Source organism: Vidua chalybeata, chromosome 27 (assembly GCF_026979565.1).
Source record: "Vidua chalybeata isolate OUT-0048 chromosome 27, bVidCha1 merged haplotype, whole genome shotgun sequence".
Lineage (NCBI taxonomy): Eukaryota > Metazoa > Chordata > Aves > Passeriformes > Viduidae > Vidua > Vidua chalybeata.
In genome coordinates this window covers 1,349,193-1,418,395 of record NC_071556.1, presented here as the reverse complement: position 1 = coordinate 1,418,395, position 69,203 = coordinate 1,349,193, and the positions used below count along the sequence as shown (strand labels likewise).

The 69,203-nt window shown below is 55.2% G+C and overlaps 2 protein-coding genes across 2 annotated transcripts in view; one reads left to right on the top strand and one right to left on the bottom strand.

Annotated features, from left to right (window-relative positions):
• The window catches only part of ATP8B3 (ATPase phospholipid transporting 8B3), a 24,242-nt gene extending 11,428 nt beyond the window's left edge, over positions 1-12,814 (top strand). The window contains exons 13-27 of the mRNA XM_053965830.1: positions 2,168-2,202; positions 2,645-2,801; positions 3,457-3,645; positions 4,051-4,163; positions 4,559-4,723; positions 5,000-5,111; positions 5,377-5,452; positions 5,851-5,989; positions 6,906-7,173; positions 7,638-7,861; positions 8,737-8,820; positions 9,216-9,455; positions 9,662-9,800; positions 10,036-10,166; positions 11,919-12,814. Of these exons, the coding sequence (XP_053821805.1) occupies positions 2,168-2,202; positions 2,645-2,801; positions 3,457-3,645; positions 4,051-4,163; positions 4,559-4,723; positions 5,000-5,111; positions 5,377-5,452; positions 5,851-5,989; positions 6,906-7,173; positions 7,638-7,861; positions 8,737-8,820; positions 9,216-9,455; positions 9,662-9,800; positions 10,036-10,166; positions 11,919-12,155 (2,309 nt within the window). The 3' untranslated portion in view covers positions 12,156-12,814. The remainder of the gene's footprint in view (positions 1-2,167; positions 2,203-2,644; positions 2,802-3,456; positions 3,646-4,050; positions 4,164-4,558; positions 4,724-4,999; positions 5,112-5,376; positions 5,453-5,850; positions 5,990-6,905; positions 7,174-7,637; positions 7,862-8,736; positions 8,821-9,215; positions 9,456-9,661; positions 9,801-10,035; positions 10,167-11,918) is intronic.
• An 8,913-nt stretch (positions 12,815-21,727) lies between these two features.
• ONECUT3 (one cut homeobox 3) lies at positions 21,728-49,380 on the bottom strand. Its single transcript, XM_053965924.1, has 2 exons — positions 48,351-49,380; positions 21,728-22,208 (listed from the first exon to the last, which is right to left on the bottom strand). The coding sequence occupies exons 1-2, from the start codon at positions 49,378-49,380 to the stop codon at positions 21,916-21,918; spliced, it is 1,323 nt and encodes a 440-aa protein (XP_053821899.1). The 3' UTR covers positions 21,728-21,915.
• Positions 49,381-69,203: the final 19,823 nt, after the last annotated feature.

Here is a 69,203-nt window from a genome sequence, read left to right as displayed (position 1 = left end):
CCTGCGTGACTGATGAAAGTTATTACAGCATCCCATTGTGAGATGCTCCGCCCAGAGGGAGGAGCCAAGCATTCCTACCTGGATATAATCTTGAGTTTCTGGAACACCAGCACGGCTTTTCCTGCACTGGATTTCCCAGAGGAACAGCTGCCTCTTCCACTGCAAGAAGACTACACCCTTTTCTACAGGATCACTGCTCCAACAGAACCACACCTGACGCTCCAGGAGGACTGCAGCCACAATTCCAATTGCACTGCTACCAACACCCTGACCCACAGGGTGTCAGGTTGTGTTCTGACTCTGTCCGTGTTGTTTTGGTTCACTGCATTGTTTATTTTATCTTTTTATTTTCTTCCCTAATAAAGAACTGTTATTCCTGCTCCCATATTTTTTTGCCTGAGAGCCCCCTTTAATTTCAAATTTATAACAATATAGAGGGAGGGGGTCTACATTTTTTTTTTTTCCAATTCAGGGGAGGCTCCTGCCTTCCTTAGCAGACACCTGTCTTTCCAAGGCAAGACAATTGGTTGTGGGAGAGATAAAGAAAACTGCCCAAAGAACAGAAGATAACTGCCCCACCCCTAACAGATGGCAATAGAATTCACATCCCCAGCCACATCTTCCAACCTAAGACAATTGTTGTTGTCTTTCGTGAAGAAATGGGGTTATTTTTGGGCTAAGAATGTTTTATTTTTTAGATAAATATTAGTTTTAGAGGTTGTGAGATTTTAAAAGAGTAAGTAGTTGGTTATAGTTTAAAGTAGTTATAAGGTTTTTGTTATAAGATAATATATAATTTTAATAGGTTGTTGTTATAAGGTTTATTTTGGTTTGTTTTACTGTATTTATCTAACTTTGTTGTATTGTGGATATTTTTCTTTAATGGGTTTTTGTTATGTTTATAGATATGTTTTTATTATAATTGTTAATTTTTAGTTTCTTCTATATAATTATATATTTTATATTTTGATAGTACAATTTTTTTATTATTTTACTAATATAGATTTTATTACAAGATAATATATAATTTTCTAATTTTATATATAGTTGTTTTAAGGCTTCTTTTATTTTAAAATTTATCATTTTTATTTAATTTTGTTTTATTGTGGATATTTTTGTTCAATGGGTTTTTCTTATATTTTATATATATATGTTTTTATTTATATAAAATTATATTTATATATGTTCTATATATAAATTATAATTTTCAAATTTTTCACTTATTTTATATAATTATATTTTTATATTATACATTTTTGTTGTTTTATTAATATAGTTTTTATTTATTTAAGGTATACTTTTATTTATAATTATAGAAGTTTAAGTTTATGATTTTTTTATGTAATGTTTGTGTATTTAATTTTTCTACTAATCTAAGGTTTTTTAAGGTTGTAGATTAATTTTTTTTCTATTTGTGGAAGTTTTTATTTTTTTATTTCATTATAAAATTATCATTGTCCTTAAGCTGTTCAATTAGAGTGAATATATGTAATGGCTCTTTACTTTTTATTTTTTAATTTGTCTGGTGGGGTTTTTTAAACCTTTTTTTGTACATTTAAAAATTTATTATTTTTAATGATTCTGCTCGGTTTTCCCCATAAAGCCTCAAAAACTGCCAAGTCCTTCCTCTTCTCATTGCTGTACTTACTCCAGCTCTTGGCTTACTTTGGGAGCTATCATGATGCTTAATTAGTGAAACTTAATGAGCAGAGCTTTAGCATGAATCCCTGTTTTCCTGAGATAAGTATCATGTGCTTGAGACAAATGGACAGGAATAAAAGCAAAAAGGAAGGCCAAAAATCCCTAGCAAAGCTTTTAGGCAGGAATAAACCAAATTTTCCCTGCCTGGTGTAGCACATCCCACCCCTGTGGAGCAGCATCGCCCTCATCCCAGCAGGCTTTGGCCAAATGCAGAATCTCCCAGGAAATGCAGCTGAAAGTAGACCTGAATTTTTAACATTAAAATCATGGTGAAAATCTGAACAGAAAGCCAAAAAAATGAGGATATCTCCACTGGAGATATCCTAGTGGAGTCTGACCCTGAGCAGATGCTGAGCTGGTGCCCTTTTACTGGTTTTTTGGCCAGCAGGAGCCGGAGTTGCTCCAGAGAAGCTGCTCCAAGCCCCCTGCCAGCCCTTCATTAACGGGATTATTTTTATTTTGGCAGGTCCAGGCACAGGCCATGAGAACAAACATGCACCAGTGAGTAAACCCCCCTCCCATGTGCCATGGGGCTGTCACTGGTGACATTGGTGACACTGGTGACACCAGGCACAGCCTGGTGCTGAGCAGCTCAGCTGGCTCCCAACAGGGTCCAGGCTCTCAGAGGAGCCTGGCGAGTTTGCCCCTCCTCAGCTGCCATTCAGGACAGGGGACCCGGGGTTATGAAAGGATGCAGTTCTGATTTTTAGGGTTTTTTCATTCCCAGCTGTTTTACACCCACCCCCTTGGCGTGGCAGCGCAGGGCTGGGCTCAGCCCCTGGCCTGGCTCTGTGCCCGGGGGGGGTCTCACACTGGCAGGGAGGGGAAGGACACCTTAGACGGACACCAGAGTGCCACTGTGTCACATCCTGGTGCTCCTGGGGACACAGAGCCCTGTGCTCGGTCCCACCAGGTTCCTCCACACTGCCCGTGTCTCCTGCAGGGCTCGGGGCTGAGCCGGGAGCTCCCCGGGGAGCACAAGTCGGATGTTGGCGATGTGACGCTGCTGGAAGCCGCCCGGAGGGACAATGACCCGGTGCTGAGGGAGTTCCTGAGGCTGCTGGCCCTCTGCCACACCGTCATGGTGGAGGACAGGGGCGGTGGGTTGAGCTGCCCCTCGGGGCTGCGGGGCCGTGGTGGGGTTTGGCAGCGCCCAGCAAAGCTCAGCTGTGGGGTGGGAGAGCCCGTGGGTGGCTCATGCCACTGTCCCCGTGCCATGGATTTGTGTTTGGGGGTGTTTTAAAGCTTATGGGTGGGAACAGAAGCACAAGGGGGATAATCCTGTCTGGGCCAATGAGCAAAAGGGGTCAGAGAATCCCAGAATGGCTGAGGTTGGGAGGGACCTCAAAACTCATCCAGTTCCCCCCCTGCCATGGCAGGGACACCTTCCACTGTCCCAGGCTGCTCCAAGCCCCAGTGTCCAGCCTGGCCTTGGGCACTGCCAGGGATCCAGGGGCAGCCACAGCTGCTCTGGGCACCCTGGGCCAGGGCCTGCCCACCCTCAGAGGGAACAATTCCTTCCCCATATCCCAATATCCCATCTAAATTTCACTTTTTCAGCCATTCCCTGTGTCCTGTCCCTCCATCCCTTGTCCCAGTTGCTCTCCAGATGAGACAAAGAAGGATTGAGTTTCCCCAGTCTGGCAGCTCAGGCTCAGGGTGTCACAGCTGGGCAGGAATGGGGCAGTGCAGCTGTCCCAGTGGTGTTTGCTGGGAGTCTCTGTGTGCAATCCTCCTCCTCCTCCTCTCCTGCAGACCAGCTGGTTTACCAGGCAGCCTCCCCGGATGAGGAAGCGCTGGTGTTGGCAGCCAGGAACTTGGGCTACGTCTTCCTGGCCCGGACTCAGGACAGCATCACCATCAGGGAGCTGGGCAGGACCAGGACGTACGAGGTGCTGGCCATGCTGGACTTCAACAGCGACCGCAAGAGGATGTCTGTCCTGGGTGAGTGGGGTGGGGTGGGCTGTCCCAGGGTCCCTTCTGCGCTCAGCCCTACAAGGGATGGCACTGGGATGGCTGCAGGTGGCCACAGCTGGCTCCTAAGGGTCATCCTGGTCATCCCTGTGGATTTGCTCGCCTTGGTCAAGGCAGCCAAGAAGGATTTGAGCAGCCAAGAGAGAGGAAATGAATCCAGGGCTCAGAGGAGTTGTGTGAGGAACTGACAGTCCCTGATTCTGCCCCGTGGTGGTGCAGATCTGGGGATATTCCTGTGCTTCCCATGGCTGCAGATGGAAAAGCACCAGCAAGCCCTCTGGTGTCCTCTGGGGGCCAGCGTGGCCACTGTGTGGGGACAGCGATGAATGGGAGCCATCTCTGAAGGGACCTAAGGTGTCCTTCCCTCCCTGGCAGTGCGAGACCCCCAGGGCACCATCCGGCTCTACACCAAGGGTGCTGACACCGTCATCCTGGAGAGGCTGCGGAGGCGAGGGCCCCAGGAGACCCTCACTGAGAGGGCTCTGGATGTGAGTGCCACAGCAGCCCGGGGTGACAGCACTGCTCTCCCTCCTGCTGGCTTTGGGCTGGGTGTCCTGCAGTCTGTGCCCTGCTGCTCCTCCTCCCTCTGCCTTAGGGATTTTGGTTCTGCCTTCTGCTCTAGGAGTCTCACCAGCATTTGGGACAGGGGGTAAGAGGGCATGGAATCCACCTTCGGTGTTCTGCATGGACCAGCTGCATCCAGGGATGCTCGTGGGGATGCTGTAGGATGGGGGAAGGGAGTCAGAGCCCGGAGAGAGACGCCCAGGTCCTGGAGTGTCTCCGGCTCTGCCCACGGCTGGCCTGGGGTGATGCCCTGGTCCTGTGAGAGTCTCCTCGTCCTCTCCTGGGGAGGGAGGAGAGTCCTGATGTCTCCTCCCTGCAGCGCTTTGCAGAGGAGACGCTGAGGACGCTGTGCGTGGCCAGCAGGGAGGTGAGCGAGGCCGAGTTCCGCGCCTGGAGCCAGAGGCACCGCGAGGCCGCGGTGCTGCTGCAGGACCGTGCCCAGGAGCTGGACAGGCTCTACGAGGAGATGGAGCAGAACCTGCAGGTGGGATGGGGCTGGGGTCAGGAGGAACTCTCTGTGCCCCAGAGCTCAGGCATGTGGGGTTTGGCTCTCCAGAATGAGGAGGTGAAGTGTCCAACCCAACACCCATTCCCTGGGGGGAGGACAGGTGGAGTTTTCCCCGAGGGGTGATGTTGTGACATGCCAATGGACACTGGGGTGTCAAGTTGTGTCTACCCCCAGCTGGTTGGATCCAGGGGTGATTCCCACCTCTGTGTCCTGCTCTGCCCCATGCCATGACACCCAGTCACCCCCCTCCAGCTGCTCGGGGCCACAGCCATCGAGGACAAGCTGCAAGATGGAGTCCCTGAGACCATCCAGCTGCTGAAACTGGGCAACATCAAAGTGTGGGTGCTGACAGGAGACAAACAAGGTCAGTGGAGGCACCCCCAGACACCTCAACACATTTCACTTCTCCCCCAACCAGGACCAGAGAGGAGAAGGGCCACTGGGAGTGGGCAGGAACTGGTCCTGCTGTTCCTTCCCTTTACTCTCCAATAGCAGCACATCCCACCTGCCAGGGGAAACTGAGGCAGGGGAAGGAGCTGCTGCCCACCAAGGGCTCTTGGAGCCAAGAGCTGGGGGCTGCCCTGGGCTGGGGGACAGCACCACGGACCATTGAGAGCTGGGTGTTTTAGAGACCGCGATGAACATCGGCTACGCCTGCAGGCTGCTGACGGACGACATGGAGATCCTGGAGGAGAAGGAGGTCAGGTGAGGAATCGTCCCCTCCTGGCTCACGACATTGCTGTCCCTGCTGAGGACACCCTAGGGCAGAGGAACTGGGAGAGGGTGGGCAGAGCTCGGCTCAGCCAGAGGAGCTTCTCCTTCCCTGTGCCAGCCTGGATGTCCATGGTCTTCCTCTGGTGTTTTTCCAGGCCTCCCCACCTGTTTCTTCTCCCACCCCATGCTCTTCCTTGGCAGTCTTTGCCCAGAAAGGGTTTAAGCTTCTCTCCAGCCTCTAAACCAGGCTGATTTTTGATATGAGTGAACCTCCTCTTTGTTCCTCCTGTTCCCACTACAGTCCCATCTCCCTAGCTTTGAGATTACCAAGGCCTCACCAGCATTCCCAGTTTCCCCAGCTCATGTCCAACCCCCCCTTCCTCCCACAGCGAGATCCTCCAGGCCTACTGGGAAAGCAACAACAACCTCAGTGGCAGTGGGGATACCCTGTGCAGCCGCCGCCCCTCCCAGCAGCGCCCAGAGACTCCATGCCACAAGAGAGCCATCATCATCAGTGGGGACTTCCTGGTAAGGTGGCACCTGGATGCTGTTCTCTGCTCCCTGCCTGATGCTTGTTCCTGCCCTGGTGGTATCAGAGTCCTGGGTGGCACCAGGACTGGGTGCTCCTCCTGCCCAAGAGGTGGGAAAAGCCCATTTGGGGCTGGGGAATGAAGGGTGGAGAGGAGAACAACCTTGCACTGGGCATTTGGTGTTGGGGAGTGAATTGCGGTGAAAAATCAAGACCCCACAATTCCAATAAATATTTGTAGGGACAGTATGGTTATTGCAGCGCTGGGTGCATGTGAAGGATCTTTCCCCTTCAAAGGACGTGCGTGCCCCTGAGAACTCCTGATCCTTTTTTATTACTCTTACTAATTTACATATGCATAGAATTTCACAATAGGTTCATGCATATTCATTCTGCTGATTTCAGGTTACACTTACAGCTAGTTACACTTGTACTCAGTTTTTGTCAGAAAGTGCAGAGAGAGCTCCTGGGTCACTCTGCGCTGTCTGTTTCAAGCTCCAAGGAGTCTTTCCTATCTCTTATCTCTTTAGCTTGGAAATTTGCATTCTTTCTCCTCAGCTGGGGCAGTTTTGCTAGTGCTGCAGTTACCAGACTAAACAGCATATTTTACTTATGTTAGCAAGCTTAAAGTGGCACATTTCACCTAAATCCAAATGGATTTCTACCCTGTTAAATGTTCACTCTGTCTCAGGGGCTTTGGCCAAAGCTGCCCAGTGTTCTGGGGTGACGCGGGCTGGGTGGTGATCACAAGCTCTCGTGGTCACGCTGGGACATACTGGGCTCATGGTCCCCACTGTGTGATGAGCTTGGTGAAAGCCAGAGTCACTCTTTTGGGGCACTTGAGAGCATTGCTGAGAAGCTGAGGGCTCTGAGAGCTACAGGTGAGGTCCCAGCCACGTGTGCTCTTTCCCCAAGGACAAAATACTCCACACGGGCGAGGTGCTGAAGGAGAAGAAGGGGTGGCCGTGGCGGTGGCTCTGCTGTGACGGGGCCGAGGCCTCGCAGGACCAGGGAGGTCTGGTGGAGAAGGCCTTTGTGGACCTGGCCACCAGCTGCCAGGCTGTGATCTGCTGCAGGGTGACCCCCAAGCAGAAAGCCCTGATGGTGCAGCTGGTGAAGAAGCACAAGAAGGCCGTCACCTTGGCCATCGGGGACGGGGCCAACGATGTCAACATGATCAAAAGTGAGGCTGGGGCAGGGGGAGGTCGGGGTTCTGCTGGTGTGTCCCACTGGTCATGGTGGTGCCCCATTTGTCATCTCCACCACCTCACCCTCCCCTTTGGGGTGAGGAACTGGGAGGGGAGGCCCCAAACCTTGCTGTGCTGGGAGGGGAGCGAGAGGCACAGGACAGGGACCAGCCTGAGACAAGTGCAGGGTGGCCCCTGTGGTCTTGGCATCTGGGATGGACCTTGATGAACTGTCAAACCCCAACGTGGGCAGCTGGCAGAGCCATCCCTGCCCCTCCCAGCAGCCCTGACAAGGGGCTGTGCTCTTGGCACACCGCGCCTGGAATATCCAGGATGTGGGATAGAGGGGGCTTGTTCCCTTTGTCTGTCATTCCTGGATTCACATTCCTGGGGACAACCCATGGGGAAATCAAGTCCTCAGCTCCCCCCAAACCTCCCCATGTGTGTTTGCCACCCGCAGCCGCGGACATCGGGGTGGGCATCAGCGGGCTGGAGGGGCTGCAGGCCGTGCAGTGCAGTGACTACGCCCTGGCCCAGTTCTCCTTCCTGCAGCACCTGCTCCTCGTCCACGGCCGCTGGAATTACCTGCGCATCTGCAAGTTCCTCCGCTTCTTCTTCTACAAGACCTTCGCTGGCCTCCTGGCCCAGGTGTGGTTCGCTTTCCACAGCGGATTCACGGCCCAGGTGAGGGGTGCAGGGCTCACATCCATCCTGTGGAGGTCTCTGCACCAGAGTTACAACTCCCCTGCTCAGCATCCCCTGCAGGGATCGTGCCTGGGGCTGCCTGGAGGACACGCATCCACACCAACACCTTGGTCCCCTTTTCTCCCTTGCCATGTCCAAATTCTGACTGAGACACAACTGGTTATCTGCACTGCTTATCTGCTTTTTACCTGGCTGGATTGGGAAAGAACCCCGGGGAAACTCAGGATCTCCTTGTGTGTCGTGGTTGAGACGGAGATAATACAAAGAAACACTCAAATTTCAGAAGGCTTCAAAGACTTTTTTATTATAGCATGCATGCTTTTTATACATCCTTACGAAACTCATACGTTTAGACTTTACTCATTGGTCAGGAAAGACCAACAAAGTGCTTATTGGAGTAGGCAGTTGCAGGTTTCTCTTATTTATCCTTCTTTCTTTATTGGTTTCTATGTCAACCTCTTAGGTAGGAAATTCTTTCAGGGGTAAATATGGATCCTTTTATCAAACTGCTCTCTGGGACACAGAATTGGCTGTAAAACCTCTTCCACACTTGTGAGCTGCAGTTCAGTGTTGGACAGATGCAGGATCCCATGTGCATTAAGCTGCTTTCCTCCAAAATGGGAGCTTTGATCCCAAGGGCCGTCATCAAGGGTGACTTGACCAGCAACATGTGGAGCTCCAGCCCCATCTCTGGCTGCAGCATGACCCTACAGACTACGTGGGGCTGATGCAGGGGATGGGGGAAGTCCAAGGGGATTTCCATGTTTGGATCTGAGTGTCCTGGGGCCTGGACATCCTTTGTGAGTCTTTCCAAAGCACCTCCAAGCTCACAGCTTCTCCCTGTTCCCTTCTAGCCTCTGTATGAGGGCTGGTACCTTGCACTCTACAATATTTTCTACACTGCCTACCCCATGCTGTCCGTGGGCCTTTTGGAGCAGGTACGACTTCCCCGAGCTCACCCAGCCCTGTGTCACCCTCGGCAGGTGGGAACCAGCCCAGCAGTCCCTGCACCCATCTGCACAGCCCTTTGTGCCAGCACACGGCATTGGCAGCTCGGTGGGCGTTTGGAGCTCACCCTCAGTCCTGGGGTGCCTGTCCCCTGTCACCCCAGAGCCACTGGGCAGAGGGACCCACTGCAGCTCTCCCAGAGGGTGTGTGGGGTGGGGTGGCCCCATTCTGCTCCCCCAGTCCCTGCATCCCCTCTGGGATTCTCTCCCTGCCCCAATCCCTGCATCCCCTCTGGGATTCCCTCCCTCCCCCAGTCCCTGCATCCCTTCTGGGATTCTCTCCCTGCCCCAATCTCTGCATCCCCTCTGGGATGCTCTCCCAGCAGGATGTGAGTGCTAAGAAGAGCCTGGAGTTCCCTGAGCTCTACATGGTTGGGCAGCAGGATGAGCTCTTCAATTATCGCGTTTTTGGTGTCACCCTCCTGCACGGGGTGGGCACCTCCCTCATCAGCTTCTACATCACGCTCTGGGCCTTTGAGGACCACGTTGGCACCAAGGCCGTGGGTGACTATGAGTCCTTCTCTGTCACAGTGGCCCTGTCGGCGTTGCTGTCGGTCCTCGTGGAGGTGAGCACTGATCTGCTCTTCCTCATCCTGCCCCACGGCAAATCTTTAGGGTCCCTGGGCTCTGGCACTACCCCCAGTGGTTCCATGGCTGGGGGATGATCTCTTTGGGGTGCAGGAGGGATTTGGACAAAGCAGCTGAATGGAAGAGGGTCACCACGGCCCTCATGAGACTGTGTGCTCTGCCCACTCTGCCCTTGTCCCCACAGATTGTTCTGGACACTCAGTACTGGACAGTGTTGTCCTTCCTGATGGTCACAGCCAGCCTGCTCCTCTTCTGCCTCTTCTCCTTCCTGACCCAAAGTGTTGATGCCTACAGGATAGCCCCTGCCATCTTCCGCTTCCCAGGTGAGGTGCCCTGGGGGCCCCCTCAGTCCTTCCCTGGCCTTGGTGCTAGGAGCTGTTTCCCACCCTGTAGATCATCTCCTCGTTCTTGAACTGCTGTCTTGACTTTTAACTCCAGTTTTGGTGCCATCTCCTCTTTAGAGCCCTCAGCACCTTCCTGGCTGGGGCCTGTCCCCCAGCACTTGTTCCCTGTTCCCTCTCCACGTTCCCTACCCAAACATCACAGCTGTGTTGACAGATGCCAGCTGGAATGCCCTGACTGACCCCTATGTCCTGCTCGTGGTCCTGCTGGCCCTGGTGGTCAACACCCTCCCCTCGCTCACCGTCCACGCCGTCCGTGCCATCCTGGGCACAGCCACCACGCAGCAGGTGAGGGCTGGGGGGCACTGGCAGGGCAGGGCCCTGCTTCCCACCGGTGTTGGTGTCTGGGATTGGTGATGGCAAGAGGAGGTTCCCCAGGGAAGCCTGGACTGTAGTGCTGGGACATGTCACCTCTCCTTGGTGGTGCCACTCATGGTGGTCCTTCATGATACTGGCACAACTCTGACTCCAGGGGCCTCTCCCAAAATTGTCCCATGGTCCAGCAGCAACAAGGGCAAAGACAGCTGACCTAGCTCTTGGAGAGGGCCTGCTTTTGGTTGCAGTAAGGAATTGTCCTCCAGGACCCCCCACCCCCCGGGAGGGTCTGGGGTCTGGTGCAGGTCCTGGTGCCACCCCAGCCTTGCTGGAGCTCACCCCCACTGGGGTTGTGGGTAATACCTTCAAAAGAGTCCAGGTGGAAGCAGGGTTTGAGATTGTGCTCCAGAGCTTTGTGAGCTTTGCAGCCCCCTGGGAGAGTCCCCACATCCCCCATCCCATAATGGAGAAGGAGGTCGTGGTGGAGCTGGGATCCAAACCCTGTCCTGGTGGGGATGCCTTGTGAAGGCTGAGCTAGAACAGAGACTGGACAGAGCTAAAGAATAAAGCAGGGATTTATTAAAAGGCCTCAATGGATCCACCTTGGGCAGCACAAGAGCCCAGCCAGGGCTGCACCCAAGATGAACCAAAATGGTCACAAAATCCACAACTGCTCACGGGGGCTCTCACTTTCATAAGTTCTGCTCCATTTGCACATTGGAGTTCATTGTCCAATTCCAGCTCCAGACCATGCAGTCCTATCCTGCTTGTTTTTCTCTCTTCATTCTGTCATTGTTGATGCTCTTGGGCCTGAGATTTGGATCATTTGTCCTTGGTGCCCAGCTGGAGAAGGAATTGTTTTGTCTCCCTGCTCTGTGCAGAGAGCTCCCCATCCCTTCATATGAAGCCCAGAGCCACACACTAAAGCAGCACAGAATGTGAAAAATAGAAAAGATCAAACCTGAGGCACCAGTGGAGGGTGTCCCTGTGCCTACCGTGACTCCCGCCTTGGGCTGAGGGCTTGCCTGGGAGGTGTCCACAGCCCGTGTGGGAGCAGGGGTTGACACTGTGCTCCAGAGCTCCCTGAGCTTTGCAGATCCCCAGGAGAATCCCCACATCCCTCATCCCCATGGAAAATCAGGTCATTGTAGAGCTGGGAGCCAAGCCGTGCCCTGGTGGAGGTGCTCCTATACTCCATCGATGCCTCAGGTTTGATCTTTTCTATTTTTCACATTCTGTGCTGCTTTAGTGTGTGGTTCTGGGCTTCACATCAGGGGATGGTGAACTCTCTGCACAGAGCAGGGAGACAAAACAATTCCTTCTCCAGCTGGGGACCAAGGACAAATGATCCAAACCTCAGGCCCAAGAGCACAACCAACGTGGAATGAAGAGAGAAAAACAAGGATGGGACTGCATGGGCTGGAACTGGAATTGGACAATGAACTCCAATACGCAAATGGAGCAGAACTTATAAAAGTGAGCCCCCGTGAGCAGTTGTGGATTTTGTGACCATTTTGGTTCATCTTGGGTGCAGCCCTGGCTGGGCTCTTGCGCTGCCCAGGGTGGATCCATTGAGGCCTTTTAATAAATCCCTGCTTTATTCTTTAGCTCTGTCCAGTCTCTGTTCTAGCTCAGCCTTCACCAGGCATCCCCTTCACGTCCCCCCTTGGGCTGAGGGCTGTCCTGGGAGATGTCCCCAGCCCTGACCTCCGCGTGTCCTTGCAGAAGATCCACCTGGAGGCCAGGCGGGACCCGGAGCCGCCGGTGGAGCTGCGCTCCCACGTCCCCCGCGGCTCCTTCCGCCGCCGCTCCAGCTACGCCTTCTCCCACCAGGAGGGCTACGCCGGCCTCATCACCCGCGGGGACAGTCTGCGTGCCAGGGCCACCCACGGCAGCGCCCCGTGTGCCCTGCGCCCCCAGGGGACCCCGGCCGTGCCCTCGGGGCGCTGCCCCTCGGTGTAGCTGCTCCCACCGCGCTGGGACAGCAGCAGGGGCACACCTGGCTGCTCCCCTCCTGCCAGGGCCACCTTTAATCTTATCTGGTGCTTTGCAGAGGGGCTGGCCCAGCCTGGGGGGCTCCTGCTGCGGGCACCGTGACCCCCAGGCTGGGCACACGTGGCTTTGCAGAGCTGTGGCAGCCGCTGCCCGCTGCCACCAGGCTGGCCCCTCGCCCTGTGACCCTCTGCCTGGCAGCCCATCCCCCTTCGCTCTGCCGAGCCCTCGGAGCCTCTGGTGTGAGGCTCGTCCCGCCCAAGGCTGTGCCCACAAAAGCAGTGCTGCCGACCCAGAGTCATTAACGCAGCTCTGGATTAATGAACTGCCCCGATGCAGAGCAGCAGCGGGGCTGGGCGGGGGTGCAGCCCCTCGCCCCTGCTCGTTCCCACCCACAGGGGACTGAGCTGCAGTGGCTGCAGGAAGAACCTTGTTTTGTGCTCTCCACCAAGGGCTGGGGTCAATCCTGTGCCTTTTCTGTCAGGTCACAGAATCCTGGAGTGGCTGGGGTGGTGTTGGATTATGGTTTTTTTTGATTTAGAGATGGGGTAACTGAGAGACATTTTAAAAATTTTTATTCTATTTTTAGTCTTATGAGAAGAGTGAGACAATACAGATGTTATAATTTATGCTATTACAATCAGAAGCCGACTATTTCTTAACTACAATGTATTATAAGCGTTTCTTGGTTTATCAGCTTATGCAACACTGTGTTGTAAATGCTTTAAAGCCAATCATCTAAATTACTCCTTGTGGGTCTTATTACAATGCATCTTTCATAGTCCTGTTTCTTTGAAGTATCTAGTCTTATTTGTAAGGCCATCCTTTGAAACTTGTTTCTAGTTCTATTTTTCTCTCAACAATGTCTGTCCTGTTCCCTGGCATTTCTAAGTCAGCATTTCTTATCTCAAAGTTTGCATACAGGTGCACACTATTTTCTACGAATTTATTTCTCACATTGTGGGACCTTTAAGCTCATCCCATTCCATGCTCTGCCATGGGCTGGGTCACCTCCACCAGCCCAGGTGGCTCAGACTCGAGCAGTGTAACTTCAAAATATCTCCTAATTTCTGGAGAGGCAGCCGGGTATGATTGATTGATTGATTGATTGATTGATTTTTCTTCTCCAGCCAGACCAGCCTGGCTCCTGCAGCCCTCCTTGTCACTCCCCAGCACTCCCAGCTCCTGCCTTTGCTGTCCCTGCACAAGGGGCAGTGTCCTCTGTGTGCCCTGCCCCATCTCCACAGCACTTCCCCAGGTCTGGTGTCCCCTCCTTTGGGGACAGCTGATGGTCACAGGTTCTGCAAAGTCCCAAAAAGCACTTCTGGGGGGATGTGGAGAAGTTCTGCCTGCTGGGCACAGGGGACATGTCCCACAGAGCCAGGGCCACCAGCAGTGGCTGCTGGAGATGTGTGAACAACTGACTGGTGACTGGGTCACCCTTTTTATGGGTTTTGGTTTTTAATTAAAAAGACTTTTAAGCTTTTCTCTCCTCTCTTGGAAACCTCTGCTGTGCCATGAAGGGTGAAAGCAGCACTGAAAGGTCCCGTGGTCCCTCTGCCTGTGCCAGTGCCATGGCAAAAGGCACAGTAGGAGAAGAAATTTGGGTAAAAAGATGCACAATTAAATCATCCACGGGCGCTTGGCCCTGCCTGCAGCACACGTGATTCCATGGGCTTGTTTTGCAAGAGCTTTGGCCTCATCTGCACCACGTTTGTGAGAATTAAAGTGTTTCCCTTGGGTTGTGGCCAGAAGGGATTGGATGGTGCCAAGAAATAAAAATCTTTCCTCTGGGAAAGCTCTCACTGCTGCAGCTGCCAGGTGGAAAAGAGGAAGAGAAACTTTCCCCAGTGTCCTGGGCATGATCCCTGAACCTCCCAGGCCAGGAGGAGTGAGGTGGTGAAAGGGGGCAGGGGAGGGAAGTGACCCCCTCACCACCACAGGACACCACACACGCCAGGGTGAATGACTAGAAAATAATTTATTGAAGAAACAGAAAGCTGCAGAAATACAACACAGTCATGACCAGTAGAGGATGAACAAATAGAGAGTAACTTTTCTCTCTTTTAAAACCTGTTGACAGGCTGGAGTTAAGTTTCCTGATAACTTCTCCTGCGTGACTCATTGCAAAGAACAAGGAACAAACTCCAGAGCACACAGCACAGTTTGGATAAAGTGCCTGACACATAAGACTCTTTTTTATTTTTTTTTTCTTTTTTAACGTTTGTAAATAGCTTAAACAAATATAGTTGCAAGACACAGAGGAGTAACAATTGCATTTTGCTGTAGAATAAAACTTATCCCATGAGAGTAACAATGAAGCAGCAGCAAAAAAAAAAAATTAAATTAATTTAATTAGAAGGAAAAAGTCATTTAAAAACTCAGAGATGTGGCCCTCAGACTGCATGGGACGAGGACGAGCATCACCTATTGCTATACAGAAAAATGAGCAATGTTTTCTGGAGGAGGCTGGGCTGGGCAGAGCCGAGGCTGTGAGTTCTCCCTGGCCAGGCTGGATTCTGTCTGACTCCTTTGTTTCCTTTATAAATCAAAGGGGAAAAATACAAAGAAACCAAAGCAAAACAAACCCAAATTTTGTTCTTTGCATTTTTAATTTCCTCTCTTTAAAAACACCAAACAAAGATGTGAGAGGAAGTGGGCTCCTTGTGGCAGCTCCTGCAGGTCCCCACGGCTGGGTGTCCTCTGAGACAAGGGAATGGAGCCAGCTCCATGCTGGGGACATGTGGTGGTGACAGGGACAGGCAGACGGGGCAGTGACAACCCAACAGCGCCCATGAGAGAGGTAAAGAGGAGCTCCAAGTCTTCCCCACCCAGACGTGGGATGTTCAGCAAAAAGGATGAACGGTGAGTTTTTGGCAAAGCCATTTCTCTCACTCTGTGCCGATGTCCTACCTGCACAGCTGATGTTAGAGCAGGGAAAGCTTGGCTCTGAGTGGGGTAAAAATGTTTAGAACCGACCCCAGGAGCCTCCTGATTTCCCAGTGGGATGGGGACAGCGCTGCCCCACTGCTGGCAGTGGGGTTTCAAAGTATAAAAGCCATCGTTGGAAAACTTCCACTCCAGGAAGAACTGGAGTGACTGGGGGCATCACAGGTCATGGAATGACCCAAATCCCTGAAAACTTCCACAATTCAAGCAGGAGACACTGGCCAGGATGAACCAGTAGGTTTTAGTGGGAGATCCCAGGTCTCCTCCTCTTCCTCACTGCCCTGCGTCACCCTCAAAGGTGTTCCCAGGGCCCCGTTTTTGCTCCTGCTCCCCACAGCACAAAAATGCCCTTTGGGCGCAACCCTGGTCAAGAGAATTGTCTTTAGGACAGAGCTCGGATTGTCATTACCTGCAGGGGAAAAAAAATCTTTGGTATCGTGGCAAGTTGCTCCTCAAGGCATTTTGGTTGGTGTGGGCAGCAGGCACGGCCAGATCCAGGGTGGGCAGGGCTCAGCTGAGCCAGAGTCCTGGTGGGCCAAAGGACAGGGAAGAGGGCTCAGATCTTGGCTTCTCCAGGGTTTCCCAAGCCATCACTCCCCAGGATGGAACCCAGCTGGTCTCTGTAAGCTCCAAGGACCTGTGACTGGGGTTGTGTCCAAACCTTCTTGCAGTCGTAATTGCGGTCTTGGCCTTCAAGCTTCTCGTGGTGGAAAAGGTCTTGGAGGAGGAAATGGGGCGTGGTGGGGATGCTGAGCTCTCCAGAGGACAGAAGGGTTGGTCAGCAGATGAGTGGTGCTGCTGGAACCAACATCATCTCCTCCCAAAAGCCAGGTCCTTGGTCTGTGGGTCTTCCACCACCACCTGGTGCTGAGCATCGCGGCGCTGGCACCGGACAAAGGCTGAGACTGAAAAACACCTTCCTTGGCTTTTGGGGGCCACTTTGGTGAGGCCTGAAGGAGCTGAGATCTCTTTCCTCATAGTCAGCTGAGCTTTGGGTGCACCTTGAATGCTAAAGAGGTTGGGAAGGGCTGAGGAAGCAGCAGTTTCAGGGAAATGCTCTGGGAATGTCACCACTGCCTCCTCCAGGTCCCCATCACCCTCCTGGCCACCAAAGATGTGGCTTCTCAATGCTCCTCTGCTCCTGCCTGTAAGCAGGGAGAGGAGGAGGAGCAGGGGGAGGAAGGAGCCACTCAGGGGTGGACTCTGGGCATTTCAGAAAGCTCCAAAGCCCTTCCAAAGTGCCCTGAGGCCATCTGGTGGGTTGGGGTCCTCCAGGGACTCTTCCACTGCCTGGACTCTTCTTCTTCCACCAGGGCAGGTGTCTTTGCACAGAGTGAGAGCCAGGCTGGTGGCACAGGAAAGCCTGACAGGGACAGAGTGCTGGCTGTGCCTCTGACCCAAGCCACATTCCTGAGGCCAGAGACCCCAGAAATGGGTCACTCCAGGCTATGCCTGGGTCCAGCTGGGCCTTGATGCAGCAGCATCTTCAGCACCTCTTTCTGTGCAGGGCAAGGGCAGGGGCAGGGATGTGAGGTCATCCCAAGGATGGGGATTTGGGAGCATCACCTGGGGAGGTCTCACCCTGAGGGGGGTTTTGGGGTGCCCAGGGCTGTTTCCCTTGTCTCAGAGGACACGAGGAGCCCCATGGCTTTGCCAGCTCAGGTCGTGGTGGCGGCTGATTGTCTCTCCTCCTCTTGGCTGCACTTGGGATTTGACCCACAGAGCTGGAAAAGCAAAAAAAACCCAAACCCAAAAACCACAATCTCCCCCTCTAAACAAACAGAAAACAAAGTAGAGTGAGGAGCCAGACCTCAGGGGGAGGCAGGAGGGACGGGTGGGCACGGCAGGGTCCCGTGTCCCAGATTCCCGTACCCTGTTTGCTGGGCACGGGGCCAGGCTGTGCCCCCCGCCCTGCCCGGGGGTCCCCCGAGCAGCCCCCGCCTCTCCCCGTGGCCGCCAAGCGATTTTCAGGGCCAGGAAATGAACAAAAAAGGTGAAGGTAGAAACCAAGGGGGTAAAGGATGACTTTGCCATGGCTGTGGGTTGGAACAGAACCATGATCCATGCAGAGAAATCTTCATCAACCAAAAACTCGTGGACAAAAAAAGCACAGTTTGTCCCCTCCCGCTCCCACCCGACCACCCCTGCCCCAATAATTATTACATTACTTCAAGAAAGAGTATATTTTTTTCATGCATAAATCAAATTCTCATCTTGTCTTTTTTTTTCTTTTTTTTTTTTTGTCTTCTTTAAATTACATTTGAACACAGAACACATATAATAAATACTCTCATACGACATGACTCAGAGAAAAGTAACACATCTGAACGCAAAGGTATCGTCATCATTATTAGTTTTTCTTTTTTTTTTTTCTTTTTTTTTTAAAAGGACTTGTTTAAATATGAAATCTGTAAACTCCAAGGGTCCTTTTTTTTTAATCTTTCTCTCTCTCTTTCTCTCTCTCTCTTTCTCTCTCTTTTTTTTTTTAAATCGTGAAACTATCCAGCTTTCATTTCCTTAACATTCAATATGTCTCCCATCGAACGCATCAAAGAAATAAGAACATGCCGTCTTCTGCAAAATTATAATTTAACAGTATAAAGCTTCAAGTCACAAATTCCAAAAACTAGCTAAGTAATTTTTTTTTTTATCACATAAACTATACATTAAATATTTTGAGGTATTTCAGAGAACATTGTCAAAGGCTTGTAAGGTCTGTGCTGGGTGGCAATGAAGGCTTTCTCCTGCATAGAGAACGTCTTTGGTATCACAAGCCAGGTGGGGACTGGGGACAAGGGGGTGGCGTGGCCAGGAGGGCGGGCAAGCCCTGGCCAAGGCAATAGTGTGGAGGTGGACAGGGGGGTCAGGGAGGTGACAGGGAGGTGACAGGGCCCTCTCAGGCTGCCCAGCAGGATGGGTTTGCTCTCACCAGGGCCATTGGAATCCTGGAATAACTTGGATTGGAAGGGACCCCCCCAAGGATCACCAAGTCCAGCTCCTGGTCCTGCACAGGACAACCCCAAGAATCACACCAGGGTTGGCCCTGGGCAAGTTTGGTCCAGCTCAAAGGAGTCGCCTTGGCCAGAGCCTGACCCAGGCAGGTACAATTCAGCCCAAGTTTTCCCTAAACTGGGCATTCTGGAGATTGCTGGAGAGCTCTGGCAGGTCCTGCTCTGCCTTCTGGTGAAGCCAAGGGGCAGAATGGAGCAGACCTGGCTGCACAGAACCTCCCCAGTGAGCCAAAAACGCCCCTCTGGGGACTTAGAAACAGCTCCTGCTGAAAGGATTCACTGCTCCAACCCTTCCCTAAGGGAAGAGCTTGGAGAAAGCTCAGGCTGAGGCTTCCCACTGCTCCTGCCTTCATCTTTCCAAGCAGAAATGCCACAAACTGTGCTACCAAAAGCGGGAACTGAAGCACAGATGTGAGCTGAGTGAAGCAGAAACACCCTGTGAGGAAACTCAACTTTGTCACCTCGTGAGGAGACTCAACTTTGTCACTTTGTGGGCTTCTGCAGGGTCCAGCACTGAGGCTGGAGAAGGACATGGAGCAAAGCCTTTCCCTGGGAGCAGCGTCCCTGGGCACCAGGTCTGTGCTCCTGGGGCAAGAAGGGCTGCATGGAGGGACCCTGGGGACCAGGTTGGGGGACACAGGGACATCTGAGAGGGGGGACATGCTGGGGAACCAGCGCCTTTCCCTCAGCCAGGGGGATATTTTCAACTGGGACAAGGGTTGGGTTTTCTTTCCTTCATCCCAACACCCAGAGACCACGAGAGCCCTGGGAATCTGTCCCTGCGGAGAGCTGAGGTCACACTGAGTCTTTAGGATCAAAGCAGAGGAGCAAAGGAATGGCCACACACCTTTGGTACAAGAAAAAGGCACTCATCTACCACGCTGCCATCCCGGAGTCGCTCGCTCGCCTCCTCCCTCGCTCTCTGGGGACTCGACAGGGCTGGGGCTGGGGCTGGGGGTGGCCAGGGGCTCTCTGGGCCAGCCCGGCCACGGGGAGCAGGGAAAGTGGCGTTTCCAGCACAGACCAGACAAGGCAACAAAATCTTTGGTATCAGACGTGATTTTCAAATCACAAAAATTGAAAACTCAAGTGAGGTAGCCTTTAGTCTCGGGTTCTCACTAGAAATGTCTTTGCATCCTTGAGGGCCTGTGGCATTTACTCTTTTTTTTTTTCCTTTTTTTTTTTTCTTTTTCTTTCTTTTCCTTTTTTTCCCTTTTTTTTCTTTTTTTCCTGTAGTGTTTTTCACTTCCCAAACCAAGGCCCCCTTCCTGGCTTTGCAGCCCTTGAATACTACTCGATGGGGTTCAGGAATCCACCACCATCATCATCACCACGTCACGACAAGACGAAGAAACAACATTAGGGGAAAAAATCAGTGGCGGGGAACGGGGTCCTGGGGGAATGAGATTCCCATTAGGTTTTGGGTTCTGGTTGGCAAAACTCGCTGCGGCACCTGCCCCTTCCCGCTCTGCCCTCTGTCCATCCCTCTCTCCCGCCCTCTGTCCAGCAATGCATTGGTCAGTTTGGTGTGACCGTGTCCAGTCTGACACCCCCAGCCCCTCCACCGCCCACCTACCCCAGGAGCTCTTTGGTTCACGACGTCCTCTGACCCTGCCCGCTCAGGGCTTCGTGTGCAGGGGCTCTTTCTTTCTCTCTTCATTCTTTTGTCCTTTCTTTTCTCTTTTTTTGGGGGGTGCTTTTCTTTTTTTTTTTTTTTTTTTTGTTTTGGTTTTGGGTTTTTTTGGGGTTTTTTTTGGTGAACACATACCCTTTTCTTTTTTCTTTGTTTTCCTTCTTTTCAACAAGGTGCCTTCCTGTGACACAACTGATCACTCTCAAAGTAAAGTGAATCGAAGAAACCATAGAACACAGATGGTACTTTTTACCCGCATAAATTCAAGAGTGTCCCTTTTTTTTTTTTTTGGTTGATGGTTGGTTTTGGAGGATTTTTTTTTTTTCCCCAACTGGTGGGGGAAGAAGGGGACCTTGCCTCCCTCTTCATCCCCAAGCCTCTCCCAGCCTTTCCCTGTCCCCAGCGGCACCTCCTGCTCCTCCCGAGGACACCCCGGGCTGGCAAGGAGCCCTGGGGGGGCTGGGAGAGGGCTGATTGTAAGGGTTTGGCCTCGTGATTGCTTTTTTATATGGCACAAGTCACCATCGAGAGCTCGGAGGAAACGATCCCTTTGAAGCTAAGTACCATTGCTCCAGAAATTCGCGTTTAAGGCAGGTTGTTAATTGGCACAAAAAAAAAAAAAAATCTGGTGTCTTTTTGGTAAGTTGCCGGTCTTTGTTGAGCTTGTTTGGTTGTGGTTTCTGTTGTTATTCCTTTTCTTGGGGGGGGTTGGTTTTTTTTCCCTTTCAATCTCGTCGGGGAGTTTTCCCCCTTCTCACACCCAGGGCTGGATCTCACCACCAGATCCCTCAGATTTTTCTTTTCCCACCATGCACCGACGTTGGTTCCCGGGAGGGAAATTTTTTTTTTTTTTTGGTTGTCATCGTTGTTGTTGCGTTTTTGGTTTTGTAATTTCTTTGGTAACAGAGATGAAGAGGAGGGATGGGAGGGGGCAAGAGTGTGTCGAGGGGTGGATGGGGCGAGAGGCAAAGCCAACAAATGTTCTTTGTCTGTGTCCATTCCTCAGCCAAAAAGTGAGCCAGAAATCCAGAGGTGAAAGGTGGAGCCAGTCACCAGGAAAGATCAGATCCTTCGCTCCGAGTCTCTCCTCCCGTCTCCTTTCCAACAATTGTTATTTTTAAATACCCGATTTCTGTAGCTAAAATGTGCTTCTTTGACCTGCTGGGGCGCCAGGCGGCGCGGAGCAGCTGGGGTCCCCTCGGGGTGGGGGTGCTCGGGTCCGTGGAGGCAGGAGGGGACTCCTTCACCATGGAGCTTCTCTGGGAGGGATCTGGGACCGGGGTGCCCTCGTGGGTGGGGGGTGTGAGGGGCCTGGGGTGTGGGTGCTCCTGGGGGTGTGCGGGGGGATCAGAGGAGGATGCCCAGGAGGAAATGGGGGGTACAGGGATGTCCTCAGCCAGGTTTCCAAAACCCTCAAGGGACAGAAGTGCCATGTGGCGATGGCACAGAGGGTCTGGCTGCCCTGGGGAACACACTGCACCTGAGCAGGGGAAACCCTCCAGCAATCAGAGACCTGGCAGCAGCCCGGGAGCCCTCCAGGCACGCCGGGAGCACTTCCCCTGCTCAGTCCCCTTTGAACCAGGGCAGGTCTGGCCCTGGTGCAGTGGGGCTGTGCCAGAGCCCAGCCTGTGACACCACTTTTTGTGTCACTCCCCTGTGGGAGCCACAAGGATGGCTGTGACAGAGCTCAAGGCTGGTCGAGAGGTCAGGACAGGCCCCTGTCCCCAAAAACCTTCATGGGCAGGGGGAGATGAGGCTCCCCCAAGGACCAGGGATGCTTGCTTCCAAAAGGAGCCTCGCTCCTCCCTCCATCCCACACCACCTCCCGGGGACGGCACTGACCTGGTCACAAACCCTGTCCCTGCGCCACGAGCTGGCAGGAGGTGGCAGCAGGAGGTGGCAGCAGGAGGGGGCAGCAGGAGGGGGCAGCAGGAGGGGGCAGCAGGAGGGGGCAGCAGGAGGGGGCAGCAGGAGGTGGCCTGAGGCCCACATCCATGGGTGACACCCAGCTGAGGGTTTGGGAGACTAACAAACCCACCCCAAAAGCACCCACCCCGGTCAGGCCATGTGTGTGAGTCTGGGGTTGGCTTTGTCATGGGGGGGACATCCAGGAAGGGGCAGGGAGGGCTGGGGGACATCATGCTTTGGAGAAAGTGCTTGTAGACGACGAGGGGACCCCGGGGTTGGCGCCTGGCTCCTCCTGCCAGCGGTTCATGCACCGCCGGCGGGCGTTCATGAAGAAGTTGCTGACGGTGTTGAGCTCCAGGCCCAGCTGCTGGGAGATGGTCATCTGCATCTCCTTGGACGGGCGCTTGTTCTCCTTGAAGATGGCGATCAGGGTGCGGCGCTGCAGGTCCGTGAAGACCAGGCGCTGCTTCTTGGGCTGCAGGCTCCGGTCCTTCTGCTGCTCCTGCTCCTTGCGTTTGCAAGCTGGAGACGTTCAAAAGAGAGAACAGGGCTGTTAATTTGGGGTTCCCCACCCTGCACCGCTTGCAGCTTGCCCGGCTGCCTCCCGAAATCCAGCCCCTTCCCACCGGGAAACTCGCTGGCTCGTGTCCCACCACTCCCTCCTCTTCCTCCCCGTGCCTCCTTGAAATAATTTCCCCCGCAGCCCCCCGGAGTTACTAGACTAGCCCAGATCTGAGAGGGCTTTGGGGGAATATTTCAGGGGCAAGGCAAAAGATTCCAGAAGAGGCTCTAACCCCCGATGTAGTCCAAGATGTTTATTCTTGAAGGTTTCCAGGGGAGAAAGAGACCAAACAAGGAAGATCAGGGCCTTTATCTAGAGTCCTGCTCAGGAAAAGAGAATTTGCTCTCAGCCAATTAGGCCAAGAAAGGAAGGAAGGGTTAAACTAACATGGCTACAGCTACAGGGGTCTCTGCTGGGGCGGGGGGGGAACCATTTCCCAGAGGAATACAACATTACAACATCTCCTGAGAAGGGACAATGGCCTCCTGTGACAGCAGGGTGACAAAAGCCTGGGGGAAGCCCAGGAAAAGTCTCAGCATCTCCAGCTGACCCTGGGACTAGAGGCTGAGGAAAGCCCTGGACTGCTCTGTTCCCAGAGACTGGCTATTGGGATTCATCCCTAAATTCTGGGGGCTATCCTTTGGCCTCCCTCAGCATGGTCTCACTCGCCTCCTCATCACCCCTGTGGATGGCCCTGGAGGACTCAGGGAACTGGTGGCTCCTGGCCACCACATCCAGCTGCCAGCTCGGAAATGCAGGGCAGAGCCGGGGACAGGGACATCATGGAAAGGTCACTCTGCAGCCCTAATCCCACAGGATCAGCCTGGAAGGACCAATCATGGATCCACCCGCTCTGGGAAGGGGTTTTCCTGCCTGAGTCACTGGAGGCTCCAGGATATTCTGTCTCCCCTGTGTGCCTTTGCTACCGGACCCTCTGGCACATTTGTCAGCATTGAATTAAAAGCCTCCCCCACAGGTTTGGCTGGAGGCAAAGGTCAGCACAGAGGGGCTGTCACGTCGGGAAGCCAGGAAAGCCCCCCTGACCCCAGCACACTGCATGAGGGCAGAGGAGGAAGTGAGTAAAAGAAATAAATGTATGAATTTTAATTGTGGGGATATCCAGCACACTGTGGGTGGAAGAGGTGGGACAAGGGGACCTTTGCTATGATAGTAACAAACTGTAGAAAACTGTAAAATGGTGGAGGTGGCTGATCCAGTCCCTGCTCAAAGCAGGGCTGACCCTGAAGCTGTCGGGGTTTGATCTGAGTGCTCAGGGACTCAACCAGACACGGAACTGCAGGAACCTGAGATGCCACGGACAGGGCAGGGCATGGACCTGACCCTACAGTGCTGGGAACAAAGCATTTCCTCCTGGGAAGCTCAGAAAAGAGAAAGCAAACTGTGGGCTGAAGTCCCAGAGGAAGTCCCACTTTTGCCCGGGGCAGCAGCAGTTTTCAGCCTTTGGGCTTTCTTGGTTCAGATCTTCTGAAGGATTTTGCAGGGTCCCTTGAGACATTTGTGGGTGGCAGATTTCAGCTTGCTTCTCTCAGGCACTTGCAGGAGCCTCTTTGGCCTGGAGGGCTCAAAGCAAGTTCCAAGCTCCAAGGCCAAAATGCTGCAGGGGCAGGGGACAGGTATTCCCCTTGGGCTAAACCCCTCCCTGCTCTCCAAACACACCCCCACAGCCACAGGGGAGGCCGTGCTTAGCTCAGGAGTAGTGGGAGGGTGTTTGGAGTAATTGCTTCCTCACTGGAAAATAAGCAATCTCCTCCTCCTGTAGTTCCTCAGCCACCTCCACTACAAGCCCTCTTCACATCAGCTCGAACTGAGAGAGAAGGATGGGATCCACCCCTTCCACCCGGAGCTGGGGAAATCTGGAGCTCACTGAAGGAGACCATTTATGCAGCAGATTGAGCTCTGTGTCCCAGCTGCTGGGCTCGGTCCTGGCCCTGTCCCCACGCCGTGCTGGGAGCCACCAGCTCTGCTCCCACTGGGCAGGGGATGGGAGGCATCGAGCTGGACACCACCAACCACTCTCAGTCCAAACCAGCCAGCCCTGGTAAAGCCAGTGGAGAACCTTCCCCTCCCCTTCTCCCCCGCTAGGCAGGTTTGGCTGCACACCACCATCCTTAGGGACAAAGGGACACTCTGAGTGATGCCAGGGGACCCTGTCCCAGGGGTACCTTACTCAAACAGCCAGCAGAGAATGTGGAAACCTACCCTATGACCATCAGATGCTTGCAAAAAGAACAAACAAAAAAAAGCCTTTATAGAAAATTTGACTTTTTTTTCCCCCAGACATGAATTTTAAAAAAGAACCCACCCCAAACATCCCCCCAAGCCAAACAACAAACAGAAAAACTCCTCCCACACTTGTGCCCCAAGCCCACCCTCCCCGAGCCCTCCTGGCACCCCGGCATGCTCAGCTCCTCCTGTGTCCAGGGTGGGCTCCTCACACTCCACCCACGGGGCTTTTGCCCTGCAGGATGGCCCTCGGAATGTCTCCCATGTGGATGGGAGATGTGACCCAGCTGCAATCCAGTCTGTCCTCCTGCTCTCCTTTCTGCTGGCACCCACTGCCACCACTGTGCTGGACATCCAGCCCAAGGCCCAGCCCTTCAGCTTTCCAACCTCCCGTTCCTTTTTCAGCAGTGATTATTACAACCCAATCTCCCATCAATAACCCTGAGCTCCGAGGCAAACACAAACCACCAGGGTAGAACTGGGCTCCTGCAGCAGAACCAGTGCCATTGTCCAGGCACAGGTGACATCCTGCTCCTCACCCCTGCTATTTTGGGTTATTTTTAGCCCGCGCTGCCGCTGGCGGCCGCATCCCACATTTCCTGTGCTGGTTTGTTTATTTATTAATTTCCCTTTCTGCTGACGCAGCCCCACAGCCCTCTCCCCCAGCTCAATCTAATTACAGCTCCGCACAGCAGCGATCGATGGCGACGCTGCTCAGATCTATTTACGGCAGCCATCAACCCCTCAACGCAGGATCTTTTTCCCATTCCCCATCCCCTGGGCGCTGCTTTCCCAGGCAGGCTGGTGGTGGCTGTCCCCATGTCCCCGCAGGCAGCCAGGGCCGAGGGGCAGCCAGGGGCACAGCTCTGCCTCCCTCCCATATCAGCCGTGGGTGAGGTATTTTCTTTCTGCTCCAAAATCCCTTTTTCCCCCAAGTTCTAAGATCCAAACAGCCCAGCCTCGGGTTAATGTTGTTTCTCCATCATGTCCTTCCCAGCTCTCTGGGCTTGGCTGTGGGGATGGGGACATTTCCACCCCTGCCTCTGCATGTGTCCCCAAAGGACTGGGTTTATTTATGGCTGGGCTTGTCCTGCTCCTCCGGGGGCACAGAGGGCCCTGGCAGTACCAGGACCAACCATCCCAGCCCCGAGGCTGCCAGAGCTCCAGGAGCGTTTGGCCAGCGCTCTCAGGGATGCTCAGGGTGGGGTTGTTGGGGTGGCTGTGCAGGGACAGGGCTGGGCTGATGATCCCTGAGGGATCCAGCTCAGGATATTCCAGCCTCCCATGGCTCTGTGGGCCAGTAACGGGTTGGGCTCACCCACAGTGGGGTTTTCTCCTCTGTCAAACCCTCCCCAGCTCATTTCACGCCCTCCAAACCCAACCAAGGAGCCCAGAAGTGACAAGGGGGGATGGCAGACGCAGTGGGACGGGGTTGGTGACGGCACGGATCCCTCCACACACCAGGCACACAATCCAAACAATCCCATCCCTAAGGCAGCTCTGACCCGGCTGCAGAAAAAACACAGCGAGCAAAGACAAGGAGGAACCTCGAGCAGGGAAAGCAGGAGGAAAGAGCTCCAAAAAGCAGAGGCATCCCACCCTCCTCCCCAGAGCATTCTGCCCAGGGTTTCTGCCTCCCGGGAGCCTCACGGCAGAGGCAGCGCGTTTTCCTTGACTTAACCTTGACAGCTCCGAGCAAAACATCTCCCAAATCATTTCAGAGGGGACATAATGGAGACAATCAAATGGCTGCTGCTCAGGAACTGCGATTATGCCTCGCAGCGTGAACCCCGCCAAGCATTTAACTAATACCTGATGGCTTTGCAGGCTTCCGCAGCCTGTCAGACCCTGCTTTCTCTATTATACCAGCAAACCTCTGCTTTTCGGCCCCAGCGTGCTCTTCCCTCTCCATTCACTTGCAATACAACCTGTAATTTTCTGCCCACTTTGCTTAAGTGCTGGTGATTTGTTGAAATCACAAAAGACAGCCAGGGGCTTTCAGAGCCAGCACGCCGGCTGTAAGCAAGGTTAGGGGGGGGGAATTCTGTACAAAACCCACCAGTTTCTCACTTTTTCTCCTTGTCAAATCATCTCCCAGGGATGGAAGGGGACTGAGGAGCATTTATGGGCTCAGAGGGAGGTAGAGGAAGGGATGGAGAGGGGGAACCTGGATGTGGTTGGCAGGTTTCCCTGGTGCAAAGGTGGCATGGGCTGGTGTGGGAAATGGATTTATAGAAAATTCTCAAAGCCTAGCTCACACAGTGGGCACCTGTATGCAAACCTTGAGATCAGAAATGCTGACTTAGAAATGCCATGGAATAGGACAGACATTGTTGAGAGAGAAATGGAACTAGAAAGTTTCAAAAGGTGGCCTTGCAAATAAGACTGGATACTTTGGAGAAATAGAACTATGAAAGATGCATTGGAATAGAAAGCATGAGGGGTAATTTCAGATTATTGGCTTTAAGGCATGTACAGCATGGTGTAGCTCAAACTGATAAACCAAAAAACACTTACAGTGTATTGTAATTAGGAAATAGTTGGCTTCTGATTGTGATGGTGTGAATGATAACATCTGTATTGTCTCACCCTTCTCATGAGACTGAAAATGCAATAAAAGTTTTTAAAACACCTCTCAGTTGCCCTCAGTTGTATCTCTGGGTCAGAAAAGGGCCTAATCCAACAGCCTGATTCCACTGCTGGGCACTGGGTGGGAAACGGCCCTGAGCAAAGCTGGCTTCTCTCCGTGCCTTCAAAACCGGCCCAGCCTCTGGACTGCCTCAGTTTCCCCCTCTCCTTGAAGCAGCAGAGGGATCTCAAAGGAGGTTGGAGCCAGGTGGAGCTCAGTCTCTTCTCCCAAGTAACCAATGACAGAAGGAAATGACTTCCAGTTGCACCAGGGGAGGTTTAGATTGGATATTAGGGAAAATTTCTTCATGGGAAAGGCTGCCCAGCCCTGGCACAGGATGCCCAGGGAAACAGTGGAGTCACCATCCCTGGAAGTGTTCCAGAAATGTGCAGATGTGGCACCTGGGGACCTGTTTAAGCAGGGAACATGGCAGTGGTGCTGGGTTGGTGGTTGGACTTGACCTAAGAGGTCTTTTCCAGCCTTAACAATTCCATGGCACTGTGATATCACTCCCTCTCCCAGAGAAGGGGGCTGGCTGTGACTGCTTCAGCCCCCACCCTGCTGCTCTGGAAGGTTTTGGGAGCTCCAGCTCTGAGCAAACAAGGATGAGCCCAGAATGAATCTCATGAGTGAACCTCGTGGTGTCTGCTCCCTGCGAGCTGGAGCAGAGACCAGGGAGCTTCATCTCCAAACAAGAAATCCTTTGGTTCACAGTGGGGCTGCCCGGGTGCTGGGGCAACTCTGAGAGCTTGGTTTGACTTCTCTTTGCACTGCAGGAAAAAGGAGATTTGTCACAAATAGAGATCCCCAGCAGAAATTCAGATCTTCTCCAGCTGGGAGAACACAATGCCGACAGGACAGGCAGCAGTACAGAACACAGGAGAAGTGCTCAAAAAACAAACCTCAACTTTCTTTTTGCCTTTTTTTTTTTTTCCCTGAAACCCCATTTGCTTCCAAACACAGACAAACAGACGGGCACAGGGGTTGTGGTGGTGGGATAGACGAGTAATGTGTGACTCTCACAATTAAAAGGCAAATATCCTGTAGATATGTTAAGAGAAGTTTTATAGCTTTATAGTTGTGTTTTACCCCCCTTGTGTTGTTATCAGGGGGTGACCTGGGTTTGGGACATTTGGGAGGGTCGGTTGTTACTATGGCAGCACCTGACCTCCAATCGAGATTTAAGGCAGTGATCTCCACCCCCGGACAGAGAAGGAGGAGCCGATGGACAGAACTTCGGGAGGGGCCAAAGGGTTAAAAGACAAAACCTCCATTGTGTGGGTGAACCCATGGTGGGAAAAATCCTCTGCTCCTGGTGCCGTAATATTTTCTCTATTCAGTCTTCTGCTGAATTTTTGATAAGGTTTTAATAAACCTGTTAAATTTTTTGGAAGTGAGTATAATTTATCATTTCTCACAGTGCCAACCATGGAATGACCTGCAGAGCCTGCCCTGCAGTGCTCACTCCTGGGATCCCCCAGCCTCCAGCTGCACACGATTAAAAAATCCCCTCCTGGCCTCCAAAAACTTGTGGGGAATTTTGGATGCCGTGGTGCCACAGCATCTGAGCCACTCTGTAGTGAAAAAAAAAAAAGATACCAGAGGCCACTCAGAGTCTGAGAGATGCGGTCAGGAGCTGCAGAGCATCCCAGCCCTGCTGGGCAGGACTGACACGGCTCGGCCAGAGCTGCCAGCCCCACACGTGTCCCCGTGCCTCGTGTGCCCTGGTGGGGCCAGGCTTCCCTGCCCGTGTCCCTGGCAGCTCGGCGAGGACGAGGAGAGCCCCCGGCCATTGGTATGCAGCCAGCGCTGCAGGGGGAGCCGCTTCCCCGAGCCCAGCAAATTAAATCTTCCTCTGAGCGCTGCGAATGAGGAGATGAGTTGAGATGAGATGAGACGAGACAAAGCCTCGCCTGCGCTTCCCTTCCCTCCTCACACCGAGGTTTCCGTGGCTCAGCCCAGGGAGTGAAACAGAGATTTTTGGAGTTCACTTAAGTTAACAAAATGCATTAAGCATTTATATTTTAGCTTGTAGAGTTATGTGTTGAATTTTAACCTTTTACTTAAGAAACCTTTGCCTGGTACAAAGGGCATAAGAAAATGCAAATTTCTGAAGCTTCTTGCATAAAGAACGATACTGGAGGGGACCGAGGATGCAAAGAACTCAGATAAAGAAGCTCCTCTGTCTCCAAGCCTATCAAGACTGACAGACGTACTCAGATAAGCACCAAAGGGCAGAGAGCGCACGCGCAGAGAGGAAAAGTTCAAAAGTTCAGTCATGAGGAAGACCACGATCTTCAGCCTCAGGACCACCGAGAGACCCCCATACGACCACCACAGCAAACCACGCGTGCCCAGAAGGGTGTGGACTTATTTAGCATGAGAAGCGAGGACAGGCGGGGCCAGGGGTTGAATATGCATGAAAAAGTTGTACAATGTATTGCATATGGAACAGCTTTGGGAATAAAGGTGTGGGTCAGACTGAGGCTCGGGGCACAAGTTTTTGGAGCAATATCTCACTTGTGCCGGGCGCTGACATACACACCCACTTCATAACTACCCCAGGGTGTGGAGTCTATTTATTTATTCCACGTATCGCTTCAGGAGCAGCTCTGATCCAGCTGAACTGGATCTGGCATTCGTTTTGCACCATATATTCTTCTAAATGTACTTTTCTTAGAGGTTAGAAATTTGTTATCGACCTTAGCAGGTGATCTTTAGGTTTTAGAATGATGATAGCTGGTGAATTTTTGGTTGGAGACTCTGCAGCTGAAATTTGCCTGTGAAGTTACTAAATTAATGCTCTGTGTATGTGTTAATGGACCTAGGATGTTAAGATGATGATATTCTTTGACTCTTCCAGTTCGATCTAGAAATAATGCAATGGATCTGGCTCTGGCAGCCGCCCACACCGACCACCCCACACATCCCCCACAGCCCCAGGGGCTGGCATCTGGAGGGAAGGGGCTGGAAAGGGAAGCACAAGCCCTCCGTCCCCTGCTCAGGTGACAAGGGTCCTTCCCGAGATGGGGGTCCCCATTTGGGGTCATCAGAGCTGCTCCAGCACGCAGAAGAGCCCCCAGGACAGCTCATTTCCTCTCCTGCACTTCTCAAGCTTGGCCTGCTCTTCTTTGGGTGGCATTTTTTAGCTTTCCCAGCACTGAAGCAGAGGAGTTTGTGTGGTTTGAGGGCGGCTGAAGCGACACAAAGGAGCTGTGGCTGCTGCAGCTCTGCTTGGCTCCATCCCTCCACATCTGCCCTGGTTTTATCCTCGTCCTCTCCAGGTGAGCTGTCCTGGCCCTGGTGGCAGCCACCAAACCCCCCTCAGGGACACCAAAACAGTTTCACATGACTTTAAAAGGTGAATTTGCTATTAAAAGCATTTCCTCTCTGCACAGGTTTCATTTCCCACTTGCTTTTCTAGACACCTTTGTGAAGGCAGACCTGGTGCCCCTCTGCTCTCCCCAGCACCCAGGGGAACGGGGATCAGCTCTGCTGGGAAGTCACTTCCCCCATTTGTCCTATTTCCTCCCTTTCCAGGCCCTTTTTTTTGGAACAGCTGCTTTTATTGTTCCGGTGGAGACCCGGCCACGGGGAGCGGCTGCCGGGGACAGCAGCGGCCGCTGTGCTGAGGCAGGGCTGGGCAGGAGCCCCGGAGCGCTGGCGGCGCTCGGATCTCCTCGCTCCTCTCCCGAGTCAGCAGCACTTAGCGTGACGAGAGCAAATTGGTGCTAATGAAGTGCCGGAGTCAGCGGCAGCGCCCGGAGGGATGGCAGCGGCGGAGGGGATGAGGCTGGAAAAGCTCCATCCCCTGGAATGAGTTTTCCTTGTGCTCAGCGTCGGTGCAAGAGCCCCAGCTGCAGATTCTGGGGGGGGGAAAGAGGAGTTTGGGGGCTGGTTTGTGTCACGGCTGCAGGGGGGGCTGCTGTTGGGTCAGACATCAGGGAAAGGTTCTTCCCCCCGAGGGTGCTGGCACTGCCCAGGCTCCCAGGGAACGGTCCCGGCCCCGAGGCTGCCAGGACAGCACTCCTAGGGATGCTCAGGGTGGGCTTGTTGGGGTGGCTGTGCAGGACTTGGACTGATGACCCCTGTGGGTCCCTTCCAGCTCAGGATATTCCAGGATTCTTCCACTCTGTGAGAAGGAGGCAATGCTGGACAAGGAGCCTGTGATGGGAGCCTGGGGTGGCATCCATCTGAACTTGTTGGCCCATGGGTTTTCATTCAGACTGATGGTGTTGCTGTGCTGCAGGATGTGCTCTGTCAGATGAAGGACCCACTTCCAAGTTTACTTCTGAAGGACCACTCCTGCAGCTTGAGTTGTTCCAGATAATATTTACTGAACAGGCCAATAAATTGTAAGTTAATAAATTAAAGTGTTAATTGAACACAGGTGATTCACGGATCTACATATCAGCATTTGGTCCACACACTCTGAATTTCAGATAAATGCAGACTGTGTGAAAGAGAAACATCCGTGGCTGAGGGTCCTGGGCATTCCACTCTGTCCTTGCCCCTTCACACAGGAGAGGAGCAGCGAGGATCTCCCTTTGGGATTCCCCCCAGCCTGCTCCTCCAGCTGCCCCTGGAACCCAGAGCAGGGACAAGAAGCAAGTTCAGTGGCAATGGCACGTCCTTCAGCAGAGTGCGTGCTGGCCCTGAGCTGCTCCCAGCAGAGCTGGTGCCCAGAGAGGGCCCAGTGCCACCATCAGCCACAAAACACGTGCTGGAGACAGGGAAAAAGCAGTGGAGGGGAAAAGCCCAAGAGTTTGCTGCACGTCCTGGTTAAATCTGGTCGTGGGTGCATTTATGGGGTGTGAGATGGGAAGGGCCCTTGCTGCTGGGTTTCTTCCCCGGGCGCAGGGACAGCCAGGACACTCTGTAATGCTCAGGGTGGGGCTTGTCCAGGGTTTGTGTCTCCAGGACCTCTGCAGGCGGGCAGGATGATGTGTATTGTAAAATGCAGGTGAACTCAATGGGAAGGAATGATGATGTCTACCATCAGTTCAGAAGATTGGATGATTTTTTATTTTAACTGTGCTACAATACATTAATACACTATATAAAGGAAGATACTAAAACTACATACTTACTTTCTCTAACTATTATATCTAACTACTAACAACTTGTGACCCTTTCTCGAGAGTGCAGCCACAGGTGGGCTGGATTGGCCACCAGGCTCAAACAATCCTCACCAGAATCCAACCAAGCAATCACCCCAGGTAAACAATTCTCCAAGCACATTCCACATGAGAAAAACAAGGAGCAGAAATAGAAATTGTTTTCTCTTTCTTTCTCTCTGTGCACCTTTATGAAAAATCCTGAGAAAAAGAAAAATGTGCTACCACAGATGTGCACAGGGCCACCGCTGCTCCGGGTACCCCGAGCCCCAGCAGCGTGTGCAGGAGGGAGACCCAGCCTGGATCAAGGGGTGAGGCCCCACTCCAGGGGACCCCCAGGCATTCACAGCCCTCTGTCAGCCCACGTCACTGCCCGGCTCCAGTGGGACCCCAAATCCCAGGTGTTCCCACCTGGCACAGAGCCAGCACGGGGGGCAGGCCCAGCCCAGCAGGCTCTGGGCAACCCCAGCCCTGAGCACAGACTGGGAGGTGAACTCAGGGAGAGCAGCCCTGGGGGGAAGGATTGGGGTGTTGGTGGGTGAGAGGCTCAGCCTGCCCTGGCCATGGGCACTGACCCCAGGAACCCCCCTGGGCTGGGCTGAGCCCCCAGCGTGGGCAGCAGGGGAGGGGGGATTCTGCCCCTCTGCCCCGCTCAGGTGAGACCCCACCTGCAGAGCTGCCCCAGCCCTGGGGAACAACAGCAGGAGGACGTGGAGCTGCTGGAGCCAGGCCAGAGGAGGCACGGAGATGCTGCCAGGGCTGGAGCCCCTCTGCTCTGGAGCCAGGCTGGGAGAGCTGGGGGTGCTCCCCTGGAGAGGAGAAGGCTCCAGGGAGAGCTCAGAGCCCCTGGCAGGGCCTGAAGGGGCTCCAGGAGAGCTGGAGAGGGACTGGGGACAAGGCCTGGAGGGACAGGAGCCAAGGAATGGCTGCCACTGCCAGAGGGCAGGGCTGGATGGGATATTGGGCAGGAATTGTTCCCTGTGAGGGTGGGCAGGCCCTGGCCCAGGGTGCCCAGAGCAGCTGTGGCTGCCCCTGGATCCCTGGCAGTGCCCAAGGCCAGGCTGGACAGGGCTTGGAGCAGCCTGGGACAGGGGAAGGTGTCCCTGCCATGGAAGTGGCGTGGGAGTGGATGGGCTCTGAGGTCCCTTCCAACCCAAACCGCTTTAGAATTCTGTGACAGCGGCAGGGACAGAACCCCATGCTGCTGCTCGGCGTGGCCCCTCCGGTGTGTCCCCCTCGCCCCTCTGGCCCAGGGTGACACCGGCCCCTCCCCGGCTGACGGTGAGGAGGGGTCCCAGCCCGCCCCCCCCCGCCGTTTCGGAGCGCTGGTCGCGCCCGCTCCCCCCGCAGCCGGCAATGGTTCGTTCCGCAGCCGCTCTGGGCCGTCCCCGCCGCTCTGGCGCCCCCCTGCGGACGGCAGGGCGCACTCCCCCCCGGGGCGGACGCAGTGGTACAGCCCGCCACGCCCCCCCCCCGCCCGATGGACCGACCCCGGCTCCCCCCTCTCCCTCAGCGCCTTGGGCCGGTCCGGCCGCTCCGCACACACGGGATGGAGCGGTCCACCCGCGCCCCGAGGGGGGGAATGGGCAACCCCGGGAGCCGCGGGAATGGAACTGCCCGGGCCAGGTGCGGGGCAGGGATGCTTCGTGTGCCCCCTTGATGCCCATAACTGCCCATAACTGCCCCATCACTGCCCATAACTGCCCCATCACTGCCCCATCACTGCCCATCACTGCCCATCACTGCCCCATCACTGCCCATAACTGCCCCATCACTGCCCATCACTGCCCATAACTGCCCCATAACTGCCCCATAACTGCCCCATCACTGCCCCATCACTGCCATCACTGCCCCATCACTGCCCATCACTGCCCCATAACTGCCCATAACTGCCCCATAACTGCCCATAACTGCCCCATCACTGCCCCATCACTGCCCATCACTGCCCATCACTGCCCCATAACTGCCCATAACTGCCCCATAACTGCCCATAACTGCCCCATCACTGCCCCATCACTGCCCCATCACTGCCCATCACTGCCCCATAACTGCCCATAACTGCCCCATAACTGCCCATAACTGCCCCATCACTGCCCCATCACTGCCATCACTGCCATAACTGCCCATAACTGCCCCATCACTGCCCCATCACTGCCCATCACTGCCCATCACTGCCCCATAACTGCCCATAACTGCCCATAACTGCCCCATCACTGCCCATCACTGCCCCATAACTGCCCCATCACTGCCCCATCACTGCCATCACTGCCATCACTGCCCCATCTCTGCCATCACTGCCCCATCACTGCCCCATCACTGCCGTCGCTGCCATAACTGCCCCATAACTGCCCCATCACTGCCATCACTGCCCCATCACTGCCATCACTGCCATCACTGCCATCACTGCCCCATCACTGCCATCACTGCCATCGCTGCCATCACTGCCCCATCACTGCCCCATCGCTGCCATCACTGCCCCATCTCTGCCATCACTGCCCCATCACTGCCATCGCTGCCATAACTGCCCCATAACTGCCCCATCACTGCCCATCACTGCCATAACTGCCCCATCACTGCCCCATCACTGCCTCATCACTGCCATCACTGCCATCACTGCCCCATCACTGCCATCACTACCCCATAACTGCCCCATCACTGCCCCATCACTGCCATCACTGCCCCATAACTGCCCCATCACTGCCCCATAACTGCCTCATCACTGCCATCACTGCCATCACTGCCATCACTGCCCCATAACTGCCTCATCACTGCCATCACTGCCATCACTGCCATCACTGCCATCACTGCCATCACTGCCCCATCACTGCCCATCACTGCCCCATAACTGCCCATAACTGCGCCATAACTGCCCATCACTGCCCCATCACTGCCCCATCACTGCCATCACTGCCCATCACTGCCCCATAACTGCCCATAACTGCCCCATAACTGCCCCATCACTGCCCCATCACTGCCCCATCACTGCCATCACTGCCATAACTGCCCATAACTGCCCCATCACTGCCCCATCACTGCCCATCACTGCCCATCACTGCCCCATAACTGCCCCATAACTGCCCATAACTGCCCCATCACTGCCCATCACTGCCCCATAACTGCCCCATCACTGCCCCATCACTGCCATCACTGCCATCACTGCCCCATCTCTGCCATCACTGCCCCATCACTGCCCCATCACTGCCGTCGCTGCCATAACTGCCCCATAACTGCCCCATCACTGCCATCACTGCCCCATCACTGCCATCACTGCCATCACTGCCCATCACTGCCCCATCACTGCCATCACTGCCATCACTGCCCATCACTGCCCCATCACTGCCATCACTGCCATCGCTGCCATCACTGCCCCATCACTGCCCCATCGCTGCCATCACTGCCCCATCTCTGCCATCACTGCCCCATCACTGCCATCGCTGCCATAACTGCCCCATAACTGCCCCATCACTGCCCATCACTGCCATAACTGCCCCATCACTGCCCCATAACTGCCTCATCACTGCCATCACTGCCATCACTGCCATCACTGCCCCATCACTGCCATCACTACCCCATAACTGCCCCATCACTGCCCCATCACTGCCATCACTGCCCATCACTGCCATCACTGCCCCATAACTGCCCCATCACTGCCCCATAACTGCCTCATCACTGCCATCACTGCCATCACTGCCATCACTGCCCCATAACTGCCTCATCACTGCCATCACTGCCATCACTGCCATCACTGCCATCACTGCCCATCACTGCCCCATCACTGCCCATCACTGCCCCATCACTGCCATCACTGCCCATCACTGCCCCATCGCTGCCATCACTGCCCCATCTCTGCCATCACTGCCCCATCACTGCCATCACTGCCCATCACTGCCCCATCACTGCCATCACTGCCCATCACTGCCCATCACTGCCCCATCACTGCCATCACTGCCCATCACTGCCCCATCGCTGCCATCACTGCCCCATCTCTGCCATCACTGCCCCATCACTGCCATCACTGCCCATCACTGCCATCACTGCCCATCACTGCCCCATCACTGCCCATCACTGCCCCATCTCTGCCATCACTGCCCCATCACTGCCATCACTGCCCATCACTGCCCCATCGCTGCCATCACTGCCCCATCGCTGCCCCATCACTGCCCATTGCTGCCCATCCCTGCCCGTCACTGCCCGTCCCTGCCCCATCACTGTCCCGCTTCTGCTCCACACATATGGGGCAGTAACACCACCCCAAAACCCCCACCCAGCCCCACAGCCACCACCCCGCGCCCCACCGGGACCCCGCTGTCCCCCGGGGTGTCCCCCGGGCTCGCGAGGCCGCGGTGGCACGGGGGGACACAGCGCTAAGCCAGTGGCTCTTAATCCACCGGCCGGCGTTATTAGTTCAGCTCCCCAGGCATTTCCCGCAGTAATTGCGCTGATCTGCCAGGGATTATGCGCTGCCACTGGAACGATGGATGATGTTTTAATTTGAGCTGGGCATCTCCGGGGAGGGCAGGGCAGGACCGAGACCCCCTGAGCGCTGAGCCCTTTCAAAGTCCCAGTGTGGGGCGAAGGGGCTGCTCAGGGGTGTTTTAGGGTGAGGGGCAGCCGGAACCGGCGCCCTGGTGGTCCGTGAAGCGATGCCCTGGCTGGGAGCTGAGCCAGCTCGACAGCAGGGTCCCAGCGCTGGGACACCAGCGATCCCAGCTGGATGGGGATGGGGTTCAGCTCCCCCTGCATGCCTGGGGAGCGCTCTTCCCAAATCCCAAATCGCTGCTGGGCTGGGGTGAACGATCGCTGTCCCGGCCCCATCCAGCCGGGAGGGAAACCCACGGGAAAAGGGCTCCTGCCTCCTCCCCTCCAAAGGCAGCAGAGAAACTCCCTCCTCAACGTTACCTTTAAAAATGACACACCCCCCCCCCCCCCCCGCGCTGTTCCTTCTGGTAACGCAGCAATTAATCACGGCGAGGATGGGATAGATTTGTAATCAGCTTCCCGCTCCCACCGCCCCCATTTCGCAGCCCTGGGTGTTTTTCCTGGGCACCCCCCCGCGCTCCCCCGCCCCGTTCCGTGTGGGGATGGGGCCAGCGCAGCCCATTGATCCTGCCCGGTCGATTTTATTGAAACTCCCACGAGTGGCTTTAACTGCGTGTTGGATATTGCTGGCACATCACTTTGATGGCGACGTGACCGGCGGGAGCTCGCGGGCAGGTTTGCGGGGAGGGCTGCGGGAAGGGGGGATCCATCCCGCAGGAGCTGCCCCATTCCCCGCCCCATTCCTCACCTCTATTCCTTGCCCCTATTCCCTGCCCCTATTCCCTGTCCCTATTCCCTATCCCATTCCCTGCCCCTATTCCCTGTCCCATTCCGTGCCCCATTCCCTGCAATATCCCCTGTCCCCATTCCCTGTCCCTATTCCCTGTCCCGTTCCCTGCCTTATTGCCTGCTTGCTCCCTGCCCCATTCCCTGTCCCTATTCCCTGCCCCATTCCCTGTCCCATTCCCTGTCCCATTCCCTGCCCCATTCCCTGTCCCATTCCCTGTCCCCATTCCCTGTCCCATTCCCTGTCCCCATTCCCTGCCCCGTTCCCTGCCTGTCCCCAGGGCTTCCCCCCAAGCTGGGACGGTGGAATGGGCCAGCAGAGCTGCGGAAGGGGCTTGGGATGGTTACAGGGAATGGTTTCTCTTGGAAAGGGGTTTGGGGGTAAAATGGGCTGAGAAGGAAAGGAGAGAGTGAAGGGGGGGAAAGAGGGCAGAGAGAAATGAGTTAAGAAAAAAAGGAATAATACAAAGGAAGAGAGAGAAAAGGAAGAAGAGGAAAGGGAGAAGATGCAGAAGAAGCGAGAAAAAGGGAAAGAAAAATAAATAAGGAAAAAAGATAAAAGGAAAGGAGAAATATAAGGAAAAGGAAAAGATAGGAAAAGGGGAAAGAAAAAGGAAGAAGTAAAAGGGAAACGAAGGGAGAAAGTGAAAGAAAGGGCGGGGGGGGGGGGGGGAAGGGAGAAAAAGAAAAGGTAAAGAAGAAAGGAAAAAGGAAACAAGGAGGAGAGGAGGGAGCGGGGGGAGCCGCGGGTGGCACAGCTCGGGTGGCACAGCTGTACCCGAGGCAATGCCCAACAGCCCCTCGGTTTCCCCTTTCCACTCCTGCCTCTTTTCTCCCGTTCTTGCACAGCTGGAGACACTGCCAGGGCACTGCCGGGGGACAGTGACACTGCCAGGTCCTGCCCCGTCCCACCAGCAGCATCCCAGGGGTTCCTGGGCTGGGCTGCAGCTCCGGAATGAATCCCTCATCCAGAGGAAGCACAAACCCTCCACAAGCCCCCTGAAAAGCGCTGGGGTATGAGGCGGAGGGGGGGTCTGAGCCTAAATGTCCCCCAGGGTCCCTTTTCCCGAGGATGAAGAACCTGGCTCACCCCCAGGTAACCTCAGTGGGGCCACCACCTTGCCATGGTGACAAAAACCAGAGCAAAGAAATCATCTGGGTTTTTCTTGGAGATGGTGAAGGCAGAGGAATCAGCAGTTTGGGGTGAAAAAGGCTGTTAGGAGTCTGGGGAGATTATTTCAGACTTTTTCCAGGAAAAGCGAGTGGGTTTGGAATCATCTTTCCTCGAATAAATGCTGATTTTGATGCTTTGTTTTCAATTTCTGTTTTCTGGCTGCCCGTGTGTGCAAGAAAGTGAGCAGGTGGCTTTGGGCAGTCCACTAGAGGAGCTCCCAGGGAAACGCCAGGGTAGGGATTCGCTGCCTTCCACTTGAGAAATGCCACCAAAATCCCGCAGTTTGGCCCCAAAAAGAGGATTAACATCAGGCATTGATCCAGGCATCCATGTACAGAGGCCTTGGGGTGACTCTGAAGTCTGGCAGGGCAGTGTCATCATCCCACCCTTCCCCTGTCCCTGTTCCCTGCCCCATTCCCTGCCCCATTCCCTTCCCCTATTCCCTGCTCCATTCTCTGCCCCCATTCCCTGCAATATACCCTGTCCCTATTCCTTGTCCCATTCCCTGCCCCATTCCCTGGAGTTGGGGGGCGGATGGGGAAGGACCCCCCCATTCTGGGGAGCCTCTGGAAGCACAAACCCCTTTGGCATCGAGCAGCACATTCCAGCCCCGCTGCGCCGGCTGCTCCATCCACAGAGGGAAACGCAGCCGAGATCCCCCTCTCCGAGCCGGGCTGGGATTGATCCGGGATTTATCCGGGGGTGCCGCGCCAGGGCAAACAAGAGAGCCACGGGAAATGGGAAAATCACGGAATAGGGCCAGATCTATGGGGAAATTGCAGGGCTGGGGCGCTGTCGCTGCGCTGCCCGGCCCCGTGGCGGGCTCTGCGCTGCCCCGCGGTGGGAGCAGCTCCCCGGAGCGCTGAGATCTCTGTCAGCCCCTGATGCTATCGCCCGTCAGCAGCTCCCGGCGCATTTGCAGTTTTATCCCCGATGGAGAGACTTCGCTCGTTACCTGCTCTTTATCGGCCATCGGGAGGAGCATGGCTCCCGCAAAGGGACCTGGAAAGGCGCCGGGGCACCGCGGAGTTCCTCGGGTTTCATAACCCGGCGCTGCCAGAGCTTTGCCCCTCGCTGCCAAAGCACCCTCATCCCCTCTGCTGCCCAAGGAAACTGAGGCACGAGCGGGGTTGTCAGTCCATGGCTACGTCACGGCTCGTGTCGCTTCCACGTGGTGGCACTTGGTGTGGGGAGGCCTGGGGACATTTCCCACGGGTCAAAACCACCCTTGCCACGGCCCTTGGACCGTGCCCTGCCCGTGCTGGGCACCGCTGTGGCACTCCTTGGGGACACCACCAGCTGTGGCCCGACGTGTTTCCCCCGCTGTTGGTCCATTTGGGGGTTTTGTAGGGTCCCTGACAGCCAAACCTGACGCTTTGGGTTCCCGGTGGTGCCCTCAGAGCTGTGCCACACACCGAGACCACTCGGCACACCCAGCCCCAAATATTTATGTCTCTCTGGATTCATTCCTGCAGCAGGAGAGCTCTGTTCTCCTCCAGCCTGTGGGAGACCTGCAGCTCCCTGCTCAGCCCTGAGCTCAGCAGAGTGGGGTTGGTACCCCTGGCCATGGCAGCAGCAGCAGCAAAAGCTGCAATTTACTCTTCCTTTTTTTTTTTTTTTTTTTTTTTTTTTTTTTTTTTTTTTTTGTCAAGATGTTGGGATTTTCCTCCCTCCTCTGCAAGCGAGGACAATACAGCCAGTCCCAGCCTTCCACAGCAGCCCCTGCTTTCCCCCCCGGCTCCATACAGAGATTTTCCATTCCCTTCTCCCAGTTTGGGCAGAGCTGAGCCACCCTCAGTCTGCCAGGGGTGACGAGGTTTCCCAAATCCCAGAGTGAATCCAAGCAATCCAAGGAATACGAGCAACCCGCAGCCCTGCCCATCTCAGCCCAGCATCCCCCCCATGTGGGCAAGGCATTGACTTCAGCACCTGTGAAACGTCTTGAACCCAACTCCTCCAGACATAAAACACCTTGAACGCCGTGGAATGGCTTTAAAATCACTTCTGGACCTCCTCTCCTTGCACTGCAGAAACCACCGGTGTTTAGAGCATTGATGCAGATCCCCAATGGAATATATATATATATATACACACACACACATATATATATATATATATATATATATATATAAAATTTCAAGAATGACCCTAATAACTTAGCAAAAAACAAAAACAAAACCAAAAAAAACAACAAAACAAAAACAAAACAAACAAAAAAAGAGCAATAACTTAGCAAATTTATATATACATATATATGTATAAAAATTACTTAGCAAATATATATATAAAATTTGCTAACTTATTAGGGTCATTCTTGAAATTTTACCCATGTCCATACAAACATCTCTCAATTTTAAAATTGGGTCCTTATTTTTTAAATGCCCTGGTCCCTCCTTCCAGCACCAAAGAATCCACGTTGCCTCTGTGCTTTGCTATTTTTAAACAACACCAAATATTTTAATAATCCATTTCTCCAGTTCAAGCCCGACTTGCTTTACATCTTGCTGGATACAGAGATCTCCCTGTGTCATTTGGGGTATTAACAAGATTTTTGAATTTCCATTAAATCAGCAAATTTTGCCGCTCGGTGGCCTCAGTCCTGCACGGAGCCAGGATTAAACCCACTCCAAAAGCTGCCAAAAGCTGCTGCTCGCCAGCACTCCGTGTCCCAGCGCATTCCTGCATCGCTCCCACCTGGCAGGGGGAATATTTTGGACTCCACCTTCCCTTTTGGGCCAGTTTGCAAAACCAGGGGCTGGCCCCAACCTCTCTCGCTGTCCTTGGGGCTGTGCAGGACAAGGCCATGGCCAAGTGCTCATCCCCGCTGGGTCGGACCATACCCCAGGCTGATGGGACACGTCCTGGGTTGGTGGGACACGTCCTGGGTTGGTGGGACACATCCTGGGCTCCTGTAAGCCTCAGCTTCATGCTAAACTCCAGGAATTTGCACATCTCAGCTTAAATCCAAAAAAGAAGCTGGGCCAGAGCCATGAACGTGGATTTGGGGTGAGGGCAGATCAAGGCTGCCCAGTGCCTCCATTCCTAATCAGGTCGCCCTCCCTCTGCTTGAACCTTTCCAAAAACCTCAGGGAACCTCAGGAGACTCTTCCTCTCCTGAGGAAGGTGACTGGTCCGGTTCTGCCCGAGCCAGGGAAGCAGCAATTCCCGCAGGGAACACGGCCCCTCCTGAGGCAGCAGCATCCCAAATCACACCCAAGGTCTGGAGCAGGAGGGCAGCTGGATTTCCCACCCGAGCTGCCAAGGCTCAGTTCTTTCAAACCATGCTCTGATGGAGTTTATTTCATTTTGAATCTGATTTTTTGTGTTCCTGTTTCTGGTCAGCCATCGTCACCCTGCTCCAAGCCCAGGACAGCCTCACACCAGGAGCTCCCTGTGCCAGGAGGTTTCTGCAGGGATTTTTGTTTCCTTTGCACCCAGGTGATGCCCGGGGCAAGGCAGGACATTCCCAAGGCAGGAAAACACGAGCCTGGGCCCTGCCTCTGCTCTTCTCCTGTCTTCACCATCCCTCTCCTTCCTCTGCTTTTTTGGCAGCAAGGAAGCTGGGCAGAAAACGCAGTGATGGGAGCACAGAGCTTCCTCCTCAGCTCCTCAGTGGGGCACGGCTGCTCCCCCAGAGCCACAGGCTCCCTGGCCCTGCAGCTGCCTCTGAGCAGAATGAGAAAATATTGGATTTGTTTTGTGAAGGGGAAAAAAAAAAAATCCAATATTCTGTCTGAGATCCCAGACTCCGTGCCTGGTTATGGCAGGAAAATGCTGTAAATCTCCCCTTTCCCCACCAGCTGGGAGAGAAAAACCCATTTTCTTTTAATATTCTTATTTTTCTCCTGGTCTAAGCCCCATCATTTTGCAGTCAGCTCTGCAATCTCTTTGTTGACCAGGGCTTAAACCTGCTCTCCCGGCTCCCCCGACCCCGGGAAGTCGCCTCGCACACCCTTCCCAGCAGCTCCCAGGCAGCGGCAATGAGATTTTAATAGATGTATTTTCAAATTAGTTCTGGGCCTTTCAAGACTTATCAGTTAAATGAGGTTTTTCAAATTGATTCAAAGGTCACTCCGAGAGTTTTCTCTTCTCTGTTATCTCTCCCTTATGGTTTCAGTGGCGATTGACAGGACGAGGAAAAAAATTATCACCCCCGTGTTGTACACGCAGAAAAAGATAAACCCAACAAAAACCCACCCAAAATGCGAACCCAAATTAACAGGAGGCGGCAAGAAAAGCCCCGGGCGTGGCCCCCGGGGCTGGGGCGATGTGCAGAGCCCGTGGGGGATTTGGGGAGCAGCGTTTGGGGGAGCAGAACCCCGCGGGCGCGGATGGGTGGCAGGCGGCACCCCGCGGAGAAGGGAGGTGGGGGGAAGGAACCCCATTTAATGTTTAACCTGCGGGAGGTTTATTGGCCCCTTCTGGGGCGCAGATTAGGAGCAAACAGAAAAACAGCCGCGGGCGGAGCGAGGCGGCCCCGCTGCGCTGATAAGGCGGCGGCGCGGAGCGGGGCGCGGAGCGCGGAGGGTGCGGGGAGCTGCGGGACGCGGGGTTCGGGCAGTGAGGGACACCAGGAGCTGCGGGACACGGGGTTCGGGCAGTGAGGGACACCAGGAGCTGCGGGACACGGGGTTCGGGCAGTGAGGGACACCAGGAGCTGCGGGACACGGGGTTCGGGCAGTGAGGGACACCAGGAGCTGCGGGACACGGGGTTCGGGCAGTGAGGGACACCAGGAGCTGCGGGACACGGGGTTCGGGCAGTGAGGGACACCAGGAGCTGCGGGACACGGGGTTCAGGCAATGGGGGACACCAGGAGCTGCGGGACACGGGGTTCAGGCAGTGAGAGACACCAGGAGCTGCGGGACACGGGGTTCAGGCAGTGAGGGACACCAGGAGCTGCGGGACACGGGGTTCAGGCAGTGAGAGACACCAGGAGCTGCGGGACACGGGGTTCAGGCAGTGAGAGACACCAGGAGCTGCGGGACACGGCGCACGGAGAGGAGCGGAGCGCGCAGCGGCCGCCCCCGCGCAGCCGGGGACGCCGTTGGTGGCTGCTCCGTGCGGGCGGCTCCGCACCGGCGGAGAAAGTCGCCTCTAATTCACGGAATCCCAAAACGGGTTGCTTCAGAAGGGACCTTAAAGCTCATCTCGTTCTAACTATATTTACGAGCTTTAAAAAAAAAATAGCAAAAAAATTAGTAATTTAAGAAAAAAATTAAGAAATTCAAGTTTAAAAAATTATATATAACCCAAACCAAAACAAAAAACCCCACACTTTTTAAGGTTTGGTTTGTTGTTTTTTGTTTCCCAAATGGGACAAAGCTTTGCCTCCTTTCCTGAATCCTTCCCCGACTCCCTGCGCGGGCAGCTCTCCCGGGCCGGGAGGAGCCGCTGCGAGCCGGGACCCCCAAAATCTCGTTTTCGCCCATTTTACGGCGACAAAACCTATTCTCTACCGGTGCTCCAAAGCTCCCCGCAGCTGCGGCGCCTTTTCCCCGTCGCCTGCGGCCACGCGCGGATCGAAAGCAACGAAATCCTCCGCGATTTTCTGCCGCTCTCCCGGGCCAGAGCCGGGCCGGGACCGGGGCCGCCCCGGTTCTCTGTGGCCGCGGGCCGGGAGGAGCCGTCGTTGGGCCAAAGTAGTTTGAAAGAAGCTGAAATCAAAATAAAACTCGTGAAAAAAAAATTATATATATATATTTCCTATATTTCCCGAGGTTTTAATCAGCGCCATCTTGTCCCTTTTTCTATCACGTCTGTGTATTAATTCGCGGTATTAATTAGTGACATTAATGATTGGTATTGTCAAAGCTCTCGGGCATTTTTCTTGGCTCAGCCCCGTGGTCGTGCTTGCAGTTCCGGGGTGATTTTGGGGTTTGTGTTGAAAAACGACGCTTCGTGCTGCGGTGGAGACATGCTCGGGGAAGGGATTCATAGGAGGAGAGGAAGAATTAAAAAAGAAAGTAAAAGAAAGAAAGTAAAAGGAAGGAAAAGAATGGAAAAGGAAAGGGGAAGAAAGGAAGAAAAAGAAGGAAAGGAGGAAAGGAGGAAAGAAGGAAAGAAGGAAGGAAAGAAGGAAGGAAAGAAGGAAAGAAGGAAAGAAGGGAAAAGAAAAGAAAAGAAAAGAAAAGAAAAGAAAGAAAAGAAAAGAAAAGAAAAGAAAAGAAAAGAAAAGAAAAGAAAAGAAAAGAAAAGAAAAGAAAAGAAAAGAAAAGAAAAGAAAAGAAAAGAAAAGAAAAGAAAAGAAAAGAAAAGAAAAGAAAAGAAAAGAAAAGAAAAGAAAAGGAAGAACCAAACAAAACGAACAAAAACAAGTTAAAACAAAAAATAATTAAAATGGAGAACGAAAAAACGAGGGTGGGGGGTGAGGGGTGGAAGTGTTAATAGAAAAATAAAACGAAAGGTTGGAGAGGGAAAAGGAGAAGCGAATGTAGAAGCAGCAGGAACTGCCCAGCTCTGAGGGCTGCCCGGGCCCCTCCGGGTCAGCCGCACCCCACGCGCGGGGGTGAATTCCACGCACAGTCGGGGAAAACCACGGCAGGAGGGATCCCCGAGCGCCCCTTCGAGCTGGGGATGAAGGAAGGCGGCGAGCGGGGGGCGCCGTGTCGCGAAAGGGACTCGATGGCGTTGTCGCCCTCCCGGGGAATAATCACGAGCGAATTTCGTGGTCCTGAGTGTCGGAATAAATCCGTGGCGGGCAAGGGGTTCCCACTAGAGGGGGGGCTGGATGGGAGCGCACCCACAGCCACGCGAGAGACACGCAGGGTGGGAGGCACGCGGGGATGGAGGTGCGGGAACGCTCCCACCGCCCCCATCACCCCTCGGGGAAGGAGCCGGGGCCTTTTCCGCCCCCAGGGCACGAGGGACCGGGCTTTAGCGGGTGGGGGGTCACACCCGTGCAGGGACCCCGAAAGTGTCACCGTGGGAGCTGTGCGTCACCCACGCGCCCTCGCAGGCCTCGCGGGGCGGTCACGAAGTTGGTGGAGATGGATCTGGGGCGGGCCCGGGGGTCTGCGGCCGCGACTTGGGGCCGCAGAGATGAATGGCCCGGGGGGACGGGCTGGGCACCGCCAGCTGCTGCCCAGATGTTTCTCCGTGGGACCCCTCCTCTTCTGCGGAGCCCCTTGGGGCGAGCGGGGCCGGAGGGAGCCGGGGGCGGCCGGAGCTGCAGCCCCCTCATCTCCCAGCTGAATAATTAATGGTTCATCTGCGGAGGGGGCGGCGGGACGGGGGGAACTGGGGTGGAAAGAGGAGAAAAGCGGCGGGTGCCATTTCTAGGGGCCCGGCGTGGTCATCGATCCGCGACTCACTGACTCGGACTAATCCATCAGATGGACTCCTGCGGCCCCGGACCGGGACCAGGGCTAGGATCAAAAATAGGAACAGAAAAAAGAAAATAGGAATAAGAATAGGACCGGGACCAGTACCAGGACCAAGACCAGGAACAGGAATTGGAATAGGAATAGAACCAGGAGCAGAACGAGGAATAGGACCAGAAAGAGAAATAGGAATAGAACCAAGACAGAAGCAGATATAGGATCAGAACCAGTACCAGCCCTTGCCCCGGCCATGCCACATGTCGAACACTTTTTTTTTTCTTTCTTTTTTTTTTTTTTTTTTTTTTTTTCCTTTTACCGGGAAGCAAAAATTCCTCTCTCCGCCCAGGTCCCTTCCCTGCTTGCCGGGGGGCGAAGGTGGCAACCATCCGGACCCCTCCAGGCCCCCAGCCGGAGCAGCGGAAAGAACGAGCGGACTCACCCCGAGGCCTCGGGCTGGGCCGGGCTGGGGATTCACCAGCATCGATCGGGGGGCTCGGGCCCGGCTCCCCCAGCGCGACCCCTTCCCCCCGATGCCGCCGCTCGGGGCTGAGCCCGGCAGGCTGAGGCGAACCCAGGGCCGGGCCCGGGCGGGAGAAACGGTGGCAGGAACGAAACGAAAGCGGGACCCAGCGGGGCTCGGGGTCGGAACAAAGCGGCAGGACCGGGGGGGGGCAGCTCGGCCGAGCCCCTCCAGGAGCCGCGTGGGGCGGCCCGGGCCCGCGTGGGGAGCGAGGCGCAGCGCGGGCAGGTTCAGGACGGAAGGCTGCGCTGGTGGTTGGTGGATTTTTTCCTGTTTTCACGGACAGCAAATGAACAAACCCCGTTCCCCGGAAATCTGGGGGGTTAATTCCTGTAAATAATGGGGACATGGCGGCCCTGGCGCCGGGGGAAACGGCGCCGGGGAAGAAAAATAATTTTGTGCAGAATAAATCCCCCACGGCGGCGCGAGGAGCAAAGAGGTGACAGCAGGGACAGGGACCCTACGAGCTGGTTCGGGGACAGGGATCTCTGACAGGGGCCGAGGACAAGGACCTCTCGAGGCGGGCTGAGAAGAGGGCTCCCCCTGAGCTTCCTCCAGCTGCGGCCGCCTTTTAATCATCACCATCGTGGTTATTTTTAATTATTATTACTATTATTATTTTTGAATTATTCATTATTATTTCCAATTCTGGCGAAGCAGAAGCCCAAGCCCGCTGCTCAATTAGCCCAAACAACGGGGGCATTAAACGGCCGATCGCGGCAGTGTTTAAATCTTTATTTACCAGAACCTTGTAAAGCCAGGAACAATTTGCATTCTATTAACTGCTTTTCAATAGGGCATCGACTGGAACTAAAAGATGCCACTACCCTGCCCTAATTAAAGAGCAACTGAATTACACTAAATACATATGAACGCTGCTCTTCCCCATAAATAACGGCGGGTCCTCGCTTTGCCCGTCCCCACGGGGAGCTCGGATTTCTTAAAAAATAAATTAAAAATCACTAATGTGTGTTTTACCCTCCACGGCTCGGCCCGGCGGAGCCAAGAGCTCCAGTCGTTTCCGGGGGGAGCGGCTCTGTGCCGGGGCTGGCGGGGAGCACCGGGCACGTCCCCTCTCGCCGCTGTCCCCTCTGTCCCACCCTCCGGCCCTTTCCCCCGCGACCCCCGCCCGCCCTCGGCACAGATCGCCGCGTTTCTCCAGCACAGCCTCGGCCCAGCGCCGGCCCGAGACCGCGGGGAACGGCGCTGCGGGACCGCGACCCAGCCGGGGATTGAGACACGGGGCAGGCGGGGCTCGTTCCTTCTGCCGAGGGCAGCCGGTGCCCGGAGGGAGCGGAGTGCGGCCCCGGTGCCGCAGCCTCGGTGAGGTGGCCCGGAGATTCCCCTGAGCGCGGCCCCGGTACCGAGAGGCGGCGGCCGAAGCGACCGCGGAGGAGTTCCAGGACACTGCCGGCGCCACGGGGCCGGTTCGGCGGCACCGGGAGGGAAATCCCCAAGGCAGGAGGACGGGCAGCGGCGAACGGGCACCTCGCGGCTCCGTCCAGCCGCGATCCCGCCTCTCTCGCGGGCAGCAGCAGGCCCGAGGAAGCAGGAGGTCGCCTTAGGTATAACTCACCTTAAATACAAATTCCTTCCCTTTGGTCTTAAGGTCACAAAGCGGGTCGGTAACACTGCTCGGGCCCGGCCCCAGTTCGCGATGGCAACCCCGGAACCCCCAAGGGCTCCCACGCGTGTTCGCAGCACCCCCTGACCCACCCGCTCGGAGGTGCGTGGCGGGCGGCCCGAGCCGTGCCGTGCCGTGCCGTGTCCTACCTGCCAGTCTGAGCGCCGACATCCTCTGAAATTCCGGCTCCTGCAACCATTTCCACATCCTGCGGAAAGTCTCCCGGCCGGACTTGAGCTTACTCCAGGGCTTGGGGTTCCGCAGCAGGTCCGAGAGGGTCCCCTGGGAGCGGCACAAGATCCTCTGCGCGAAGATGGCCTGCGGGATGCTGTACCGCTTCAGCTCGGCCGTGATCCGCTGGGCCACCTCCTTGGTGTTGATCTCCTCCACCTGCCCGGAGCCGCCGGGCTGGGAGCCGGCGCCGGGCGCCGGGCGCTCCCGCTCGCCCAGCAGCGAGGCTCCGGGCTGGCCGTGCGGGTGGCCGTGCGGGTGCATCCCGTTGAGCGGCGGCATCATGGCCGAGCTGGGCGCCGCCAGCCCCCGCGCCAGGTGCTCCTCGCCCCGGGACAGCATCGCGGCGTGCGAGTCGAAGCCGTTGGGCGAGAGCATCTTCTCGTTGGGCAAGTGGCCGGCGGGGCCGTAGGGGGCCAGCGGCTGCTGGGCGTTGTGGAGGCTGCCCAGCCCGTTGGGCAGCGGCGATAGGGGCTGCCCCATGGCCGGCATGTCCTTGGGGTAGTGGCTGTAGAGGTTGCCCATGGAGGCCAAGCTCCGCTCGTCGCGCATGAGGGTGAAGCTACCGCTGACGTTGCCGGCCAGGCGCTGGTGTGGGTGGTGGTGGTGGTGGTGGTGGTGCGGGTGGTGGAACTTCTCCGAGACGGTGGAGATGGGCGGCAGGTGCTGCAGGGGAGTCAGCGTGGTGTAGGTGCTGCTCAGGCTCATGCCGGAGGGCGACTCGCAGGACATGCTCATGGCGGGGTGCAGCGGGGCTCCCAGGCTGTGCTCGCCGCGGTAGTCGCCCCCCTCCAGGATGGAGGCCATGCCCGAGACCATGGCGGGCCGGCCGTGCGGCACCAGGTTGCGGTGCGAGCTCTGCCGCCCGTGCGCGGGGCTCAGCAGCTCGGCGGGCTGCGAGTGCGGGACTCCGTGCAGGCTGCCCAGGTTCTCCATCGCCAGCTCCATGGTGGCCGCCGGGCTCTGCCGCTGCCTCGCCCGCTCGCTCGCTGCCTTCCTCCCCCACCCCCCCGCCGCCGCCGCCGCCGCCTCCTCCTCCTCCTCCTCCACCGCCGCCCCCCCTCCCCGCGCCGGCTGCCCGGATTAATTCAGACTCCGCGCCCGGGGATCGATGTCCGCGCCCCGCGGTCAGGCCGGCATGGCGCGCCCGCCGCCCGCCCTGCTCGGCGCGGGGCTCGGGGCGCGGGGCTGGCGCGGGGCTGTGCGCGGGGCGCGGGGCTCGGTGCGGGGCGGCTGCGGAGCCTCGGCCGCCGGCTCCCGGCAGCCTCGCTCTGGCCCGCGGCGTGACGTCAGCGCCGCCCCGCCCCGCCCCCCCGGCGCACCGAGCCGCCCCCCCGCACCTCTCCCGGTGCCGCCGGGGGCGGGGGCGGGACGGGCGCGGGGAGCGCCTTCACCCGGACCCCCGCCGCGGTCGCCTTCCCCCGGCGCCGGGGTGACCCCTGCCACCGGCGTGACCCTGCCCGCACCGGGTGTCGCGCCCTCCCCACCGCACCCGGTGCCCAGCGCGCGTCCGGCGGCGCTGCAGGTGGCGAGTGCCCACCTGCGCCCCCGCACATCGGGCTGGCCCCAGGCTGTGCACACAGCTGGCTGTGCCAGCCACCCCTGGATGTGCCTGTGCCCAGCGTCCCCAGCACGCCCCTGGCTCCCGCTGCCTGCCCCGTTCTCCACCCCGTGCCCCTCCCAAGGGCCTGGCTGTCCCTGTCTACCCCAAATATCCTGTCCTGCACTCCCGGGGTTCCCCACGCGCGTCCCCCCGTCACCACCTTTCCCCTGCCCCTCGGCGGGCGCTGCCTCGGGAATGGCGAGGTGGCCTTGGCACGGGGAGGGGAGATGACAGGGACACGCTTGGAGAGACACACGGTGCTGCAGGGCCCTGAGCAGAGGTGGTGGAAGAGGAAAAAAAGAGAAGGAAGGAAGGAGAGGGAAAGAGAAAGAGTAAATTGAAATGGAAAACGCGAAGGGAAAATGGAAAATGATACGGAAAAATGGAGAATGGAAAGAGAAATTTGAAAAGGAAAAGGAAAATGGAAAAGTAAAGGAAAGGAGGGTGAGGAAGACTGGATGAAGAGCCAACGTGAGCCGGTTTTAGGCCACCGGAGGGGCTGGTGCTCGGTGTCCTTCCAGAACGGTTTTCAGCTGCCCCCGGCCCCGTTATCCCGAGCTGGGCTCCCCGGGCAATTCTGGCCTTTCCCGGCCGTGTCTGCTCACCCAGGTCGGCACGCGCCGGTTTCCGAAGCTTTATTGAACAGACCAATAAAATAAAAATAAAATCCATCGCTTCCTGCGGGTAGGGCCCTCCAGCCTCGCGTGGACTGCTCAGTTCCCGGCCACTGCCGGGCTCCAGGCGGCTTCCACAGGCGAGGGGCGGCCGGGAGGACCTGGGAGCTCCGGTGCGGGGTGGCAGCGGCGGGAGAGCAGGGCCCGGCCCTTCCGGGGTGTTCGTGGTGACCCGCCGGATACCCGCCTGCTCAGGGAGTAATTCAGCCAAATTTCACATCTCGTCCAAATTCAGTGCTTTTAATACAAGCCATCTCACCCCATGTCAACCCATCTCAACCCATCCATCCCATCCCATCCCATCCCATCCCATCCCATCCCATCCCATCCCATCCCATCCCATCCATCCCACAATTTTCTATCCCATCTGGCACTCTCTCCGGGAAGTCAATTAAGTGCCCAGTTCATTAAAATAAAGCCCGGCAAATTCCCGGGACGTGAGAGCAAGGGTAGATGATGATCGGAGGGGAGGGGGTCCTCCCCTCAGCCCATTTTCTGCCCCTTACACCGCGATCCAGCCCCTGGAGCCGGGGCGCGCCCCGCCGAGCCGGGATGTGGAAGGACTCCGGCCTCCCCTTGGCCTCCTCCTCGGTTTGTGCCTGCCTGGAGGGCCCGGGGGCCGTGAGCAGGACCCCCGAAACGGAGGGACCCAGCTGGGCGGGGGGGAGGCTTTGAGGCAGGTAACGGGGCCGGAGCCGGGCAGGGATGGGCAGGGGGCCTGGAGCCGGGCAGCGCCAGAGGGTGCAGAGCGGCGGTGTCGAGGTGAGCGGCGAGGAGGAGGTGGGGAACAAACCAGGGATGAAGCATCCGCGTCTGGAAGGGTTTCATTGAGTGTAATAATGGCGATAGCGCATCGACCGCCCATCGATAGATCTATCCTTGCAGCTGCCGTCCCGCACCGCGGCCCCGTGCTGGGCTCCCGACGCCCCCTCCAATCCCCAGCCCCGCCGTGCCCGCGGCACCGGGAGCCCACCGGGACGGGCGCTGGACTCTGCCCTCCGCTGAGCCTCACACCGAGCAAACAGCAAAAAAGAGAGAGACTTTTTAGTAATTAGTGCGACATAATTGAGTAATGCGGTAGCCCCGCGCCCCCCTCCTGCCCTCCCCCCCGGCCCTTCCCCGATCGATGCAATATCATTAGGGCGAGAGGCACCAAGACACGCGGGGCCGGGGCGCGGGGAGGCGGCGGGAGCTCCCCGGGCAGCCGTGGGGGTCCGGCCCCGGGCCGAGCCGCTGCGGTCCGTGGGAGCCGCGGGGTTCGCTGCCTGCGCGGCGGCTCCGGCCCGGGGGAAGCCCCTCGGAGCGCCCAGAGGCTCTGGCGATGGGCCGGGACGCAGCGCGGGGGAGAGGCCCCGGCTCCATTCGCCAGCTGGATGCTATTGATTCCTTCCCTCGCCACCTCTTTCTTCCTGAGCTCCCTCTTCCTATTTAATTCCCTTCCCTCTGCTCCTCCTCAGCCGCCCGGGCGGCGCTCCGAGCGGAGCCGGGCAGTGCGGGCACCCGGGGGCGCAGAGCGGTAAGTGCGGAGGGGGGGGGGTCGGGGCAACCCCCACCCCCCACACCCCCCACCCCCGCCACATCCTCGCAGCGACCACGGAACGGAGCGAGGAGCAGAGAGGCGCGGACCCAGCAGCCCCCTCCCCAACCCCCTCCAGCTTCCCAGAGCTGCGCTCGGCGTCCCCGTCCCTGCCCCGCTGCCCCCGGGCCGTGCGGGGCTCCTGCGCCGGCCCGCTCCGGAGGGGCGGCCGGGGATGCGCAGCCCCAGAACCGGGGCATTGCTGCCGCTACCGTGCAGGTACCGTGCTCGCCGGTGCTGCTGCGCAGCTCCAGGGCTGTTTTGAGTTCAAATCTAGTTTGTTTCTCTTTTCTTTTTTCTTTTTTTTTTTTTCTTTTTTTTTTTTTTTTTTCTTTTTTTCCCATTGCACTTAGGAACAGCGCGAAGGCACAAACGGCCCGGCCAGGACCAACCCCACGGAGGGGCCGCACCGCGGGCGGTGCTGCCGCCGAGCAGGCACCGGGCACCGGCCAAACCGTCGGGTTTTACCGGGCAAGGGAAGAAAAGGAGCCGGAAAGTGGCTCCACACACCCCGCCAGGAGCCAAAAAGTTCCTTAAAGTTCTTTAAGGCTTCAAAATAACAGCACCATCGCCTGGCAGGTGAATTATTTAGTGCCTATAGATCCCTCGCAAACCCTTTCATTTCTGTTCCAAACCTTCCCCAGCCCAGCCTTTGCCTATGGATGTCTCGATTTTCCAACAATCAAGCGGGAGGCAAAGAGCGTGGCAATTCCTGCTAATCGATTTTCCATACAATGGGCCCCAGATGATGTTTTAAAATGTGAGAAACTAAAATGTGTTGGTTTAAATAAGACTTTTGCAATCAATAGCTTTTAAAAAAAGAGTCTTTGATACCGGTTCTTGAAGGGGATTCAAACGCTTTCGCTTCCAAAACAAAACAAAGCAGGAAAAAAACCAACCACGCCGGAAAAGTTCCGCCTGGATTTGGGGTCATTAAAGCGGGACACGGAGAAAGGCGCTCGGGGGGCGCAGCGCCCGGACCGCAGCCCCCGGCCCCGCCGTCCCGACCGCGCCCCCTCCGCGGGGCTCGGCTCCCCCCGGGCCGGCCGCGGGCTGGGCCAGCCCCGCGATTCTGCCCCTTTCCCTCCTGTCCCGCCTGTTCGGGTGCGATTTTCCCTTCCCCACTCTCCCGGCGGCGCCCAGTCGCGTTGCACTGTGGTTTGTTGCGCCCCGGGAAGGAATCCAGCCGAGAAAAAACTCCGGCCCTTTCCCCACCGACCGCTTCTTCTGCTTAAAATTCCGGCCCCCCCTCGACCGAGCATGGAGATCTGCGCCCTCGCAGGCTTTTTTCTTTTTTTTTCTTTTTTTTTTTTTTTTTTTTTTTTTCAATTTTTATGACAGTTTTAACTGCAAGATCAGGCCCTTTCCCCACCCCTCCCGACTTCTTTTCCTTTCCCTTTCCCTTTGGCGGGATAGAATATAATTTTTTAATGCCCTACCCGCGTGAAAAATTTCATTCTCTCTGCAGATTCGGCCGAGGAGGTGTTTAGTGACCGGACCGGAGCGGGGGTCCGGCCGGGACCTGCCCCCTCCCCCGGCCGGCTCCGCCGCCCGCCTCGCCCCGGTCCCGGTGGGTCGGGCCTGGGCCGGGCTGGGAGGGGGAAAAGCAGCAGCACCGGGGGGAAGCGAAGCGTGGGGGTCGGGAGGAGAGCTAGGGGGTGACCTGGCCCCTCCACGGCCTTTCCGGAGACTTTTCTCGTTTACCCGGAAACTTTGGGCGGCCTCGAAACTCAGCGGGAGGCAGCGGCGGGGTCGCGGCGGCGGCGGGGAGTGGGGACGGGGCGGGGGGGTTCCCATCCGATTTCGCCCCGGGGGGGCAGTTTGAGGACGGGCCGTGTCTCTTTTCGATGTAACCCCCGCAGGTTTTCCCCGAACGGAGCGGCCCCGCGGAGCTGCGGCGCGTCCCGGGCCGGGGCTGGGCGCCCCCGTGGTTCCGCACCCACCTCGACCGGGGAGCGGGGCTCGGGTCCCCCCCGCTGCCCCCGCGCCTCGAACACCCCCGGGAGGCTCCGGGAGCCTCTTTCAGCCGCAATTTGTTTTCAAAAGTTCCCTGCAGAGCACCGCTGAACTTTACACCCTGGCAGCGGCACGGAGAGGGCTCGACCCCGTCGGAGCTTTCAGGGAAAAGCATGGAAAAATCTCTGTGATTTCGCCCAGCTGCGAGATAGAAAAATTATACAATCGAATTTTAATTTTTTAAATTTTTTTCCCCTAATTTTTGCCCTCCCTCGCGTTGTCTGTCTGCCTTTCCCCGGTCAGGCCCGGCCATCCCCGAGCCCGGCTGGGGTGCAGGTGTCCCCAAGTGGGACACACGCAACGAGTTCGCCCGTGTTCTACGGGACGGGACCGCGGGTGTCCCCCGGACCTCCGAGGTGTCCTTGTTCCCCCTGCTCTGCCTTCTGCCACTTTTTGTTCCTTCTGCATTTTGGAAACCTTCCAACCCGCGTCTCTGAGCGCCCCAAAAGCTCTCTGGGGCTCGGGGAGTTGGAAACAGAAACCGGGGCGGGGCCGGGGCCGGGGCCGGTAAAACATTGAGGGAGCGGGAGGAACCGGGGGTCTTCCTCCGCGCCGCATCCCCCGTGCACCGCCAGCACACGAGCCTGATGCAGTCATCTTATACACGATATCGGCAATCTATATCCTATACATAATATATATAGAAAGCGAGAGGATTTACTTTATAGAAATGCGATTTTTTAAAATGCATACTACATATTTTTAATTTCCCCCCTTCTGTTTCTCTGTTTCCCGCAGATATTTTCCTGTCTCTTCAGGCTCCTTCACCTGGCTCGGGAGAAGCCGTCTCTGCTTTTTCGCTAAGATCCCGGCTTTGGACCCTTCTCTGGCCGCTGCCGAGGGCAGAGGAAAGGCAGGGCCTTGTGCGATCTGCAGAGCGCCCGGGGAGGGGCAGAGGGCCCGGGCCCCGGCGGCTCAGCCCCGCAACAGGTACCGAGTAGCGGGTATCGGGGTACGGGGTACCGGGGCACCCCTCCCGGGGCTGTGGCGACCCGCCCGGCCTGCGGGAGGAGACGTGGGAGGCAGCGCTGGGGGCAGGAAGGACTGGGCTGAGGGAAAATGGGAAATGAAGCTGGAAGGGACAGGCAGGGACAGAGACAGGCACTGATGAGGGTGAGGGAAAATGGGAAACGAGACAGGGAAGGGGACAAGGCAAGGATGGAAGGGGACACGGCGTGGGGGAATAAGGAACATGGGAAATGATGCGGGAGTGATGACAAGACAGGGATGGGGATGAGGGAAATCAGCAACCAGCGCGGACGAAGCAAGGACAAGGCAGGGACCTGCCACCCCCAGCCAGAGCAAGCAGCTGCCCCGGGGGACAGGTAGGGGGTCCCTGCAGGCTGGGATGCCCCTCGCCCACCCGGGCTTGCTTGGGACACGGAGCGCTGGTCACCAGAATAGTCCCGAGTGGCTCAGACCCCGCCGGGGCCGTTCCCCACTCCCGCAGCAGCCAGAGCCGATACCATGGCACAGAGCCGCCCGGGGGAAATGCGCACCCACCGCCCCCTAACCCACCCCTCCCACCGAACCCTGCCACCCCCCCCGCGCACAAAGCCACCCCCGGTGGCAGATGCCACCCAAGAGCCAGCCTGGCTGGGGCACGAGGTGCTGGCACCCCTTTCCCGGTGACCTCCTCTCTCCCGCAGCAGTAATTGCTGCTGTATTTATCCAAACTGGGAGGGGGTGCCAGAGAAAGACTTCGAAGAGTAATTTTCCGGGAATTCTCCTCGGTGTAATTGTCTTGATAATAAATCCAGACGCTTAGCCTGTGTATGAATTGCTTTTTACCATTTTCATTTATTATTGAACACAGTGGGGAGAGGGGGAAAACGCAACATGGCTCTTTCTTGTGAGAGAGAAGGGGCGCAGGGGCTGAGGAGACAATTTCTCTGCAGATCCGGGAAACCTGGATGTGTTCATCATCCTGCTCTCTGGTTTGCTGGGTTTTTCTCCCCTTAATACTTAGCCCATTTCCCCACCCCCCACTTTTTTGGGGGTTATTGAAAACTAATTAAATAACCCGTTAGCTAACACGTTAAATTAAGATCCACTCTTGGATTTAATGATGTCTCCGGAAGAATTGACAGAAATGTGAAGACAGACTGTCAATAGATTCCTTCCCCTGGTTAAAGTGTATAAATGTGATTAAAACAGATCTCCAAGAAGGGTGTCCCGACACACAGGGATGGAGCCAGTGGGGCACCTGTGCGCTCCGGGAGGAAACATCTCCTGAAGTGGCTGCTGAGTGGGGACGTGGATGGTAGGACAAGATTGCTGCTCCCGGGAAGGTGAGAAACCACCCCGAGCCACGGTTTGGGCTGGAGGGAGAGCCTGGGAAAAGCTCTGGAGGAGAGGGGAGCATCTCACAGCCATTCCCAGGCTCAGTGCAGCACCGGAGCTGCTCCTCCATCCCCGGCCCTCGCAGCGCCCCAGGGCAGCTTTGTGCCACCAGCAAAGCTGAGCCCAGGAGTTAAGCTGAGCCCAGCCGTGCAAACAGCCGGCGTGGTGAGCACACACCCACGGCTTTCTGCCTAAGCTCTCAGGTAAAGGTTACCTTAGCATCCAGGCTGGAAAAAATCAATGGCTGATACAGCATGAGACTCAGAGAGACAACATACATCTATCACTTAGGGATTCGATGGGCTTAGAATAGTCTTGTCAACAAATGATTGTTTAAACAGAATATCTCAACTGTTTATGGCACCCTTAATCCATACATCTGAGCACCACTGGAACAAGTCGGGAGCATGGATTGCTCTGTGGAAACCTCTGTCGTTAGGTCCGGGGCTGCAGAACACTTAAGCATGTGCTTAAGTCTCTTAGACTTCAAATTAATCATGTACTTAAGTGTTTTGCTCGGCCAGGCCTGGCTTAAGAACAGGGAAATACCTGTCATTATGTTAATGGATGAAGTTTTTGTTTCCTGCTCTTCATTTGCAAAGGGCTGTGCTCACACGTGTGCTCTGGACACGGAGGCTCCTGGTGGATTTATCCAGTGGGCAAACAGAGCCGGTGCCACCCGGCTTTCCAGGTTATTCCACAGCTCTTCCTTCTCCCCTGGACACGGAGTCCTTCATGGGGCACCTCGGAGAGGCCTCGGGTCAGTGGAAAAGGGAGTGGTGGGTGAAAACCCCCAGGGGCTGGGAGTTAAATCATGTGGAGAGGGCTGCAAAAAAAGCTGCAGGAGAGAGGAAAGGAAAAAGAAGCTGGAAAAGCACCACAGACCTGGAGCAGCTGCTCTGATGTTCACAGGAATCTGAGCAGGGAGAGAGAAGTTCCAGATCCAACCACCCTGGAGATCTTCTGTGGAGCCCCCCAGAGCCCCCCTGAGCCCCCCAGCACCGGGAGGGACCCACTGGGGGCAGAGGCAGCTGCTGAGGAGATGCTGTCACAGGGCCCCTGGGTCCCCACGTGGGTGTGATGCCTGGTGAAGGCTGAGCTGGAACAGAGACTGGACAGAGCTAAAGAATAAAGCAGGGATTTATTAAAAGGCCTCAATGGATCCACCTTGGGCAGCACAAGAGCCCAGCCAGGGCTGCACCCAAGGTGAACCAAAATGGTCACAAAATCCACAACTGCTCACGGGGGCTCTCACTTTGATCAGTTCTGCTCCATTTGCACATTGGAATTAATTGTCCAATTCCAGCTCCAGCCCATGCAGTCCCATCCTTGTTTTTCTCTCTCCAGCCCACGTTGTTTGTGCTCTTGGGCCTGAGATTTGGATCATTTGTCCTTGGTCCCCAGCTGGAGAAGGAATTGTTTTGTCTCCCTGCCCTGTGCAGAGAGCTCCCCATCCCCTGATGTGAAGTCCAGAGCCACACACTAAAGCAGCACAGAATGTGAAAAATAGAAAAGCTAAACCCGAGGCATCAGGTGGCTTGGTTGTGATGTGGGGAGCCCAGGGAAGTGGTAGAGCCACTGTCCCTGAAAGTGTTCCAAAAACCTGAGCAGGTGTGCTCAGGGCCATGGTTTAGTGCTGGGCCTGGTTAATGGTTGGACGCGAAGATCTTGGAGAGCTTTTCCAACTGAGGTGACTCCATGAAGTGCCAGCAGTGCCACTCCTTGCAGCCATCACCTGTCCAGCCTGGCAGGGGGGATCTCTGGCTGTGGGCTCAGCTTCTCAGCACTTGTCTCATGTTAATCACACAACAAACTCATCACCTCGGGAAGGTGAAGCTTCTGTTTCCTCCTCCAAGTTTCCAAATGAATTTGAAAGGAGTCCCTTAGGTGTTCAGGGGCTTTGCAAGGGAACAGGAACTTTTAGAAACAGGGCCCAAAGAATAAAACCTTCAATGTTACTCCTAAAATGTAGAATGAATTTTCTATTCTGCAAAACACATAATGTCACATTGTCAAGGGTCTCTCTCCTTCCCACTTGCAGCCCTCCTCTTCCTCCCTCTCCTTGATGTTCTCAGAGAATCCCAGAATGGTTTGGGTTGGGAGGGACCTCAAAGCCCATCCAGTGCCAGCCCTGCCATGGCAGGGACACCTTCCACTGTCCCAGGCTGCTCCAAGCCCTGTCCAGCCTGGCCTTGGACACTGCCAGGGATCCAGGGGCAGCCACAGCTGCTCTGGGCACCCTGGGCCAGGGCCTGCCCACCCTGCCAGGGAACAATTCCTGCCCAATCTCCCATCCAGCCCTGCCCTCTGGCAGTGGCAGCCATTCCCTGGGTCCTGTCCCTCCAGGCCTTGTCCCCAGTCCCTCTCCAGCTCTCCTGGAGCCCCTTCAGGCCCTGCCAGGGGCTCTGAGCTCTCCCTGGAGCCTTCTCTTCCCCCAGTGAACACCCCCAACTGTTAAGCCAGGCCCCTGGTTAATGTTTCACCCTCGATGGTCTCTCTGGAGGGGACTGGGGTAATTCTGTCCCAAGATGTCACCTCCCTCTCTTCCTACAAAATCCACGTTCCAAGCTCAAACCCAGCAGCAAATCCCTGCACCCATGGAGACCTTCACCAACCCCAGATGAAACTGGGCTGGTGTCCATGGCAGTCGGGGGGGGCAGGGGCAGGGATGGCCACAGCTGGGACACCACCAAGGGCTCGAGGCAGGAACCACGCCCAGCCCCAGCCCCCTGGGATCCAGCAGCTGCTGGAGCTGTTCAGACCCAGAGAGCTGGGAAAAGGTGGTCAGGAGTGCTGAGCAGCCTCCACCCAGCCTGGATACTGCAGCTGAGGACCAGTCCTGGAGGTTTCAGTGGCAGGGAGGACCAGGAATGTTTCCTGAGACGCTGCTCAGCTCTGGGGGCCAGTGCAGAGCTTGTCAGATATCGAGCAGGGCCGTCAGTGCTGCAGCTCTAAGTGAAAGCAAAAATCAGTTAATGGTCCTGCCGAGCCCTGCTCTGGGCGTGGGGAGTCCTCACAGAACCCGGGGCGGATGATTTGTGAGGGGCTGCTTAGTAAAGTGATCATTCAGCAGCCGTTACCATGTGAATAAAACAAAATATCCCCAAAACCCCAGTGGGAAGAGGGAAATCAGTGCCCCGATTCGAGGAAGTGCTGCTATTCATCAGAGCCTGTAAGTACCTGCTCAAACCCCCGGGGAATTTGGAGAAGGGGTTTGGGATCTGACAGGATCCTCCTTCTGTGAGGATTTATGAGAATTTGAATGTCTTCACGTAGGAAAAACCCCAAGAAATTGAATAAAGCAACCCCAACCGTTACAGACATTGTCAATCAAGGCAGGGGGTTCTGACAGGCTTTAGAGTAGCAGCTAAATTTAAGTTCAGGTGGTTTTTCAAATTTCCTTTTAGTGTAAATTAATAATGACTTTAAAACAAAAATAAAATTGCACAGGGCTGGAAGAGGAAAATGATTCATTTGCAAATGTTGAAGTGGGATAATCTGGCGACTCCTGTTCTTCTCATATGGCCAATGAAGTGTTTGAAAAGGGAGATTTCCGAAGCAGTGGCTTCTTTGGAAGAATGATTCTTTTGATAAAGCGACATTTTTCTGATTTTCCAAACTTTTGGAGTATCCCTGACCTCTGCTTGGTGTGGAAAGGCTTCAGATGTTTCCAGGGTTGTCCTCCAATGTTTGTGTGCTGCCTTTCCTCTGGGTGGAAAAAATTAGTGCAGGACAAGAAAATTCCAAAAGGCAACTGCAGAGGAGGAGAAAATCTGCAGCAGCAGAGCCAGGAGGACTCCTCACAACAAAGGATTTGCTTCCTTTGGCCACCCAGAATGGGGAATTCCACCCTGCCTGGATGCCTGGGTGTAAAGTCTGAGTAACTACCTTGGCCTGAGTTATGCTCAGCTCTTCAGGATGAAAAACTACTGGAATTTTTAATCTACATTAAGATAATAATTTATCTTTCAGTATAATAATATATCTTTAAAATAGGAGAATAATCTATCTTTAAGATGGGATAATAACACTCATGTCCTCTGATGCTTCTTCCTTGGGCTGAAGGTCAGATGAGGGTCCATAAAGCTGCCCACGGTGTTCAGGGGTTCGGATCAAAGCCCCTCCAGGTGGATTTCTCGTCTCCATTGCGAGCCAGAGCCCACCCAGATGTGAGGCAGGCCCTTGTGGACTCACCTTTCCAGCAGGAAAAAGCTTCTCCCCCCAGTTTGACCAGGAACTGTTGTGATGCAGAGCCCCAGACTTGAGTGTTGAACCCCAAAATTAATCAAAGGGGTGACCCAGGGAACAGCTGGCCCCGTGCCAGTGTGGATGTGCCAGTGTGGGGGATCCTGGGCTTTACTGGAGTCAGAGGTTGTGCTGATGGCTGAGGGTTGGGATCAGAACTCCCCCGAGCTTGGAGCCCATTTTCCATCTGGGGAGCATCTCTGGGTGTGAATCACCTCTTGTGGGAGCTGATCAAAGGGGCTGGGTTTGAGGACCCCACAGAAATGTGGCTTTCCCCAGCTTTTGTAGGAACCCACCTGCACTTGTGGAAATGAAGCCACTTCCCATGGGTATCTCCCAAGGGGAAACATCCACTTGGGAGCACTTGTGGTCCAGTATTGACCCCTCTGTCCACGTGAGATAATCACAAAACAAGGGTTGCAAACTCTGCTAGGAAGAGTTTGGGCTCTAAATTCCACCTCCTGCAGGGACTGCAGTGACGGACACACATGAGGTGCCTCCATCTGGAGCGGGGTGGAGCCAGAGCAGCATCAATACCTGCACAGAAAATACTCTGCAGCACCTGGGAAAGCACCTCCCCAGCCCTGAACTGCATCTGATGGAGGAGCAGCAAAACCTGGGCACCACTTTTAGGATGAGCTGCAAAGATTTCACTGTTGGGGAAGCCATGGGAGCCAGAGCTCCGAGCCTCCCGTGGCCATCAGGATTTGCCTAATGAAGGGCTCTTTGGGAGGAGGGATGGACCTTGTCTACACACAAAATTGCAAGCCAAAATTGGTCTTGTGTAGACACTCTTAAATCATTTTAAAGCAGGTTGGTATTGGTTTGTATAATTCGATTCCTTTACCAAAGCGAAGCGAAATCGATGCAAATGGGGTTTACATTGATCCCAGTACATCCGCACAAAGGTTTTGCCCCAGTTTAATGAAATCAGTTTAAAAAGACACCTTTAGCTAACCTGGCATAACTTTGTGTCCAGCCAAGGTGAGGGAGACAGGGAGAAGGGAGGACAGGACTGTGCTGTGCCCTAAAAAGAGGCGGTGCTGGGGAGCGTGCGGGCAGCGGAGCCTGGTGCAGAGGCTGCGGTGGCGAGAAGTGATAAGGAATGGGTCAATAGAGTTTCCTCAAAGATTTTTTTTAAAGAAAGGTTAAATGTGAGGTGATATCGATTTCCCTTTTCTCCTCGTCCCTCCTCTCGCCACCCCCCAGCCCCTTCCCTTCCTCCCTGCCCTTTCCCCACCTCCCCGCCACCCGGAGCCAGCCTTGGAGGAGGACTCGCAGCCCAAAGTGGCCAAGTGACCAGGGAGGACCACGGCTCGGCCGCAGCGCTGGCCAATGGCCATCCCAAGGAGCCCCTGTTGCTTAGCAACCCGCGGCGGAGAGAGGCAGGGAGCGCAAAAAGATGGATTTTCAGATTGCAGCAGCCAAGCAGATCAATTCTGCAACATGGGCTACAGTGGCCAAGCGGAATCTCTCTTGCTCCCAGCAGGTATTGATCCAGCCATGCTATAGGCATTGAATGAGCTCTAATAAGTCCTGAGTAAACAGGAACAAGGACTTAAGTGATAGCCCAGCAGTCAAACATCAACTCCCTTTGTCTTCTTCTTCCTCCTCTTCTTCTTTTTTTTTTTTTTTTAATTGCTGAAGGGTTTGCGAGAAAAGGACAATAAACTTTATTGATAGAAAATAGAGTCAGAATATCACTACCTTCTCAGCCTGGGAGGGTTTGGAGGGGAAAAAAGTCCCTGCCTTGAAATTCCAGGTTGGCTTTGGAGAGCAGTGACCTGTGGACACACATGGTGAATGTGGCTCCCAACTTCCCTGAGCTTCCTTGGGCATGGCCAAAACTCAATGGCAAGGTCTTTCAAAGGGAATTTTTATGGAATCCCAGACTGGTTTGGGTTGGGAGGGACATCAGAGCTCATCCAGTTCCATCCCTGTGCCACGGACACCTTCCACTAGACCAGGTGGCTCCAAGCCCCGTCCAGGGATGGGGCATGGAAATCGTGGAGTTTTTCCAGGGACAGCCTCGTGTCCAGAGCTGACATGGCAGTGAGCACATCCAAGAGTTTGGACTTCAGTTGGAATCTCCTCCAGATCTCCAGGGGAGGAAAGGGGTAGTTAAATCTCCTGGCAGGGAGATGTAACCCAGGCCAGCCTTGGGGAAGGGGCTGGGGGCAGGGAAATGATCTCTTTGGAGTTGCCAGGGCAGGCAGCAAAGCTGGCAAAGAGCTGGAAGGACTTGTCCAGAGCTGTGGGATGCTGAGGAAAAGGAAGCAGCCAAGTTGGCCTTGGCTGTGAGAGGCTTTGTTTGCTGAAGGGAGATGCCCAGTCTGGGAGTGGAACCAGACAAGGAGGAGCCTGGGCTGGTCCAGGACTCTGAGGTCAAACAAAGGAGCCCAGGATGGCATTTTGGGGGACATCACCGAGCTTGAAGGACCTGACTGTAAAGGAACTGTGTGTCTGAGACCGAGGAAAAGCCCTAAATAACACAAGTGACAAAAACTTGACTTGGCAGCTCCCAGGCATGCAAAAAATTGTCTTGAACAGTTTGACAAAACCCCTCAGTTGTCTGGACTTTCGCAGCTGCCCTCTACTCAGAGCTGCAGTGCCCAGCCCTTTGCAGCCCAAGAGCCTGGAGAACAAACACCCCATGGCCACATCAAAACCTGCTGCCCTGTCCCTGTCCCTGTCCCCCCTCCACTCCATTGCTCCCGTGCTGTAGGAAATGGATTTGTAGAGAATTTTAAGTTTGATAGAAAGTTTTCATCCAGGTGCACACTATGTGAGCTTTCTGTCAGGCTTTGAGAATTCTCTACAAATCCATTTCCTACGTTTTTCTCTTGAACGGGGAAGAGATTAGACACAATCTTCTGTCACAATTATCTTCTGATTGTGATGGTGTGAATGATAACATCTGTATTATCTCACCCTTCACACGAGACTGAAAATGGAATAAAAGGTTTTAAAACACCTCTCAGTTACCCCATCTCTAATTCAGGAAAGGACTTAACCCAACACCGTGCCTCCTCCTGTATCTCCACTCCCTTTTCCTTCCCCTCCCTGCTGTGAGGAGCCCCCCAGGGTCAGGACTCTCCATCTCCTGCTCCCCGTGCCTCAGCTTTATCTGTTCTCCCCTCAATTTCCTTAAATATCCTGAATTTCCACCTCCATCCTCATGCACAGCGAAGCCTCCAGCCCCTGCTCTCTCCCAGCTGAGGAGCTGCTGCCACAGGGAGGACCAGGATCCCATCCCAAGGGCCGGATGCTGCTCTGCCTGGCCATTCCCAGGTGACACCAGTTAAACACCTGGAGCTGCTCCAGGTTTATACTGGTGTAACTGTGTCATGGTTTTACATGTAAGATCCTGTACCCCCCAAAAAAACCATAATACCCTTTTTATACTCTTTTTAGTTTCTCCAGTAAACTTATCATGTTGTTATTTTCTTTGTAATATTTTATAATTCCATTGAGTTAATTAAGAGCATCTTTCTGTTTTCCTGTACCCCCACTACTTTATCTTTCTCCTAGTCCTATCTCACAACAAAAAACAGGTACATTAGTAATTAACCAACGCCAAACCCACCACACTCTTTAATTCATTAGCTAAAAAAACTCAACATTAACAAAATCTCAAATTAACAAACCAAAACCACTGCAAACTGGGATCACAGGCAGGGCTGTCTCCTGCCATTATGGGCCTGGGGAAATGAGAGCTCTGTGCCTGCACTCCTGAGCTCTCCCAGCCCACATTTCAGCAGCTTCATCCTAACAGGGCTGATAATTAATTGATCTGATATGAAGGTGGCTGCTGCCCGTGCTCCTGGCCACAGCTCAGCCCCGCTTACAGGAGTGAGTCTGAATTCTGAGCAGTGAGAGGGAGCCAGAGGGAGCTCTGGGCAGGTGCAGGGGTGTGTGGTGCCCCGGGGGTGTTTGTGAGCCGTGGGGCTTGCTTACCCCGGGGGTGGGAGAAGGAGCAAATAGCCAAGCACTTGCCCATCCACAAAGGTATTTGCCATTTTCCAGGAGGAGGGAAGATTTAGTCTCTTTTTCTGAAGGTTTCTGCATTTCAAAGTAATATCAGAAGGGCTTGAAGCTTAATCTTTGTTACCCAGGAGGCTCCAGGAATCAGGAAAAAGGAGGGAAAAAATCGAATCAATCTTGCAGTATGAATTTATTCCCGGGGGGTCGGAGGCCCCAGTATTTTCTCTCCCCTCCATTAAAGGGGTAACACAGAAACCCCTCACGTGTCAGCACAGGAGCTGAACAGTGACACGGGGGAGGTGAAATGGCATCACCTGGAGGGTTGGAAGGAGAACTCCTGATGGCACCAAATGTCCCATTTGTTTGTCAGGGCCTTCCTGCATCCCTCGGCTCTGCTGGAGACAGGAGATGCTGGGAGAGGGGCTGGGATGCTGAGCAGGTGTCCTAAGTTGGAAATGGGGGTGTGAATTCTATTTCCCATCTGTCAGAGGTGGGGCAGTTAATTTCTGTTCATTGGGCAGTTTTCTTTATCTCTCCCACAGCCAATCCTCCCTCCAGGAGATCTCTTCTGTTAATGAGCCATTAATTATTAATTATCTTCTGCTCATGGCCAGTGAGTGTCCCTGCATGGCTGAGAAAATTCCATCATCCCATGGGAGATGCTCCACCCAGGGGAGGAGCCAAGCATTCCTACCTGGATACAATCTGACCTTGGAACAGCACAGCAGCCTTTGCCCACTGCTCTCCCAGAGGAGCAGCTTTCTGCCCCACTGCATTCCCAGAGGAGCAGCTTTCTGCCCCACTGCATTCCCAGAGGAGCAGCTTTCTGCCCCACTGCATTCCCAGAGGGAGCCCAGGCCCATCCACACCAGCCCTGGAGCTTCAGAGGAAAACTCCAGCCTTGTCCAGGATCCTGCTCCAGCAGAAGCACAGCTGGCACTGCAGGAGGGCTGAGCCCCCATGGAATGGCACTGCTGCCACACCCTGACCCACAGGGTGCCAGGGCCTGCTCTGACTCTGGCATTGTTGTTTTTTATTACTGTATTTTTAATTTTATTTTTATTTTCTTCCCTAGTAAAGAACTGTTATTCTTACTCCCATATCTTTGCCTGAGAGCCCCTTAATTTCAAAATTATAATAATTCAGAGGAAGGGAGTTACATTTTCCATTTCAGGGGAGGCTCCTGCCTTCCTTAGCAGACACCTGTCTGTTCAAACCCACCCAGGTGCCAGGGCTGCTGAGCTGGAGATGTGGGAGGACCAGAATAGAATCACAGAGTCACACAATCATTAAGGTTGGAAAGGGCTTCCAAGAGCATTGCATGCAGTCACTACGCCAGCACTGCCAGGTCCACTGAGGTCTTTGTGGGGCTGGGATCCACCTAATCTGGGTGCTCTGTTGTGGTTAATTTTTGAGCTGTGTATGTGGGGCCATTGTCTGGTTTTACTTCTTAGGGTACACCCGGTGAGGGAAAAGCTTGTAAAAAATGTTGGTCAGTATGATTGGCTGCTTCCCCTGTGAGTGCAGAAGTAAAAGCTGCACCTGTAAAAGCATCTGTAGATACATTTATATCGAGATATATAAAGATTATATATAATTTAATATTATATATATAATATAAATTTGTATATAAATTCTTTTATGTACATCAGTATTTTTAAATTTTCTAAAAGGTGGGTGTTTGGTAATATCTGTTTGCTTTTCAGCTCTTTTCAAAAGCGACGCTCTGTGGCTGATCCCTTGGTGGATCATTATCTGCCAGAGGGGCTCATCCTGACCACAGATGCAGGGCAGGCAGGGGCTGCAGGCTCCTGGGCAGATCCTGCTCCAGTTGAACATTAAACCCTGAGGAGGAGCCCACAGGGGACCCAGCAGCACCCAGGGCTGAGCACGGCCAGGCAGGGGAGTCTCCAGCTGCTCAGGGCTCAGGTGCTGCCACCAAAGCCGTGTCCCTGGGCTGTGATCCCACCCCAGACACAGCAGCTGGAGAAAACACGAACCCAGCCATTCTCTGCACAGCAGAACCAGCTGCAGCTTCACCTCCTCAGCCCCTGACAGGAGAGTGAAGCTCTTGGTGTCCCAGGGGATGTGGGTGTCCCCTCCTGGCGTGAGCTGTGTGGGGGGGGGTGGTCCCAGCTCCCACCTGCTACAGGTTATTGCCTCTGGAAAAGGCCTGGGGAGATGTGAAGCACTCCTCAGTGCCTGGTGGCGGCTGCTTTGCTCTGGGATCCTCCTCCCTGAGCTCTGGCTTTGGCCAAAGTCTCCTGGAGAGGATCAGCACAGAAACACCAAGGGCATTTGGTGAAACTTCCCTTCCTGCCCTGGGAAAAACTTCTGCAGTCACAGGAGGGGGATGCATCCTTCCCTCCACGCTGCAAGGGCTGGGCCATGGTTTCACACAGTCAGGGGGCAGGGCTAGATGGGATAATGGGGGAAGTTCTGCCCTCTGAGAGTGGGCAGGCCCTGGCACAGGGTGCCCAGAGCAGCTGTGGCTGCCCCTGGATCCCTGGCAGTGCCCAAGGCCAGGCTGGGCAGGGCTTGGAGCAGCCTGGGATAGTAGGAAATGTCCCTGCCATGGCAGGGGTGGCACTGTATGGGCTCCAAGGTCTCTTCCAACCCAGTTCTGTGATTCTGTGAGTCTGTGATTTCCTTTTTCACACAGTGAGGAAAAAAAACCCCAAAACCTTTTCACTGACTGCACTCGAAGCTCAGGCTTTTCCTTCACAGGTCAAATTTAGAGCATCCTCAGGAGCTGCATTAAAAAACGCATTAAATCCACCTGATCACCAAACTGGGTGCTGCAGGGGAGCTGCAGGGGAGCTCTGTGGTCTTTGCTGAGTTTTGGGGAGGGCAGCAGCGCCAGGGGCTGGGCCAAGCAGCCCGGGGTATTTATGGCTCTGACTGCAGGCTCCAAGCAGGGCTATCAGCTTCCCACCACAATGCGCCCAATCGTTTGAAATTTAAAACAAAATGTAAAACAAGGAATAATGGTAACAAAAAAGGCTTAATTAATTGAAGTAAATTGCATCACAATAGCGATTTCTCAGTAACTTGGCTAAGTGCCCCATTATTCTGATTTCACTCAGTATTCATGGATACTAAATAAATCACGGGCCCTGCACTTACAGCCTGTGCAGAGGGGCAGGGGATGAGGTCCTGCCATCTCCTCCTCCTCTCCATCGATATCCCAGCACTTCCCGAGTGTCTGCCTTAAATGGCAGCCAGAGAAATGACCATCAGAAGGAATTAATTGTACAGCAGGCTTTTTGGGGGGAGGTTCTTTTTATTTTTTTTTTTTTTTTTAACCTTTGCAAAAAATTTTCCCTGGAGATTCACCAGGAAGGTTTTTCCCAGGTTGTTTCCCCTCAGTGCTGCCCTGGCTTGGTTATCAATATCCCATTACTGCCAGTTTATTTGAAATCATTTATTGTCTCACTGCTTGAGCTGCCTCCCAGCAGTGATGGGCTCGCCTCTGTGACTGGCACCACCCTGGGCATCGTTGGGTTTGCTGGAAGGGGCCAGTGAGCTGGTGAGCTGTGAGCAGTGAGCTGGTGAGGGCCAGGGACAGCAGCTGGGTCACTCAGCAAGCATTCCTGCTGCTCCTGCCCATATCCATGGTTATCCAGGGCTGACCCAGCTTTGGGAGCAGCCTGGAGCCTGCCGAGTGCCAGCCTGGAGCAGCTTTGAGCTGCTGAAAGGCTGGTTTGGGTGTTTGATGAGATGCTGAGAGGGAAGGATGCCCCTAAAGCTGAGCTGAGGAGGACGCTGGACCCCATCCCTGCAGCTGCCACAGCCAGAGCCAGGTCCTGCACCCCGGCATTCCCAGCGTGGACACATCGGGGCACCACGGGCTTTGTTCTCCCATCCTCGCTAATCACTGCTGGATCTACCAAGCCTGAGCAGCCCAGAGGCGAGTTCTCCAGGAGCCTGACGATGGAAAAACCCCTCCAAAGTGCTGCAGCCCGTTCCTCCTCCCCGCCCGAGCCGGGCTTGGTACAGCCAGCATTGATCCGATCGCTGCTCGATGGGATCAGCAGCAGGGAGGCTCCGGGGTGGGGACAGACCCCGCCACAAAGAGGCTTCCTCAGCCCGTGGCTCAGTGGGATCCTGCTCCGGGATCGGCTCCCAGCATCTCCTCAGTGTCCCCAGCTGCTGCGTGGTCCCCGGCAGCTGCACGGTCCCCTCTGTGCCATGGAGGAGGTGGCGTGGTGCAGCCGGTGCTGCCGCGTTATTCCTCTTTTCCTTCTCTCTTCCCCTCAAAAGCATCACCCCCCGCTCCTCTCGAGCGTCCCTGGAGGCCCCAACCCCAAATCCCAGGCAGGGCCAGCCC

Excerpts from the sequence above, each read along its gene's own strand:
- ONECUT3 (XM_053965924.1), bottom strand. The coding sequence starts at position 49,380 with ATGGAGCTGGCGATGGAGAACCTGGGCAGCCTGCACGGAGTCCCGCAC. Across the intron at positions 22,209-48,350 it reads GTCGGCGCTCAGACTGGCAG|CTTGCAAACGCAAGGAGCAG; the intron begins GTAGGACACGGC and ends GAACGTCTCCAG.